At 39.9% G+C, this 58,893-nt stretch overlaps 1 protein-coding gene across 1 annotated transcript; it reads left to right on the top strand.

The window, feature by feature from the left end:
* Positions 1-16,373: 16,373 nt before the first annotated feature.
* Positions 16,374-34,511, top strand: dus3l (dihydrouridine synthase 3-like (S. cerevisiae)). The gene is made up of 14 exons (XM_069914342.1): positions 16,374-16,501; positions 16,905-17,031; positions 17,713-18,013; positions 20,707-21,369; positions 21,711-21,752; positions 24,320-24,472; positions 24,820-24,936; positions 25,310-25,375; positions 25,460-25,570; positions 27,531-27,627; positions 32,298-32,376; positions 33,521-33,709; positions 33,794-33,922; positions 34,229-34,511. Exons 2-14 carry the CDS (start codon positions 16,955-16,957, stop codon positions 34,299-34,301), a joined length of 2,097 nt encoding a protein of 698 aa, XP_069770443.1. The 5' UTR covers positions 16,374-16,501; positions 16,905-16,954; the 3' UTR covers positions 34,302-34,511.
* Positions 34,512-58,893: the final 24,382 nt, after the last annotated feature.

The following is a 58,893-nucleotide window of genomic DNA, read 5'->3' as shown; positions in this document are numbered from 1 at the left end:
CCTCTGATTTTGTGTGCCCTCTCAGACAACAAAGGCAATGATCCCAGTAGATCACAATGATGAGGGGGGAGGGGGACAGGGACTCCATTGATCCTCTTTGCCACTCTTATAGTCATGTGTATTGACCTCCAATCCATTTCTCTGCAGCACTCTGTGATGCAGCCGGCCAGGATGCTCTCAATAGAGCTCCTATAGAAGGTTGACATAATAGTGCCTGGTAGCCTTGTCCGCTTCAGTCTTCTCAGGAAGTGCAGTTGCTGTTGCGCCTTCTTGACAAGTGAGGAGATGTTGAGTGTCAACAATAGGTCACTAGTTAAATGAACTCCAAGGAACTTGGTACTCTCTCTACTACAGAGTTGTTGATGTGTAGTGGAAGGTGGTCATTCCTGGTCTTACTGAACCCCACGATCGGCTCCTTCATCGCGTCCACATTGAGGCTCAGGTTGTTACTCTTATACCACTTAATAAGATTTTCCATCTCTTCTCTGTAGTGCGACTTAGCGTTGTTGCCAGTGAGGCCAACCAAAAAATTTTAAGACAAAACAAATGTAACAGGTAATGTTCCACTTGTCAATGTTGTTTCACTTGTATAAAGTGTTCATTCCGTGTTGGTCTTTGGATATGAGAAGTTAACATGCAGGTATAGCAATCTATGAAGAGAGCAAATGTTCACCTCACTGCAAATAGATTGGAGTAAAAATAATTTCACCAAGACTCCTTGGCTTTGGTGAGATAGCACATGAAACAATGTGTTTGTTGTGGTGACCACAGTGCAGCATAAACTTGCCACATTGTTTCCTGCAGTTCTGGATTAACGCACCTGGATGTCCTGTGCTAGGAGACCTTGGGAGGTCATCTGATCATGAGAAACAAAACCTCGTTCTCTTCTAGACACTCAATGAAAGTAGAACATTGTTGAAATGTTAGCATTGAAAGAAGATTGATTACAAATTTATGATCTTTAATAAGTTTACAAAAGTATGGAATTAATGAAGATGTTCACACAGAACATTCATAGCTATATTTCAACATTACACCATATACAAAGTCAGGACAGTTCCTTTTGAGTTTTTTTTCTCAGTTATGTCATTAAAATCAGTTTATCATTTTCAATGTAGAGAATGCTCAGATCAGACAACTGACCATAAATAATTCTAAATCCTTTTTAGACTAGAAAATGATCTTTCACCACAACAGGTAGTAACCACTAAACACAGGAACAATTAATACTTCCTTGGAAAAGCTATCTAAATTTTCTCCTGGAATATTAATTGATACATATCTTGGTGGCTGAAATTTTCTTTTTCAGGGTGAGCTTGTTTGACATACAGAGTTAATTGACAAGACTAAGGTCAACATCCTTTGGATACTCTTGCATCAAAATCTCAATGCCATGGTGAATCTGTTCCTTGGTTGCTTTCAGGTTCACCAAAAATGAAAGATTGTCGGCTACACTCCTATGCACTGTTGCTCTTCTGTCTAGGTTAGCTTTGAGAGCATACATGACAGGGATAAATTTATCTACCCTAAACCTGTCTCTTGGAGAAAGTTCGTCTAAGGCTTTGGGTACTGTCCTATCATTATTTCATTTTTTTTTGTACTCCCTTCCTTCTTTTGATAGTTTTGTACTCTTCATCAGGTAGAGTAATTTTTGCTTGCTGTCCAATTTCATCAAAATTAGCCAAAGTGTTTGACATGAACTGCAATAGAGAGCTGTAAATGTTTGCACGTGTTCAATGAAATTTGTGAACTTTGGAGGGCCTTGCTAACTTTATGAAATTGTTCTAGCAAACATATCCAAAGGTGAAGCAGGAAAATGAATTCAATTTCTTTCATTTTCTGCAGATTTTAAGCCTGTCATCTAATATCTTTTTCAGTTGCATCACAGGGCTGAGGGCTTCAACTGCATTAGCATAACTTTTGCTAATAGCTGCAGTAGTTTTGGCGCGAGTTTCCCATCTTGTGTCTTATAAATGTATAGGAACTTTTGACTCTGGAGGCAAGAATTTATTTATACATTTTTTTACACACACACACACACACACACACACACACACACACACACACACACACACACACACACACACACACACTGCTCATATTTTTGTCGAAGCTAAGAAAAAAATAATAGAACTAATTTATTGTGCCAAAAAGAAAAATTCACTGAATCCAGGCACAAGTCAACTGCGGTTCGTCCAACTAGATTTAGGAAATAAATTTTGCAACCTTGTTCCTCTCCACATTTATTTGTTGAATGCATTATACTTTCTAGCCATATTGGATGCATTGTCATATGATTGTCCTCTACATTCACTGACATCATTTTCAAGTTCACTGAAGTAGTTCAGTATCATGTTATGAGCCCAGAGGACCCCAAAACCCAGCAGCAATAGATATTCATCAAGACAAATGGTTACTTGAACAAAAGTTGCTTTTAATCATCTTTAAACATGAAAACAGGATAAAACTTTAACCTATTACTATTAACTGACTTAACCACCTTCTAATTCTAAGCATATGTGTTTGTCATGTGTGTGTAAGTTTAGAAAAGTTCTTAAATTTACACAGGATGAGACACTTGCTCCCATAGTCCAATCTCACTTCTCACTCCTCCAAGTTCAATGGTTGCAGGCAATTCTTATATATTTATGAATTTCACTGGGCTTTGGTGCTTGAAAGGTAAATGGTTACCACTCAGGAAGGTTCTTGTCAGTTTTCAGAGAGAGATTTGTTGTTCGCTGGACACAAACTGATTCCTTGTAATCAGCCACATCAGTGTCTTTCCAAAATAACTTGCCCCATCAAGGTTCTCCAGATGATAACCTCTTTCTTTCAGGTCACTACAGAGTTCCTTTTTGTTTCCCTTATTTCAAGTGAAACATTAGGCAGCTGTCATGATAATGAATATGTATGAGATATACCGGAAGTCACATGGTATGAGAGAGAGAGATAAGAACAAAAGCAGGAGAACAAAGGGAAACTGGAAAATAAAGCCACTGAGAAGTTTACCTGATAAAACTTGTGTTTAATGTTTTATTAACTTCACATTTCGGGCCACAAATGTGACATTGGCGATGAGGATGGGATAAGCTTGAAGAAAATTAAAGACTAAACAAGATTACAGAGGATTACAGACAACTTCAAGGTGATAAGAATTTTCTCTGTGACTCAGTACTTTTGCGACTGGAATATTTCCTCATGGCTGGTGCAGACGGTGACTTTCTTACACATAGTGGAATTGCTCATTTTGACCCAACGGGTGATGCAAGCACTGTAAGTGTGAAGTGGAAGGCATGGCTGGAAGAATTTGAATCCTACGCCGACAGTCGTGGCCTATTTCTAGATACCAGTACAGTTGAACAAAAAGCGCAGAGGAGGGCGTTACTTCTTTTCACTGCAGGACCTGCAGTTCGGGAAACATTTAAGACACTTTTAAATACTGGAAGAAAGGATGAGTACCGGAAAGGGGTAGATGCATTAAATGCACACTATGTAGTGACACCGAATGCTACATTTCAACGCCATTTGTTTCGGAGAACGAGACAAGAAGATGGCCAGACAATTGCTCAGTACGTGACGAGACTACGCCAGCTAGCTGTTGGATGCATTTACATGCCAGCTGATTTGAACAACCAATTACTGGATCAAGTCGTACAGCACTGCAGATCAGATAAACTCAGAAGACGTCTACTGGAAAGAGGGAGTGAGTTGGAACTCACCGATGCTTTAACCATTGCTGCTGCATTAGAGGCTGTTGAAGGGCAATTTCATACCATGACCCTGAAAGACAACTCAAGCCAGCAAATTAAGAGGCTCTCACATCGCCATAACCAGCCAAGATATACATCGACACAGGACGTGGAGTGTTATCGATGTGGAAACCGAGGTCACTTTGGAAAAGACCCATATTGCCCTGCCAAAGGCAAAGTTTGCAGAAAGTGTGGAGGTAAGGACCACTTTGCAAAGAAGTGCAAAAGCAAGTCCAATGCAGACCAGAAGAGGAAGAGTACAACTTCCAAAGGCAAAGCCTGGGGGAAAGGAAAGTATCCTGGAAAGAAAGATACCATTCGCCAGATAGACGGTGACGATGATGATACCCAGGAGGGACAGAGTTGTTACCAATTTACGTTGAATGAAGTACATCATGAGAAGGTCCCAGTGATCATTGGTGGAGTGACAGTTCAGGTCATTGTAGACTCAGGCAGTGACAGTAATGTGATTAATCGACATTTATGGGAGAAGTTGAAAAGGAAAAAGATAATCTGTACCTCAAAGAAGTGTTCCAAGAAACTGTATCCATACACAGCCACCAAGCCATTGCAGACCATTGGATGTTTTACTGCAACTGTTGAAGCTGGAGATAAGTACACCGAAGCAGAGTTTATGGTCATAGAAGAGAGGGGAGAACCATTGCTGAGTAGAAGCACAGCGCAAGACCTGGCAATACTTCATATTGGAGCTTGTGTCAATTCAATTCAGTCATACGAGGATATGAAGCAAGAATTCCCCGCAGTCTTCCAAGGAGTAGGAAAGCTGAAAGGTCGACAATTGAAGCTAGCGGTAGATGAAACGGTCAAACCCAAGGCATAATCAATGCGCCGAACTCCGTTTGGACTTCGTGGGAAAGTCGAAGCCAAAATTAAAGAATTGATCGAACAAGACATTATTGAACCTGTGGAACATTCGACGCAATGGGTCAGTCCCGTAGTGATTGTGCCCAAACCAAAGGGTGACATAAGACTATGTGTTGACATGAGAATGGCCAATGAACCTATAATTAGAGAACAACACCCTCTACCAACAGTGGAGGAAATACTTCAAGAACTAACTACCAACAAGGTATTCTCAAAAATTGATCTGAAATGGGGCTATCATCAATTAGAGCTGGATCCAGGTTCCCGAGATGTAACTACATTTGTGACTCACTGTGGATTGTATCGTTACAAGAGACTATCATTTGGAATTAATGCAGCTTCTGAGATCTACCAGTATGAAATCCATCGAGTGATTCAAGGCATTCCTGGAGTTGCCAACATTTCTGACGACATCATAGTCCATGCACCAACGAAGGAAGAGCATGACAAACGGTTGAGGCGTGTACTATCTAGACTACAGGAGGCAGGCCTTACCGTGAATGGAAACAAGTGCCAGTTCGGTGTGTCAGAAATGGACTTCATGGGACACAGACTTACACAGGAAGGACTAAACCCTGCAGAGGCCAAGGTGAAAGCTATTGCAGAGGCACGTGCACCTCAGAACGCAACAGAGGTGAGGAGTTTCCTGGGATTGGTCAATTTTTGTGCAAAGTTCATTCCTAATTTCGCTACAGTGGCAGAACCACTAAGGAAACTAACCAGGAAAGGTGTACCATTTCATTTTGGATCTGAGCAGAAGAAAGCATTCACAGCGCTGAAGCAAAGCCTGACAGATGCAAAAACTCTTGGATATTACGATCCGGCGGCATCAACCAAAGTCATAGCGGATGCCAGCCCGGTTGGTTTAGGAGCCGTGTTGGTCCAGATGCATGATGGAGGACAAGAATCATTGCCTATGCCAGCAGATCGTTATCAGATGTGGAAAGAAGATACTCTCAGACAGAGAAAGAAGCACTCGGACTTATATGAGCCTGTGAGAGGTTCCATGCATATTTATACGGCATTGAATTTGAACTCATCACGGATCATAAGCCATTAGAGGTGATCTATGCACCTAGATCCAAACCATGTGCCAGAATAGAGAGATGGGTACTCAGACTACAACCCTACAAATATAAAGTAATCCACATTGCAGGGAAAACAAACATTGCAGATCCGCTGTCCAGATTGGTGAAGGATGGTGGTCCACAATCCAAGTCAGAATTGGGAACAGAAACAGAGAGCTTTGTACGCTTCGTAGCTATTCAGTCGACACCAAAAGCTGTGACTACGAAGGAAGTTGAGAGAGAATCCGAACGTGATCCAGAACTCAGGGAAGTAAGAGAATGCATACAGAGTGGACAATGGGACAAGTGTACTCACAAGGCTTACATTCCCATTAGAGACGAACTTTGTTGCATCGGACAGTGTGTATTAAGAGGTTTCAGATTGGTGATACCGCAAAGATTGAGACCGAAGATCGTATCCTTAGCGCATGAAGGACACCTAGGTATTGTTGGTACCAAGCAAAACCTCAGGACCAAGGTATGGTGGCCAGGTTGTGATAAAGACGCAGATAAATTTGTTAAAACTTGTCACGGATGTCAAATCACAAGTAGGAGTAATCCGCCAGAACCGATCTGGAGTACGCAACTCCCGACAGGACCATGGATCGACGTAGCTGTTGATTTTCTTGGACCTTTACCGATGGGTGAATCAATCATGGTAGTGATAGATTACTACAGCAGATACTATGAGTATGTGGTGTTGAAGTCCACAACCACTGAAAAAACAATACAAGCGTTAGCAGAGATATTCGCAAGATATGGATTACCTGTTACATTATACTCTGACAATGGTCCACAATTCATTTCAGAGACATTTGCGGAATACATGAGGACCACAGGTATCCACCATCATAAAGTAACTCCGAAATGGCCGCAAGCCAACGGGGAAGTAGAGAGACAAAATCAGTCCATTGAAAAACGATTGAGGATTGCACACGCTGAAGGACAAAATTGGCGAGAAGCATTGCTATCTTATGTGACTGTCTATCGAGCAACGCCTCATGCAACCACTGGAAAAAGTCCTGCAGAAGCATTTTTTGGGAGAAAAATCCACACAAAAATGCCAGAAATAAAGGAAATCCGAGACGACCAGGAGATGAGGGACCATGATGCTGAAAAGAAAGGTGCAGCAAAGCTGTACACAGATTCGAAACGTGGAGCCAAGTACTCAGACATCATGCCAGGAGATAATGTTCTAGTGAGGCATGAAACTGGTGGTAAGCTAGACACACCTTATTACCATCAACCCTATACTGTCGTATCCAGAAGTGGCAGTATGGTGACAGTCAAGTCTCCGACTGGAGTCCTGTATAAGAGAAATGTTTCAGGTGTAAAAAGGTACCAGTCCAGAGATATATCGAGTGAAGAGGTTGAAAGGCCAATACGAGATGCTGAAACTGAGAGACCTGATAATGTTCCAGAGGCAGATACCAGCACTCCTGATGAAGTGACTAGAGCGCCAGAAACACCTGAAGCCGTGGCGAGCAGTATTTCCGACGCCGTGAGTGAACAACCGAGAAGCGACGACAATATCGCAGGCAGGCCGAAACGAAACCGGAAAGTGCCCAAACGATACAAAGACTTTGTGCCATAGTTTTAATAAGAACTTTGGGACAATATTTTTATCTTATATCATAAAGTGCATGTATGAATGCTGTAGGAAGTAAATTTTATGTAGTTGAGTTATAGTATTACCATTAGTTACGATGTTTGTATGTTTCCGAGGGATATTGGTAAGTGAAGTTAAAGTTTATTTCTGATTAAAGGAGGGATGTCATGATAATGAATATGTATGAGATATACCGGAAGTCACGTGGTATGAGAGAGAGAGATAAGAACACAAGCAGGAGAACAAAGGGAAATTGGAAAATAAAGCCACTGAGAAGTTTACCTGATAAAACTTGTGTTTAATGTTTTATTAACTTCACATTTCGGGCCACAAATGTGACAGCAGCCATTCCTCTTCTCTTGCATGGACCACAAGGGCTTTGACCAGACTGAACTAAGCACTCACAACTAGTCTTCAAAATGGGGTTTTTCCACAAGCTTGCCAGCTTGTCCTGTTCCAGTCCCAGCTGCTGCTGCTGAACTGAATTCCCTCTCTCTCAGGAAAAAAAACTATTTTACTCTCTCTGCTGACAAAAAACACATGACCATCTTAGAACAGCAACCTGCACTCAGCTTGTGGCTCCGAACCTAATCCTCTGAGTTCTTTCATCTGTTGCTTTTCAAAACAACAATCCTTTAGTGAAATCTCTATAGGCACTCCCCAAAGCTTTTGTAAAGGCAGTTGGAGCTGGACTGTCTAACTTGAGCAGAGCTCCAGAATTTTAAATGAGATCTGTTTTGAAATGTTTGTATTTGACCAACACTAAAAAACCTGCCACAATTTATCTCCCCTAAATAATATAAAACACAACATAATCAGCTCAGCCATACTTTCACTGGTGTGACTTTCAATTCCAAAAACGTCAGAAAGCATTCAACTGGTAATCCATCACTAGGAGAAACATGCCTAACCTTGACGTTAAAGTTGATCAACATGGCAAAATCAGGGGTTGAACCGACTGATAAACTAAAATAACCTGCCTGTTTGAACTCACTCAGTATTGTTTCTCAAACTTTATTAGCCATCAACATGATAACCTCTTCGCATACAATTTTGGATAAGTAATAAGTATGATGGCTGACCAAAGCCTTTACTTCCATACTGATTTATTTGAGCACGCAGGAAGGAATCAATTTTGGCAATTAATTCAATCAATCCAAGAAAGTTATCATTACTTGATGAACCAAATGTTTCATCATCTTTGCTAAATGCCAAGCCACATTCTTCGAAAAGGGAAATCACTGTACAAAGCCATATAACATGTTTGGCTTTAAACACCAGTATTTTCTTGTTATTTTTGTCGCTTTCGTTTACTAGCACCACTTTCACATTGCTATTCATTATTATTTTCACAAAAAAGTCAAAATATTTTTGTGATTCTCAATGATATAAAGCAGTGGTTCTCAACCTTTTTCTTTCCACTCACATTCCACTTTAAGTGTTCCCTATGTCATAAGTGCTCTGTGATTAGTAAGTGATTGCTTAAGGTGGTATGTGAATGGAAAGAAAAAGATTGAGAACCACTGTTTTAATTGTACCTAATTGACTCGTTTTGTGCACGGTTTCATAATTCCAAAGGAAATGGTCCAATGACAATTTTTCTCAAGCAAAATTTATTTTGAAAATTTTTATTTAATTTCACATATGCATTAAAAAAACTTAACACATAAGTTTATTATTCTAAAATATTAAAAAATAATACTATGTGGCCGACACAGGAAATGGCTGTCGAACACTGTGAACAAGTAAACAACACATGGGATGAGACACGTGCTCCCATAGGCCACAGAAATAGCAGTCAAATCGACCAATCACCACCAGCAGATCACAGGGGGTCCAATCCGGGCCCGCAGATCCAGGACAGCCAATCGGCAGCCAGCCCTGCTCAAGCCACACCGCAGTGATGACATGGCCAGCTGGATATAAAAGGCAGAGCTGCAGCCCAATAAACTCACTATTGATTCCACTCCCTTTGTTTGAGTCTCCTTCAACTTCAAACTAGAGCCATAGTGTCCCCGCTACAGTAGTGACCCCGATTGGTCCAAACAACACGGCGATTGCTGGCGGAACATGACGGTGGCAGCATGTGCCAAGTTGGCAGCGCCTGGGGCAAGTACAAGGCGGCTGCATTGTTGGATGAATAGGCCTCCGTATTCTGAAGGGCCACCTCCAGTGTGCCTGCCAATTCAACAGCCCTCCATAAGTTAAGCTGACCTTGTTCTAACAGTCTCCAACAAATGTAATTGGACCTAATGCTTGTGACAAAGGCGTCTCAAATCAGGTTCTCAGTGTTCTTTGCAGCCATCACAAGCCTTGCATTCGCAAGGGCCGAAGATACTCGGTGCTCAATTCCCCGGGTTGCTGTTTTTGGGCCACCAGGAGATATCTTGCCTAGACTTCATTTACTGGACTTTCAAGATGTCCATCACTTTCTGATACGATGCAAGTACACTAGGAGCTTGATCCAGTAGTGCAATACCTGTAGTTTTTCTCAGACTAAACGATGGCTAATGCCTTGAAGCAGCGCAGCCAGAGTTCAGAATTGGTAGAGGCCTCAGATGATTGAGGCCCCATTTTCAGCTTCTCTGACTTTAAGATCTGCTCCATTGTCAAAATTTATTGTGATTAAAATTGATGTACCATCAATAACTCCAAAAGACTGGAAGTTATGTAAAACTCACAGGCATTTTTTCCACAAAAGAATAGCTCATCCACTGTCCCAAACTTAAGAACTAGCTGTGGAACAGTCACTTTTATTCAGGGGTCTGTAGGTGGAGCCACAGGAACAGTCAGTCAATGGGTTTACCCTGACAGTTAACCATACACTCAGAGGTTTATCACACTTACTTTACTGAGAAATTTATGTTTTATTGTGGCGATAGTTGATTGTGGGTGCCTGTCCCGCATCGGACTTGTCAGTCACCAATGAGCCTGCAGCAGACGTGGACATATCCCTCCATAAATCTTCGCCCGTGAAGCCAAGCCAAAGAAAGAATTACACCAGGGGTCATCCCGGTAACCTTGTATATAAAGCAGTCCAGAACTACAGTCTAGCCTTCCAGGTTCATTTTGCAGAGAGACAAGACTTCTTAGTGTACATATTAGTTTATTAAAGCTGTCTTATACTCGCACTGTGGTGTGGTTATTGTCAGTACAATTTAATAAACTAATATCAAGGATGGAAGCTTCTTCTGCTGCAACGAGCATTCCCGACCACCTAGAAACTCTTACTGAGGAATGGAATCCGGGGACGACCAACACACACGTGCATCCGAGGACAGAGATGACGAGGGACCGCTGTTCTGGAATCATGGTGGAATGCGGGGAAGACCACAGAAGTATGATAGGGCAGGTAAGAAATGGCCAAGAGCCCTGCCTGCCCGTGGGTTCGCTGGTACAGGCACCGCCGACCCTAAACCCCGGTCCGATCAGAAAGGGGCCACTACAAGTGCGGGTGGAAGGATCTCCACAAATCGTGCTCCCGATCGCCATGAATGTCCAGAATTCTCGACCACTCCAGAGCCAGGGAAAGCAGACACTGCTACCATCACGCATCCAGCAGCAATTTCCCCAGTACCATGGAGTCCTGACGCCACCGCTAGGATCCTCCCTAAGCCCGCTGCAAACCTCCCAAACTCAAGAGACTCAGCCAACAGCCCCAACCACCCAGGTTACGCCTCCAGCAGACACAAGCCCCACAGAGGCTCTACCAGCAGCTCCTAGTACCCCAGGGTCCACCCTTGCTACACCTAGACCCAGAGACCATGTGGAGACCGGGAACCACCCCCAGAACTCCCCCACATTACCTAAGGGACCAGAGACTGCAGCTTAGCCATATGCTGCGACCAGACAAGCTGGAGGACCCCAGAACTCCCGGAACTGGCACACACTTTGGCCGCTGACAGAGATGCTTTCTGAATTACATGGAGGGTGCTGAGGCATCGGATAAAGAGCTATTAATGCTGCTGTTAGCGCAGCTGGGAGACCACCCTTACTCCCTTATACAGGATGCCAGGTCCTACCAAGAGCCAATGAGCACTTTACAGAGGCATTACAGTAAGGGGCATAGTGAACTCCACTCTCAGTACAGGCTCATGACCAGGTCACAACAAGTAGGGGAGTCTGCCAGAGACTTTATACTCTCTGAAAGACCTGGCGAGAGGCTGGAACTTTAAAGCAGTATCAGCTCAGGAGTATGTGGAGGACCTTATTAGGGACAGAATTGTTGCGGGCCTATAGTCCACTGAGACGAGACATCGATTGCTGGAGAAAGGAATGGTGGGGCTAGATGAGGCAGAGACTATTGCAGAAGCTTTAGAAAGCACCAGGAAAGAATTGGAGTAGTACTCACAGGACCCTGGGGCTGGGACAAACGTCACACTGCTGGACTCTCTAGCCCCACGAAAAGAAAAGTATGCTGCCTCACAGGAATTCACAGCAGCAGCAGAACACCTTGAGGGTCCCAAGTGCAAACACTTCACCCTTGTCTTCAACGGTCTGTGGCTTTTATGTTCGATAACAAGAACAGGGGGAGAATTAAGAACAACAAAATCCTGCGCTGGCGGATAGAATTATCTACATTTAACTACGACATTCTATATCGCCCCCGGAAACTCAACGAGCCCTTGGACCTGCTGCCATCCTTAACCACATGTCCCAGTTGCAGAGCTTGCACAATGAGCTGGGCCACCTGCGGGTCACTAGACTGTTTCACTTCATTAAAACCCAAAACCTCCCATTTTCGGTTGAGAAAGTAAGGTCAGTGAACAAGAGCTGCCCCATCTGTGCGGAATGCAAACTGCAATTTTACCGGTCAGACAAAGCCACTGTCGGACTCTGGCTTTACCCTACCCTCAATTTGTTCTATGTGTCGGCTGAGTTCAGCATGCTCGTTGAATGAAGTGATAGGAGAAGGTATTCAGTTTCACAATCAGTTTATTACATAGCACAAGAATAATGCTTAACGGAGCTCTGGCTCAGTCGTTAGTTCATAGGTCACCTTCTCGGTGAACTATTTCCCAAGACTGACTCCTACTGTCCAGTCTCTTCTGTTTATATAGATCAACATTGTTACATTGACCAAGAGTTGGCTTTCTTTGATAGACTCCTTGCATAAAATTTATCTAAAGCAATTTCCTGTGCTGCAGTTATCTATGGTGTAGACCTCCTATCTTAATCCCCAAGGCCAGAACATCCTGTTGATTTGATCAGAAGTCAATCCATACCCCAGATATTTCTAATTATTTCTTTATTCTCGTCTTGGCCATAATCTTCTGTTCTAATCAACACCTCCCGTGTATCCTTATGAATCATCATTCCTACTAAAGTGGTTTATCCATTTTGTTTTACTCTGACATTCTTTGTACTTTTCCATGATTACTTATCTCGGTTCCCACACCACCCTGATAAAAGCTACCAAACCTTTTGAGCGCCTCAGCCTCGATTTTAAAGGCCCACTCCTGTCCAATAATAGAAATGTCTGTTTCCTAAACGTAATAGATGAATATTCCCATTTTCCCTTTGTAATCCCATGTTCTGATGTATCAGCAGCCACTGTTATAAAATGTCTTAAACCCATCTTCAGCATATTTGGGTACCCGAACTACATACACACAGACAGGGGTGCTGCATTCATGAGCGCACAAGTACAGCAGTACCTGCACGAGGGAGGGATTGCTACCAGCCGCACTACAAGTTACAATCCCAGGGGGAATGGACAAGTCGAAAGGGAAAATGCCACTATATGGAAAACGGCCCTCTTGACCTTAAAAGCAAAAGACCTGCCTGTTATTAAATGACAAGAAGTGTTGCCAGAAGCCCTACACTCTACACCAGGGGTGTCAAACTCAAATTCACGGAGGGCCAAAATTAAAAACTTGGACTAAGTCGAGGGCCGAACTAAATATTTATTGAAAATTTCCAACAGCATCTGCATGTTTTCTCTTCTTTCAACATATGTGATGTTAAACTTTTTCTTATTAAAATAAATGTTTAATAATAGTTTTGGATAAACTCTTTCCAGAAGCATTAACAAATGAGAAATAAAATATTCAATAAATAATATTTCTCTATAGAGGATTTATCAAATGTTGCTAGTGTGCTGTCGAATAGTAAAATCTGAGGGCTATTGAGAATGTGGGAGAATAACATGATTCCTGAAACAATCAAATGGGTGACTGATTGTAGGCATGAACTCTAGCAGGGTTATTTGCCATGCCCTTTTTCCATTGGTACAGATATCCTTTGATTTACACACTTTTCAAGTTTTATGCCTAATGAGCTTGTATCCAGGTGCAGGACCATTTTTAACCAGGAATATATTTATCACTGTGACATGAAACTATTGGAAGATCGTTTTATCCTGAGATTAAAGTTCATAATACTTACTCAGGCCTGTGTGCGGGAGGGCGGGGTTTGCGGGCGATCGGGTTGGACCATGACAGTGCGGGGGCATCGGCTCTCGCTGCAGGGCGGCATCTCGGCGGATCAGCGGCCCCGTCACCGTGAGTCGCGGGTCGGTCTGCGGCAGGGAGGGGGAGTGGGCAACGGTCCTGGCGAGGTCAGGCCCCCCCCTGAGTTTCTGCCGGACCCCCCTTGACCTGCTGAGTTTCTCCCGGACCCCCCTTGACTTGCTGAGTTTCTGCCGGACCCCCCTTGACCTGCTGAGTTTCTCACGGACCTCCCTTGACCTGCTGAGTTTCTCCCGGACCCCCCTTGACCTGCTGAGTTTCTCCCAGACACCCTCCCCTTGACCTTCTGGGTTTCTCCTGGACCCCTCCCCCTTGACCTGCTGAGTTTCTCTTGGACCCCCCTTTGACCTGCTGAGTTTCTCCCAGACCCCCTTTGACCGGCTGAGTTTCTCCCTTCTGGTGTTTTTACGAGAACCACAGACTTTCACTCATACATTGATGAGGGGGATCAAGGGCCAAACATTGTCAGGTACCTCTCTGCTGGATAAAGGATACGGTTTAACCCGCTGAGTTTCTCCAGTTTGGGTTTTCACGAGGTAGAGTCAAAGGGCCGAAGGGCCTGTTTCTGATCTGTAATGTTCTACGGACCCTGCTCTTCTTTCCGTGCCGGTGTCCCAGGACCTTTCCAGGGCTGTCTCCGCGCTCAGGACCGTGCTGGGATCCCGGTCAGCGGTGGAGGAGCAGGTGAGCACGGCTAATCCCGATCCAGCCCATGCCACTCCCGAGATTGGCGGGGGGTTCCACCCTCCCTGCCAGACCAGCCTCGCTCTCCGGGCACCTGCCGCTGGTCCGGTGGGAAGGCACAGGGCGGCCGGCGCCCCCATCGCCCGGCGGGGAGCCCCAATCTTCCCTCCGGTGTCCCGACTCCATCTGCAGCTCCAAGAAACGCTGTGCCACTGGGGTTCCGGGCGCTGGGAAGCGGCCTTGGCTTCCCCTGACACCGGCCAGGCTGCGCTGCGGTGGGGGGGTGGGCGGGGGGACACGACAGCGTGTTTATAAAACCACCCACCACTACTTTTCAAGGACCAGGATTTTTCTCTCTCTCTCTCACCCTGGATTACAGCAGTTACTGTGCATGTGCTATACTGGCGCGGTGGCCAGCGGGGCACCTCTAATACATTTTTTATATGATCTTGCGGGCCAAATATAATTATATCGCGGGCCAAATTTGGCCCACGGGCCAGAGTTTGACATGTGTGCTCTAAATGTTCTTTGTTGTGTACTGCCACTAACATGAATGTTTCTTTTCTTTCACAAGGAAAGCCACGACAGGCACAGTGCTGCCTAAATGGATGATGACTCTGGGACCTGTTCCTCCGGAAGCACTGCAGACCCCACAAAGCGGACCTGCTGGTGAATCAAGTGAAGTTGAGGCACGCGAACCCTCAGTACGCCTTTGTCACATTCCCAGATGGAAGAGAAGTCTCAGTGGCCACCAGGAATCTCGCGCCGGCCGGATGTGTGAACAATGCAAAGGAAACACAGATGTCTATGGATTAACAAGGAGCTCAGCAGTAGTCACACGAACAGTCGTCCATCGAGTCACCCCAGAGGACTATATCACCCACCCTGGAAATCAGGACCCTGGATACGCCCGCCCAACAAAATATCACCACCCTAGACTTGATGGCAGGACCTAATCCCACACAAGAGGATCCCCAACCCACATGGCTATCTAGTACTTCCCACTCCCACACCTCCACCAAGAACGGCCGAAGACTGCACTCCCCACCTCTATACCACTACCGAGGAGGTCCAGAAGGCAATGGAAGCCACGAAAAATTTTGGAGTTATGTACATACAAACAAGGGAAAAAGGAGGGGGGGGGGTAGGGGAATAACAATTTTTTTAAGGGGGGGGGTGTGAATGTGGTGATATGTAATTACACCACTAGGTCTCCAGGGGTCATCCTGGTAACCTTGTATATAAAGCAGTCCGGAGCTACAGTCTAGCCTTCCAGGTTCGTCTTGAAGAGAGGCAAGACCTCTTAGTGTACATATTAGTTTATTAAAGCTGCCTTATACTTGCACTGCTGGTGTAGTTATTGTCAGTACATTTATAAGTAAAGGTTTTAACTTAAAAGATTAACACAAATCTGTTACAGTTACTCCTTGAAAAATTCAACTGAATTGGTGAAACAGAAGGTGCGCAAACAGTTAGGGTTGGGTTCAGTGGCCCCGATGGATTTCTGCAGCCTGTCCACTCGAATGACCAAACCACACCGCAATGCAATCAGCATACTTCCCACAGTCCACCTTAATTTTTTTTAAATTTTCAGACCTACAGCACGATACCACAGGCCATTCCTGCCCAGTTCCCCGCCAACCCTTGTGCATTTTGAAGGGGGGGGGGGGGAACTGGAGCTGTTTAACAAATGCAATTTCAGAGATCAATAAGTAAAACGTGTCGTACGACGGGAAAAATGATTTCACGTGCATGTTTCATCTTTTGCCAAAACCAAATAGATATAGAGGCTGCATGCTCTAATGCAGTGAAATGATCAGGCGGTTGGACAGAGCTGCGGAACCGTGCAAGCGGTTCCGAGTTGCCGCGGGAGTTTTCTGCTGTTGCACACGTCAGTCCGCATCTGGACGGTCCCCCCCCCCCACCCCGGCCTGCTCTGGCTTGGCGGTGGCTTTTGGGTTATGTTGACTCTCGCCCGTCTTTGAACGACTGGCTCCGACGAGTTGGGCTGACTTTGGGCGTTCGGTGGGGTGAAAGGTTTGGCGGCTTTGCACGGGCTCTGTTGAAGGTCAAGCGCGCCCCCGCCCCCGCTCTCGGCTGATCTGAAAAGGATATTCTTTATGGGGGTCGGGGGTGGGCGGGATTGAGTTGTTCAGTCCTGAACTTGGTTGACGCTAAGCATTGACTCTTCACGGTTTTCCCCCTCCCATCTGTTGGCTATTTTCACCGTTTCTGATTGCTGCAACGTCTTGCTTTCTTCTGCCCCCTCACTCACTTTTCTCCCTTCACTCCCCCGACCATTTCTCTGCCATCTCCAATGTGTGTGTGTTCTCATGAAGTTTTGACTTTTTTTTCACTCCCCCAGATGCTTCCCGACCAACTGAGTATTGCCAGCGTGGTTTTTTTTTTGTAAAATCTTAATTGACTAATTTCAATGCAGGCTGATAAAATATTTCCTTTCTGAGATTTGACAAGCTTGGTATCTGCAACATGGCTGAAGGAGAAGATGCCACCAATTCGATTAATGGCCATGCGACTCAACCAGGAGTAGCACCAGTCAAGACCCAGTAAGTTGCTTTCAAAACAATTAAAATTATTTCTATGAATGACGTAAAAAAAAAAAACCGGTAGTATTATATTTATTTTTGATTTAGAGATACAGGCCCAGCGCATGATCCTGGATTGACCTTTCCAACTTGGGAGGAATGCAGCATCCAGCGGGAAAATCCACAGGGAGAATGGTCAAACCTCCTTGTGGATAAACAGGAGGCTGATTCAAAGCCAGGTCACTGGTGCTATAATTGTGTGTTAATCGTGCTGCCCTGCCCAACTCCGCCTGTGTCCCTTCACCACCTCCTCTACTGCTCCCCCACCTGTGTTTCAAAATTCCTCACAAATTGCTCAGGTCTGAAACATTCACTCATTTTTACTTCCTGTGGATGCTGCATGACCTGCTGAGTTTCTCCAGCAGTTGTGTGTCTTGCACTAGGCCCCAGCATCTGCAGATTTTCATGTTTACCAAATTCAGTGAAACAGGTTTAGAGAAAAGTTAGCATTGAAATGACAAAGTTGTTGAAACATAAAAATCATCAGATTCTGGGATTGAATGGAATACACAATTACCTTGAGGAAGAGCTCAGGTTTTCTTGAGAGCTTTTGCTCTTGCTTGTGTGGCAATGGTTCCTCATTATCCATTCCATCAAAATTTCATCATTTGAAAGATGTTTTAATTTCCTTTTTCTTTCCAGATATCTGATTACTAAAGATAAATTCCATGAATATCTTGGTAGTGAAAAGAAGAAAGACCTTAAACTTGCTGACAATTTAGATGGAGTTGCTGAAGATGCTATGAAGCATGAGTCAAAAAAAATTAAACTCAATGATGATCAAGATACAAGTGAATCCAAAAAGAGTAACACAGAATTAGATCAAAATAAAGACCATTGCAAGCAAAGTAAAAGGAAAGCCAGGGGCCAGAATAAAAACAGGCCTCATATGAAGCCTAACCAATATGAACGTGATCAAAAGTTGTGTACCTCAGTTTTTCAGGTAAGTAGTGAGAAAAGCTGCTTTTTTTCCATTTTTAATGCTACATTGATTTGGAAGATCAGTGTATATGTTTATTTAAGAAAAGTGTAATGTTCCTGCCCTTGCCCTGTTTTCGCACTCACTTTATAAAGAGCCCCGATCCAAAACATTAACGAGAGTTTCTGCCTATGGATGTTGCTGACCTTCTGAGTACCCCCACCATCACCTAGTTTGCTCAAATTCTGGTATATTCAGGGTCTGTGTTTCTCTAAGTTGCTCAACTTGCCTGTATGATTTGGGGACTGCATTCTGCTTTCCCAGATGACAGGGTTGGCATTGAAAGTCCTAACCCTGACCTTGAATCATCAGTGATATATCTTTATCCACTATGGACACTGCGAGACTGGCTGAGTTCCTCCAGCACCTCTGTGTTTTGGCAATGAGGGTATTTGAAATAATCATCCTTACAAACTTTCTAATGATCAACTAAACACAGAATTACTAGAAAGTGTAGGGTATCTGCAGTTTACTATGTTACCTGGTTCTACAAAATCTGGAAAGGAAGGAAGGTAAAATTTTATTTATTAAGCTGAGGATTGCAGTGGTTGTTTCACAAAATCTCATTTGTTGTGCTACGTTCAAAGCTTTTTCAGACAAAGAATAGAATTGTGTGGTAGGAATTATGAACTCACTGACATTATTTTATACAGGTGATATTGAAATTTTAGCGAGAATGCTTGAACAGTAGAAATTCTCATAAAATCTGAAAGTACAAATTTCTGAAGTGAAAATGAACACTAAATGTCCAAAAGAAAATTAGTATCTACATAGTTTCTGTATAATCTAGCTGCACATTAAATTTCAAATGCCTCACTCCAAGTCAAGGTATGGGGAAGAACTACAGAATTAAAGCTTACCTAAATTTTGTTGCAATAAACTGCAAATTAAACCACGAGGCTACTTGCTGAGTGCACTGGGACAAGGTTCACGAGAACATTTCCAGGACTGTCAGGTTGAATTACAAAGAGAGGTTTAGACTTCTCCCTGGACCATGGGAGGCTAATGGGGAACCTTGGGTGGGATTTATAAATTTGTGAGAGGTAAATGGTCATAGCCTGGTGGAAGACTGAAGGAAATTTTGGGTAATATTACATTTTTTATTTCACTACATGACAATAAAAGGATCTTGAATCTTTTCCCTAGGGTAGGGGTATATAAGGCACATATTTAAAGTAAGTGGGGTAAGAGTTGCAAGGGGTACCTTCCTCAATGGTGGGTACATGGAACGAGCTGCCAGAGAAAGTGATTGAAGCTGGGAAAATTGTAACATTTAAAAGAAATTTGTATAGGGATAGGAAAAGTTTAGAGGCTTATAGGCCAAATACAAGCTAATGGATCTAGCTTGGTCAGCATGGGCAAATTGGGCCGAAAGGTTTGCTTACTGTTGTAAAATTCTGACTCTCCCCATTAAATGTAAAGCCAATGGCACCAATGTAATCAGGTAGTTTCAGACTTTTGCACCAAATTGGCAAGATAAAAATATAAGCATAAACCAAAGCCAATGTGACTTCATTGTTGTCATGATAATGAATATGTATGAGATGTACCGGAAGTCACGTGGTATGAGGGAGAGATAAGAACACAAGCAGGAGAACAAAGGAAACGGGAGAATAAAAGACACTCAGAAGTTTACCTGATAAAACTTGTGTTTAATGTTTTATTAACTTCACATTTTGGGTCACAAATGTGACATCTACACAAATACAATGTTCAGATGCACTGAAATACTTGCTTGCTGCAGTCAAACAGGTACATAACATACACCAACTACAAAAGTAAAAATTAAATTACCACAATGTGTAAAGGTTGAAACAACAATAATTATCAAAGGAAAGATAAATATTCACAGTTTTTTTAAAAAAGTGATGTTTCAGTAGTGCAGAGTTTTTTTTGGTGGCCCCAGAGTAGGTTAGAGTAATACAGTAAGCTTCAAGTATCTGATAACTGTTGCTGGACTTCTGGCCTCTATAACTTCAGCCTGAAGGTAGCAGTGAGAAAAGATTGTAACCAGGATGATAGAATTCTTTGACATTGACTGCCATCTTGAGATATATTTTCAATGCGTGGTCTTGGCTAGAATTGCAACTTTTTAAACCCTGGCCAGGCTGTGATGCAACCAGTCACTATAGTTTCCACTATACACTTGTAGAAGTTCAATAGAGCATTCAACAACATGCCCAATCTTCTCGGACTTCATAGAAAGTCTTGGTATTTGTGTGCCTTTTTTACATTTGACTCAATCTATGCACCAAAATCCTCCGATTTAAGCATGCATTCAGATGCAAAAATTGACATATTTGTTATTAGAAAGTCATTTGATAGTTGAAAAGGAAGCACAAGGATTATGAGATTATTCAGTAAAATCTCAAAAAGAATCAAAATGGGTAAATTATTTGTTGTGTTAAAATCATAACATATTCTGTAATTAGATTGTAATGTTCTCAAGGAATAAATTTTGTCATTGCATTGTAGTTGTCTATTGATAAGCCATTTTAGCTTTCCGACTCATCCTATGGCTTGTTTATGAGACTTTGAGATTAGCTTATCAAATTTTTAAACTCTGTGTTATAATTGTTCTCAATAAAGATGCTTAATATTCTAAAACATGCGTGAACATTTTTCCTCTTCTCCCACCCCCACCCCCACTGCTGCAGGAGCCTCCAAGAGAATGTTACTATGGAGAAAAGTGCAGATTTTTGCATGACATTTCAAAGTACCTGGCAACCAAGCCTGCTGATCTTGGAGACAATTGTTACTTGTATGACACGTATGGAAGATGCCAATATGGCATTTCCTGTCGATATGCACGATCTCACATTGGGCCAGATAACAAGAACCTTCTTAATGAGGAGCTTATGAAAATATGGGAGACAAAGGTGAGGGTGAAAAACACCCTCAGCAAAGAGCTGCAGCATATTCTTCGTAAAAAAAAGTTTATTTTTCCCAAATCTGAGCAATATTTGAAAACGTTGAGCATAAATAATACATCAGGAAAACCAGATAATCCAGAAAAGGACATTGTTTCCACGCACGTTATTCCAGATGCGGCAGAGACGAAGTCAGCTCTTAGTGTCTCAAGTGGAACCATGAAAGAAGACCATATTTGTGCAGTGTCAAAGGATAATGGAATTGCAGAATTGCAGAGTGCACTTGGCTGTCCAAAAAAAGATTTGGAAAAAAAGATGATTCCTAGCTTGGAGATAGATGCAGCTGTTATCAGTTCCTTTGAGAGTGACAAAGGAAAAACCTTTGGAAAAACATCAGGGGTTGTAACTGATGAAGATATCATAAAGCTTCGATCCTGTGAGAAAAAACAAGTAAGTCACCTTTATCAGTTTAATTTGGGTAAAAGAAAATAACTAAAATTTGCCTTACCTCATGCTTCTTGATATAACAGTTATGATTTTACTATTTTGAAATATTTACACATCGTTTCAAATACAATTTTCCTTTTGTGCATTATTGTCAACCATTGCTAATATCCGCACCCCATACATTTTTGCAAAACAAGTAATGCTGGACTATTAATGAAAATAATTTCCACTGCAGTGTGATAATTTTGCAGATTCTGATTTAAGTTTGCACATAACCCTAATCACTTATGATATTTTGCTCTGTGAATTGTATATTGTTGAAATATTTACATTTTATTTTTCAGTTGAACTTCAGAGATAAACTATATCTGGCACCACTGACAACAGTGAGTAATGTTCATTGAAGTTAGGATCCCAAACATGTGGCTATAAGTATCTAAAGTTTGTTCTTGGATGTGGATAGGTTTGTCAAATATTGCTCATCATTACATCATTAATATGGAGATCTGCACGAAATGGACAGAGATTATAATTGAATGACATGGAGTTATTTGTGGAATCATGTAATGAAATGAATCAAGGTTGTTTTTGCATCATCCCTCCGAGTATGAGTTCAGATCTATATTTCAGATGTTTTCATGCTCCCTTAATGATAGAAATGGAAAATCTGTAACACTGAAGAAATTTTATTGTATGTGATTTGTCAGTAGCAAACAACTCATCCTATAAAATTTCCGCATGCCATCAGTTTATTTCCAATTGCTGCCAAGATATCAGCAGTCTCAACTTCACCACTCCCCGTTCTTCTTCCAATCTTTTCACCTCCGACCACTGTCCTCCACTCTGCAACAATTCTAACCTCACTATCAAACCCACAGACACTCGTTTTGCTGTTGTGGTCTGGTGCCCTGACCTCTACTTTGCTGAGCTCAGACAACTCCTACGTCCCCCTTCCCCAGAACCTGACTACAGCACATCAAACATTATCTCCAACCTCATCATCTTTGGTCACCTCCCTCCCATGGTCTCTAATCTCATTGATTCCCACCTCTCACTGCCCAGTTCTACCTCTTACCTTAGATACATAAACCCAATTATCCGGGTAGGCCCATTGTTTCCACTTGCACTTGCCCCACCAAACTAGTACAGTGGAACCCTGTTATAACACGACATTTGTGGTCCAAAAAATTGCATCACGATAAAAGCGGGGTTGCACTAAATCAGGGTTTCACTGTGTACAATATATACACTGATCATGGTAGAACAGAACCGCCCCCCACCCCCCCAATTCGTGGCAGCTCTCACCACCATTCCCCCCCCCCCCCAAACAATCATGGCAGCACTCACCCTCCCCTTCATGGCAGCCCACATCACACACCACCCTCCTCCCACTCCCCCTTTATCCATGCGATGAATTCCCCACCAAGATAAGCATTACTGTACTTGCCATAATCATTTAGATGTGCCCTTTTAAACATCTGCTGCACCACAGGGTGGCCATCCATCTTTTTAAATGGGCTCGATTAATGTCCTATCTCAAAGAACGGAACGCAAACGTTAAGCAGCGCATACCTTGTATATTTAGGGATCCAATGACTCATCTCATTATATCTGAATTCGCATTAAATCGGAGCACATATCATCTTTCTTTGACTCCATTTTTTTTCCCGTGGTCCATTCCCTCTCCACATAACCTCACATAACCTCCATCTTTTCAATGACTTTCTATTCCCTGAACCTGACTGCCTCATTTTCACAATGAACAGCCAATCCCTTTACTCCTCCATCTCCATACAGAAGGTCTCAAAGCCCTTTGTTTCTTTATTGACAAATGACCCACACCACCATCCTTCACCTCACAGAACTTGTTCTCACTCCTAATAACTTCTCCTTTGATTCATTCCACTTTCTTCAAATCAAAGGAGTAGCCATAAGTTCTCGCATGGGTCCCAGCTTTGCTTGCCTAATTGTGGGCTTTGTGGAGCAATCCATGCTGCAAGCATAAACAGGCAAGGCCCCTCAACTCTTCCTCTGCAATATTGATGACTACATTGGGGCTGCCTCATGGACCCGTGATTACCTCGTCAACTTCATTCACTTTGCTGCTAACTTCAACCCCGATCTCAAATTCGCCTGGTCCATCTCCAACAACACTCTCTCCTTACTTGATCTCTCTGTATTCATTTTGGGAGAAAAGCTTTCCACAGACATTTTACAAATCCACTAACTCTCACAATTACTCTTCTCATGGGGATCTCCCAGTGGCCATCAGCTTTAATTCTGTGTCCCACTCCCATGCTTACATGGCCTTGTACACTATCCCACCAAGACCACCCATAAATTGGAGGAATAACGATTGATTTTCCATTGGGCACTCCAACCGGATGGCATTCACGTCGACTTGCCCGTTCTCCCTCTCCCCTTTCCCTTTGTCTTTTTTTCTTCAACACTCCACCCCCTTCCCTCTCCATTCACAGAGCCATCCCTCCTCCTCCTTCTTGCTGGTGTTCTCTCCCTCCCTCATCAACCTATTACCTCCTGCGCTTGGGACCATGCTCCTCCCCTGCCCCTCAGCCCCCACCATTTTGTTCATGAACCTGCTGACTTTTTTTCTACCTTAATGAAGGGATCAATCCCGAAACGTTGATTATTGTTTCTTTATCTTTGTTACATGAAGTACACTGTTTGACCAGCTGATTCTCTCCAGCACTGTGGTTTTACAAGGAATATAGTTTCAAGGAAGTATGCAGAAAGGAATACTTTCGAACTCCTGGTCCATAGATCTAGAAATGTGTAAGCCATAAGAATATACCTGTCCAGCTCCTCAAACATCATTCTCTATTACACGCCACGTTCTGCTACACTCATTTCAAATTAAATATTGTAAATACATGAGGGCATTCTGACAGCTTGAAAGATGCTTTTCAAGTGCAACTCATTCTCTTAATTACAGTGTGGAAATCTTCCCTTCCGTCGAATCTGTAAAAGATTTGGAGCTGACATCACTTGTGGAGAGATGGCAATGTGCACAAACCTTTTGCAAGGTCAGTCTTCAGAATGGGCACTGTTGAAACGACACCACACAGAAGACTTTTTTGGAGTACAGGTCTGTGATGTTAATTATTACATATTTTTGATTAATCATAAAAAATCTTTTTAAATAAGGTTTTGCCATCTGAATTCATGATTCACATATGTCATATCTGTGGTAAAGACTTTTGCTGTTTGATTAGGGTATTTTCTGGCCTGTCCAAATCATTGACTTGTCTCTTTTGAAACATTCAGCAACATACCAATTGGTTCCAGAATCCAGAGTAAATGTGTGAGTGGGAACACTGGGCTATATACAGGAAAATATGGGCCATGTGCTTTATTTGGATAATCTTCAGCACAATTAGCTGTAATCGAGGTATATCCTTGCAGTTAAAAATTAATGATTTTATTTTGCTACAGCTTGAGGGAGCTTTTCCAGATACCTTGACGAAATGTGCTGAGCTTTTGAACCAAACCATTGATGTTGACTTTGTTGACATTAATCTTGGCTGTCCAATAGATTTGGTGTATCAGAAGGTAGGTAATTTTACTGCCCAGTTTGTAAAGTTTAGCAATGTCTTGTGTGAGGAATAAATGCATGTACATTGTTCCATTAGAGCTATTTATTTTAAAAAATGTAAATCTGGTGAAGCTGATTCCATCTAATTTTAATTCTGGACAATGAAGATGCAACTTTTTTTAAGGAAAACAATTTTATTTTAAAAATATAGTGCTGTTTAAATTGTATGTTACACTTTGTAAGTATTGTGCAATTTTAAATTAGTTTTTCCAGTTAGTTGTGCAATCTCACATTGTTTTTTGCAATACAGGACTGTGTTTTAGAAAATATGGATTCTAAAAGTGCATTCCCCTTGGTAAAATACTTACCAGTTCCTACCTTTCTTTGCAGGGTGCAGGTTGTGGTTTAATGAACCGTCTGACGAAGCTGGAACAGATTGCACGAGGAATGAATTCTGTAAGTTACTTTTGTGGACCTTCAATTCACAAAATCTGGTCATTACTTTGTAACTGATGCTCTTTCCTCTCTGATTTACTGTAGGTGTTAGATGTTCCATTGACTGCAAAATTGAGGACTGGTATACATGAAAAGGTCAATATTGCACATAAAATAATACCCACTCTTAGGGATTGTGGGCTATCCATGGTTACAGTAAGCATTCCATTCCTTTGGTTATTTTATTTTATCTGATGTATTTGCTAATTTAAAAATCTTGGTGCTTACAAAAGGAAATTTGAAGATTAAGTGCACTAGCTATAACATCTCAATTTTCCACTTGGTTGTTAAAGTATGACTGGAGTCCATAAATTCATTGATCTGTTTAAAGTGCAGTTAAACAATTTCAGACCTGAAACAAATAGTGTTCCTTATCCACCTATTACCTCCTGCCTGTGGGACTGTGCCCCTGCCCCTCCCCACTATCTTGTTAGGGCATCTTGTCATACTTTGATGAGGGGCTCAAGCCCGAAACATTGGTTATATGTCTTTATCTTTGCTATATAAAGTAAACTATTTGACCTGCTGAGTTTCCCCAGCTTTGTGCTTTGACTATTGCCCCTGATTGTCTACTGAAGGCCACAGTTTCAACCAAATATTTTGTTTATAGGCCAGGCTTAATCATGCTACATTATGGGCTGAAGCATGCAATGGAATTGTTTCATTTTTTAAAATCTGAGCAATTTCCCACAGCAAAAGAGATAAAATAGTTGTTTTGGACCATTTAATTGGATCCTGGAAGTGACAATAATCTCATAGATTATAGATCAATAAAACATCTATGTCAATGCCACTATGTGAAATGGTTCAATTCATGTAATTGGTCTGATTGTTTTCCAACACTCTTCCATTTTCATCTAGCTGGACAGGGTTATCTTATTATAGTTGGATAATCAATGTCTTTTGTCTGCTCCACTCTCTTTTGGGCTCTTTCCATTCTACATCTGCTCCTCAACATATTGCTGGGAAACACACAATATCCCTAATTGTAGGCCATGGCGTAGCTCTAATTCACATTCACTTCATGCATATGCTAACCTCAAATTGACAGAATGTGTATCTGGCATTCAATTTCAAAGAATTGATCATTAACTTAATATTGATTCATTGTCTTTAGTGTCCACCAGAAATACTACTTCCTAGTCACCAACTTCATTCTTCCCCAAAAAATCTGTTTGGAACTAAAACAGGGTTTTCACAACTTTAACATGATTGACCCTAAGAGAATATTGGAATCACTTGTCATTTGAGGTCGCAAAAATGCCTTTTTTCATCTTTTATAAAATTGCTTGCTCTGTCCCTGTTCATTAACTGCTTAAATCCTCAAATGCACCTTTAATCATCAATAGAATTGACTATTATTTGGCTTTCCTCCTTAAATCTGAGATTCCACTCAACTCCTTTAGCCATTTCTTAGCTTCTACTAAATTCTCGTGGTTTCATCTGGTTCAGCCTATTAACTTCTAATCTCTATTTCCATCCCCTGCCCCTCTCTACTGCTTTAAACTGGCATTCTTTCTCTTCTTTTATGGACTATGCAAGTTTCGACCTGCATTTGTCTCCACAGATGCTGAGTGACCTGTTGAGTTCTTCCAGTGTTTCTTTTTAATCTGATCTATTTTGCTTTTTCATTATCACTGCTCACTGACTTGCATTGATCCCTAGTTAACCAGCACCTAAGTTTTAACATTCTTATTTTTTTTCCAATTCTCTCCTCCCTACCTCTCTCTCTTATTTTCAGCTTTCACCCCTTTCTTTAATTAGTAATTTTCTCTAGTTTGGAAATCTTGTCAGAAATCTTCATTACTCTACTGTTGACCACTTGATTATCTCTGAGTGTAAAGACTCTAAGCTCTGAATTTTCACTCCCAAAACTTCCATGTTAAGGCATTATGGAGACCAAATTTCCTTCAAAATACTTTGAAATTATTTAGGATAACTTATTGAAAATTGATTAGTGAAAAGGAAAGTAATGATTGCCTTCACTATATTACTAATTTTAAATCATTTTACAATTACTCTTTTCAATATTTAAGCATCAATAACCAACCATTTTGCTAATACTGGAATTTGATTGTGAAATTCTATTTTAATGATTCTGTATTGATTTTCGTAGCTCCATGGTCGCTCCAGAGAACAGCGATATAGTAAAATGGCAGATTGGGATTACATTGATTACTGTGCTCAGTTAGCTGAACCATTGCCACTCTTTGGTATGTATAGTTCAATTTTGATTTGCTACAGTGTGCTGTTTATGGAAATTATTACCGGAATATATAGTTAAGAATAGTTCAGAGACTAAGAACTGGAAACAAGAGTAGGTTCTACAGTTTGAGCTTGCACTGCCTTCAATAAAATTGTCTGATTCTCTTTAATCAAGTGAACCAACTCCCTATTTGGAAAGGGAAGATAAGTAGTTGAAGTAAATGAGAGGATGGAACTCCCATATTTGCAATTACAGTTAAGTTAGGTATCAGGTACAGAATAGGAGAAAATGGTTTGATGTAAAAATATTAATACAGTCCTGAAGGTTTTTTAAAAAAGCAGCTACCTTTTAAATGTTGGTACAATAAACATATTGCGGCTTCAAGTGTTCTCTTACCATTATAGTTCATCCAATTTTTAACTGACTCAGTGGAACAAAGAGCCACCTCCTCTGTTGTCCTATGACTTTTTATCTTTTTATTGCATGGCTCTATTCAATTAATTGACTCTGACACTACTGACATGTCACAGTAAAATGTTTAACCCCTATCTCATTTATTTAAGCATGTTTACTGTGATGTTGATTCCAATCTTCAGTGACAGGATGGTACAAGTTAGAGTCTTCCTTCCCGAAACAACATTTTTTTTGGATCTGACTAGGATTTAGTGCCAATCTGAGTTACTTTTTTGGACATTTGAGAAGCAACCACTTTCGTAGGCTAGGGTCGTGTAGGACAGATCAGATAAAGATGGCAGGGTTCCTTCTCCAAAGGACATTAGTGAACTATTAGTTTTATAGTTATTGTTTCCAATGGCCATCTTATTTGTGTTAATTCCTGATTATTAATTGAATTTAAATTTCGTAGCTGTCTTAGTGGGATATGAACTGGGGTCAAAAAGCAAAAATTTAGTGATGCTAGAAATCTGAAACAAAATCATAAAATGCTGGAGATAATCCACAGCACGTATGGAGAGAGGGACATTATTTGTTTCAGATGACTTTTCATCAGAATGCTAATGTATGTTGAAAGCTTCAGAGTGTTAATTTGAAGGATAGTGGAGAGAAACTTTAGAGGATGGTGGAGAGAACAATGGGAAAAGTCACACTTATGATGTTCACTAAAAGAATCCAGATGATATAATGATGTCCCAAGAACACTAAGAGACCTTGTGATTGTCAGGAATGGCAGACTCCGTCGAACCATGGTATTTTCAAATAGTCGATGCATAGGCCATTTAAACACTGCGGGAGAATAAAACAGCCAGCGCACTGGCTATTTAAACACCATATAAGTTATGAGCAGCCAACCTACAGGCCATTTAAAGAAGACCTGACCATGAAGATGCAAAGGTGGGAGCTGGCTACATTAAGCTAAGATGCCCAGCCCTGAGGCCTCCACTGTGCATCGTGCTCCTAGCCAACGTACAATCCTTGGAAAACAAATTTGATGAATTTGGAGCCAGATTACAACATCAGAGGGACACCAGGGAGTGCTCTGTGAAGTGTGTCGCAGAAACATGGCAAAATGAGGGCATTCCAGACATGGTACTACAGGCCTTGGGCTGAACCTTCCAATGCGCTGACCGGACACCGGAGTTGGTAAAACCAGGGGAGGTGGCGATTGTGTCATCATTAATTCATCGTGGTACATAAACGTGACGGTTATGTCCCAGTCTTGCTCCCCAAACCTGGAACACCTGGCGATCCAGTGTTACCCATTCTACCTGCTGAGGGAGTTCACTGCCATCATCCTGATCATTGTACATTCCACCTTGTGTTAGCATCAGACTAGCACTGGAGGACTGAGCACTGTGATTAGAAGTCACAAGACAGCACACCCTGATGCCTTCCCAATCATAATAGGGGCTTCAAACATGACAACCTGAAGAGATATCCAACGAACTACCACCAGCATGTCATCTGCGAGACCAGAGGAGAAGACACACTTGACCATCTTAAAAGAATACCTACAGAGCTACCTCACAAACACACTTTGGCAAGTCTGATCCCTGCTTGTACTTCTACTCCCTCTGCACACTTGTCTGCAACTGGATCCTTGATTTTTCTCATCAGAAGACCACAGTCAATACAAATTGGAAACAACATCGTCTCCTCATTGACAATCAACACAGGTGCATCTCAAGCCCACTGCACCCATGACTGCATGGCTCAGTACAATTCAAATGCTGTCTACGAATTTGCCAATGACACCACGGTTGTTAGCAGAATTACAGAATGCAATGAGAAGGTGTTCAGGAGGGAGATGAGATCAGCTCATTGAGTGGGATCGCAATAAAAACCTTGCACTCTAAGTTAGCAAAACCAAGCAGATGATTGTAGACTTCAGGAGGAAATCAGGAGCACATGAACCAGTCCTCATCGAGGGGGCAGCAGTTGAAAGGGTCAAGAACTTCAAATTCCTGGGTGTCAACATCTCTGAGGATCTCTACTTGAGCTTCCATGTCGATGCCATCATGAGAAGGCTAGTCAGCGGCTATACTTTGTGAGGAATTTGAGGAGATTCAGTATGTCTCTGAAAACTCTCCAAAACCTCTACAGGTGTACCATGTAGAGCATTCTGGCTGGGTGCATTACTGTCAGGTACGGGAGTGCCTACACTCAGGACAAGAAAAGACCCCAGAGGGTTGTTAACTTGGCCTGCGACATCACAGTCACCAGATTTCACTCTATTGAGGACATCTACAAGAGGTGGTGCATTAAAAAAGCAGCCTCTATCCTAAAGGACTCCCACCACCCAGGCCATGCCCTCTTCTCTCTGCTAGCAAATTTCTGAATGAACACTGTGCAGAGCACTGCCTTTCTTTTTCTTGTACTTTTTATTTATTTTGTGATGTGGTTTATATAAATGTGGCACTGCAATTCTACCGCAAAACAATGAATTTCAAGACAATTCTGATACCAGCCTCGTTGCTTGTTAATCTTTGCTGATCTCTGAGAAGGATGTGCAAATAGGGGAGGTAAATGAGGGTAGATGAGAAAAAGACCCATAAATTGAATACACATAAGTAATGATAGCCACCAGCCACTGGATTATCATAACCTATCTGAGAAGCAGAATCTGTTAGTGCTGGAAATGGGGAAATAGAAGAGATTTTGGAAATAGTCGGCAGGTCCAGAGATCAGGATAGATGGAAGAAGGTCACAGGAGGCTAAAAATGGTTACAGGACTTCCTCGAGTCAGCAAATTGGGTAGTGTTTAAGGATTCAGCTGAGGATCCAAATGATTACACCAGAGCTCCCACAGACTTTATGGAAACAGCTGTGGATGAGTGATTCCCCACCAAATCGTTCAGAGTTTTCCCCAACCAAAAGCCCTGGATGAACAATGAAATCCTGAACCTTCTGAGAGCCATATCACAGAAATTTAAGTCCGGAGATGCAGATCAATGCAGAAGAAGCAGGTATGACTTGTGAAAAGCTATCTCCTGGGCAAAGTGGAGATTCTGGATGAAAATGAAAGCAACAAAGGACACTTGACAGCTGTGGCAGGGCCTAAACGCCATAAACTGCTACAAAACTAAATCCAGTGAAGTAGCAGATGGCAAAGCTTCATTCCCAGAGGAACTCAATGCCTTCTCTGTCTGACTACAGTAACAGTAAAGAACCACCTCTTTGCACCCCACCTTCCCTGATGGATGAATCCGAGAAAAGCATCTGGCCCGGATGGAATACCTAGCTGAGTATTAAAAATCTGTGCTGACCAACTTACCAATGTATTCAGATATCTTCAGTATCTTACTCCAACGGTGTGTAGTACCCACCTGTTTCAAACATGCGTCAATCATACTGGTGCCCAAGAAGAGTGTAGTAACCTACCTTAAGGACTATTGACCAGTAGCATTTACATCAACAGTGATGAAGTGATTTGAAAGGCTGGTGTTGAAGCATGTCATTACCTTCCAGTTTACCTATCATAGCAACAGGACTATACTGGATGCCATCACACTAGTGCTGCAAAAGCCCAGGAACACATGAACAGTAAAGGTTCATGGATCAGGATGCTCTTTATCTACTACAGTGCAGCATTTAACACAATCATCCCTGCAAAACTGATCCAAGACCTGGGACTCAACACCGCACTGTGTAATTGGATCATGGATTTCCTCACCTCCAGACCACAATCGGTGAGGATTAGTAAGGACCTCGCCCCCATAATCTCCATCAGTACTGGAGCACCACAGGCTGCGCTCTACTTACTTTACACCAACAACAGTGTGGCTCAGTACGACAACTCAATGTCTGCCTCACCACACGCTATAATTATTTAGAACTAGAAAGACATGTATATCCAAAGGCCTTGTCCTGTGATGTAACAATTGCATGATTCTAAGATTTGGATTGTCCAAAACATTGTTGGAAAGTGCTAGTTCCTCTATATGGGTCATGTTACGCTATTGGCATCTTTGAATACATCTCTCTAAAGGCAATAAAATGTAAATTCCTAAACACGTTTCAAGAAAGAGAAGAATAATTCCATTCCGTTCTTTCGAAACTGGTAATGAAATTGAATTCTTCACTGATCTTGGTAATGGACTTGCAGCCTGACATGGCAATGACTTCTCTACTGTGTCTGTAAAAAGAAAACAATCGGGGAGTTAGCAGTGCTATACTTCACCTGTACCCTGTATATAACCAAAGTTTTTGAATCTTTCACAGGTAATGGTGATATTTTGTCATTTGAAGATGCCAACAAAGCAAAGGCAGCAAGTACTGTCTCTGGAGTTGTGGTGGCAAGGTGTGTAATTGTTGCAGACGTTCACTCAATTTCATCTAAAGTTCAAAGTCATCTTTTTCTTAACTCTGCATTTATTATTCGTCCTAATTTCTTTTGAGGAGGCAATAGCTATCATTTTGTGGTAGGTGTCATTTTTATGATTAAAAATTGAAATGGGAATTTCAATATTTAGATCAAATAATGACAAGGAGTAGTAATTTGCTTCCTAGTAAATGACTTGGAGGAAAACCTTTCGATGTTAGTATTCCTATGTGCCTGTGGCTCTTGTACATCTATTTGGTGGTAATCATTGGTGTGGGATATTCTATCAAAAAAGTTTTTCTGAACTTTTCAGAGAATTTACTGTATTATGTGCATCATTGCATTGGTATGACACTGGCAAGGAAGTGGATTAAACACAAATCAAGTGGGCTTGTTTGTTTTGGTGCTTGGTATTGCTAGAATTCATTGCAGTGATATTCACTCCGGAGTCTGTTTGCAATTCATTTTCTATTCTCTCAACAAAACAACGAGCATATTATTTATTTTTACATGCAGATGTTCATGATTTCAAAATGAGAATAGAGGCATAAAGTAATGATGAATAATGAAAAAAGAACAATCTGATAATGAAATTAATGACGATTTTTAATTTGTTTATTTCTGTTCCAAGCACAGCAAAATGTGTTCAGTCCTCAGCAAAACCTCACATAATATTTATAGTCACAGATACTGTAAAACTTGATTCATGTTCAGTTCAATAAACTAAAAAAAACATTAAACCCTCTAATTGTAGTACAAATGGGTGGGAAAAAAAAACATTCTGTTTCAGTTTTCTCTTTTGAAACCAAATATTTCCAGCTTTTTTAAAAGTTCAACCCCAAATTCATATTTTGGGCTGAAATTTTTCAAAGCAGAAAGAATCTGAATACTATGAAAACGTGCCACTTTTTGTACACACTTTTTGATATTTAAAAGCATTATTCTTGGGTTTATCATTGCTGAATTAATTTGTTTTATTTTGATATAGATGATCATTTGTATTGTTGTTGAGAGAGAAATATCTTCGTAGCTTAGTTACCATTGCATAGGTGACTTTTTCCAAAATACAAAAGAACAGAGTTCCATTAAATTCATACTGTGTGTTGAATTTGTTTAATTCCAGAGGGGCACTCATTAAACCGTGGATATTTACTGAGATCAAAGAGCAAAGACACTGGGATATTTCCTCACGAGAAAGATTTGAAATTCTCCATGATTATAGTAATTTTGCGCTTGAGCACTGGGGATCAGATACACAGGGAGTGGAGAAGAGTAGAAGGTTTCTCTTGGAGTGGCTGTCATTCTTATGCAGGTGAAAGCAAGATTTTAAATCGACATTGCATTATTTTTCTTAAAGTAGTATGTTCAACATCATTCACATTTTTCTTTGTTTCAGATATATTCCGGTAGGTCTTCTGGAACAAACACCTCAGAAAATCAATGATAGACCTCCTTATTATTTGGGCAGAGACTATTTGGAAACACTAATGGCTAGCCAAAATGTATGTGACTGGATCAAAATAAGGTAAAATTATGTCTTCTTTGAAGATACTTTAAAAAGAGTTATGTGGTTTTTTTTTAAGTGTAATTAAAATTTTTTACTGGATTATTTAATGTTGCAATCCAATTTTTAAATAATGTTAGTATTCATCAATTACCTAACTCATAGCAAGGGAATTTTATTCCGTTTGCTCCATTATGTTTAATATCACCTGCAAGTCTTTAATTGCATTTGCTCTTCGTAAATTTTATAGCAAAGATTGGATTTTTGTGGTTAAAAGCATTATATATCCATATTTATTCAAAAACTTTTATTTTATTTTGATATTAGTGAAATGCTTTTGGGACCCGTTCCTCCTAACTTTACCTTCGTGCCTAAACATAAAGCAAATTCCTACAAGTAAAAACAAAGAAGATGAGAAGCTGCAAGAAACTGATGCCTTCGATCTTGAATTCATATTGACATTTATGAATGATCTCATGCCAATTAAATGTACTGAAAGTGGACTGGAAGGTTTAACAGTTTCTGAGTTGTAGGGCCTATAAATGTTGTAAATTTTATGTAATTAACGTTTTTGGAAGCTTTAAATAAATATTGATTTGCTTTGTTTTTATATTTCTACATTTTCCTGACCTGCTCAGAATTTAGTGAATGTATTCATGGTTATTTTATGGTCTTTTTGTACTGCTCAATATATTCAATTTTATATTTTGATTCTTTGAGCGGTCGAGGAATGAAGATCTCCTGTTTCCAGTATGGCGTAAGAAGTGGTTCAAAATGTACACACTTGTAGTCATTGATGAGGAATGGAGATGACATTGTTTTTGTTTTTCTTTGATGAGAAAATTTTGCGCAGCCATATGGGGTGGAAATGGCTCCATTTGAAGGAATTGAAGAACAGGTGTAATTCTCTCCTCTGGTATTTGTTCCATTCCCTGGATCACTTTGTTCTGAAGACCTAAAAATGTCTTTCTTTGTAAGAACATCCCAGAAAGAAGGATAGAGTGGGACTGGTAATTCATAATGGAACCACTCTAAATAACCGTATGTCCTTATTCCAGGAGGTTTCTGTGTTGCATGGATTTCAGCTTGAGCTGAGCTTAACAGTGATGAATTTGCAGACACTATTTCTTCTTGATGATTGTTAGTTTCAACGTTGTTCTCTGGAAACTCTGGAGAATGAAGTTCCTGTTCAGATAGAAAGTATTCTCTGTGTATCTCCAGTGTTGATAAAACAAATGCACCATGTGTTTCTTTCAGTAAAATTAGAAAGAGACCCACCTTGATTTGTTTGTGAAGAATTTTCCTGGTTTGTGAATACGAGTGACTCAAGAGAATTTTTCTTTTGTCCATTTTTCTTCTTCACAAATGCCTTGGCGTCTTAAAAATATAACAGTTATTTACAATGTATAGTTTGCTTGCTTTCCAAGGATTTATTTCTTGGATATTCTCTGAATATTTATTTCTACTGTTGCAAATGTAATTGTAAAATCAGTTCTGGAACATAGAATGCTTACCGTAGAAATTTGTTTGTTGATGATATTCATCACTATTACATCACAGAAGCTTATGATGTAATGGCCACACGTTAAGCCCATAACAGACTTAGTAAGGTGACCAGATAGGTTCTTCCTCTATCTCGTTAATGCAGTAGACATGTAATTTTTTGGATTCTACTTTGGAAACTATATACATTATTTTGTTTGGACCAAGTGTATCCTTGGACCTTGTGGGAAGTTAGGGAAGAAATTGTAGAGACTTTTGCAGAGTTATTACTTCTACTTTGGCCACAGGTTAATTACTAGAAAACTGAGAAGTGACAAATGTTATGCCATTATTTAAGATGGGCAGCAAGGATAAGCCTGGGAAGTTAAAGGCAGAGTGCCTGAAGTCACTACTGGGAAAATTGCTGAAAGGGGTTCTGAGGAAAAGGATCACCCAGAATTTAGATAGGTAGGGACTGATTAGAGAGAATTATCATGTGTGTGGGAAATGTCTCACAAATCTGATGGGGCTTTTTGAAGAAGCGAGCAAGTGTATTGATGAAGATGGCAGTGGCTGTTGTCAGTATAGACAAGCTCTTGCAAGGCAGGTTAGTCTGGAAGGTTAGATCACGGGATCAGTGTGAGCTGGCCAATTGGATTCTGAACTGGCTAGGAGGCAGGAGTCACTGCGGTCCTAGAAGGTTGCTTTTCTAAGCAGTGGTGTGTTGCAGGGGTCAATGTGAGTTAACTGTTGTTTGGCATCTACTGGTAAATCAATTATAAGGATCACCATGTAGTTAATATCTAAAGTGATTGTATAGTGGAGAGTGAAGAAGGATATAACAGGATCTAGATCAGTTGTGAAGGTGAAATGACAAATTTAACTCTGCCAAGTGTGAGGTGTTGCACTTCAGTTTCTCAAACCAGGGTAGGACTTGCACAGAACGTGACAAATCTGTGAGAGCATTGCAGAACAAACAGAGGTATGTACAGGATCAGTGTCAAACCTAGATTCAGGTTCTGGGGTGAAGTCCTATCAGCAGTTTACTCGCCTAAGTCAGACTTTTTAGTCAATTATCTTTATTTGATACACAGTCCTGTGGGAGTTCTGTCACATCCATAGAGGAGCACGGAGTTCTCCAAACATACAAATATATGGGTTTAAATTCTCCAACGCTATCTGCCATTCACCAATATCAAAACAGTCACCTTCTAGGTGGCATTATCCCATCAGCATTTGCTATGCCAAGTCCACCTTCATGATACACCATATTGTGGACAAATCACACAAACATGTTCCCTCCGGTAATTTTACAGTTTTTGGCTCCTCTTGTAAGTATCATGATTCTAGAAAGAAATGGGACTGAAATTTATTAGTCAGGCTGTTGTTATCAGGCAGTTTGCATCCTGGAGCCTCTCGCTGACCTTGGGGCCAGTGAAATTTCAGCTTGGCTGTCGATGCCAGGCAACATACATCTTGGGCCCCCCTTACTGTCCTTGGATATTGGCAATCGTTCCAACATAAGCATTAACAAAGCTGTATTAATATTTTGGTTAATTAATTAATGTGTAAATGTATTTGATGTATTAATCAACATCAATCTGAATTAGAAAGACCCTTGCTTCTACAAGTACAGATTTCCCTGAAAGTGACAATTCGAGTGGATAGTTTGATAAAGGTGGCGTTTGACACACATCTTGGGCAAAGTATGGAGTACAAAACTTGGACAGCTGTACAGGTCGTTGGAGAGGTAGTTCTGGTCGCCCAGCTAGAATAAAGATATCATTACGTTGGAAAGGGTGCTGAAGAGCGGCACAGCATAGCGGCTAGCGTGACACTGTTATAGCGCCAGTGACCAGGATTTGAATAATTCGCTGTCTGGGAGGATTTTGTGCATTCTCTCTGGCTGTGTGGGTTTCCTCTGGATGCTCCAGTTTCTCTTGGTTAATTGGGCGGAATGGGCTTGTGTACTAAAAGTGCGTATTACCATGCTATAAGTCTAAACCTAAGGAGCTTCAGCAGGAAGTTATTGGCATGAGTTATAGAGAGAGGCTGGGTAGGTTGTGCCTTTCATACCTGGAGCATAGGAGGTTGGGGATGTGACCTTATAGAACATTACAAAACTATGAGGGGTGTGGATAATGAAAGCACACATTCATTTTTTCAGGGAGATGATTCTAAAATTAGAGGGTCGAGGTGATGATTTAAGAGGAACCTGAGGTTCTAGAAGTGGGAATAATATTGGCATTCAAAAGACATTTCGACAGATGTATGGATAAAGCATAAGGGCCAAATAGAATAGCCAGAATGCCAACTTGGTTGGTATGGACATGTTGGGCTGCATGGCTTAAGGACTATTTGTGAAGACTGGTAATATGTTAAATCCACACAACTGCTCTGCAGAATGTAAGATTTAATAGCGTAGAATCTGAAATCTAATGTAACTGGTTAATTAATGGATTCACAATATCATTTAGCATGTTGAGTTTTAGAATGTCAGGGAAAATGCACCAGGTTAAGATTTAAGGTTTGAAGTACCTCAGCCATAGAAATTTATCCAACTAGACCGATGAGTTTCAAGGGTTGGCGTGGCTGCGAATTCAAGGTATTTCTTAACAAGTTTAAAATTTCAGTTTTGTTTTTATCATTAACTTTATTGTGAAACAATGGGGTCCATTAAATTTGTAGTGTTTCTCTCAATCAGTTCCTTGCTTGTTTCTAACCCCTCACTGACCCACACTTGTATCCCTAATTTAAGCAATTTATGCACATAAATTTGACTCTACAGGCCAGTTTAGTTTAACCTAAGCAGTTGTGAACTTCCTTACCCTGCCTTGCCTTCTATCTCGAGGCCTTTTATCTTAAATAGATAGGTGCACCAAACTCCATGCTTTTTATATACAGCAAAAATTTAGAATATCCGAAAACAAAATATCACTGCTGCTCAAACTCTTGAGCTGTTGTCTTTCTGCACTCTTCCAACAAAGCACATTGTAAGCTTGAATGGCATTATCATCTTTCAACTAAGCTCTTCACTAAACCAAGGCTCAATAATATATTTCAATGATTTTGGTAATCGGCTATTCCAGCCTTTTATCTATTTTTCCAATAAAAGATAATTGGGATGAAATATTAACAAAGTCCTATACCATTGGTGTCTGACCTGCTGAGTATTTCATAGTTTGAGATTGAATAAACTTCATTAGAACTGAGTGAAAAGAAATTACTGAGAGTGAGGGGAATCTTTTAATCCCAACAGCCTACTTTCAGGTGCTAAATATATTCAAGTAAACAATAGATTCTTGGATATTGTGGCATTCAAATTTGATACAAGAAAGAACTTTTTCTCTCCACAAAGGCTGCCAATCTGCTGGGTGCCTTTAGTATTTTCTGTTTGTATTGGAGCTTTCATGGTAATATTCCTTTTCAAAGCATTGAGTAACAATGTCTGGCTATATAAATATATTTTTTTAAATACCTCATTTGCATAGAAAACAGTAGTAGCAATAGGTTAATGAGTTTGCTGTTATACAAAATAATGGGAGGTAAGTTTAGGGGAGACATCGGGGTAAGTTTTTTTTATACAGAAAGTTGTGGGTGTCTGAAATGCCTTGCCAGAGTGGTGGTGGAGGCTGAAACATTTAAGAGACTCTTAGGCACATGGATGGAAGAAAAATAGAGGGTGATAAGGTAGGAAGGGTTTAGTTTTTTTTTGGTATGAATACAGTATATAGGATGGCACAATATTGAGGGCTGAAGGGACTGCACTGTAGTGTTCTACTGTAAGTAGAATGTATATGTGCACAAAAATTATTTGTTGCTGCAGCCACACAAATATGCAAGATGCTCCAATTATAACAGTAAACAAATAACCCATTACAGAAAGATAATAAATATCAACAGATGAATATTCAGTTAGTGCAAGAAAATGGTTTTAATGGTAGTGAACAGAGATTGGTTGGTTGAATTAATTTATGGTTAAAGTAGCAAGGGGAGGTTCAAGAGCCTGAAGGTTATTGGAGCAAAACGGTTCTTGAACTGAGGCTTCTGTACCTTCTTGAGGGTAGCAGTGAGAAGCGATTACGACCAGTATGTGTGGAGGGGGGGGGGGGGTGTTCCTCTCTGATATTGGATGCCTCACAAATACGTCCTCAAGAATAAGAGGCTGTGGTGGATGTGTTCGCTACTTTCTGCAGCCTTCTTCATTCCTGGGCAGGCAAATTACCAAACCAGTCCATAATGAAACCAATCAGTATACTTTCCACAGTTGAATAAGAGTATTTGATCAATCATCCCTGATCTTGGAAAGTAGAGGCAATGGTAGGCAATGGTTGGCCATCTTCACCGTTGCATCAATGTGCCAGGATGGCCTGCTGATATGTGGACACTCAGATGCTTGAAGGTACCAATCCTCCCCATTGCCATCCCATCAATGAAGGCAGGTATATGGTTCCTTGGAGTCCCCTTCCTAAAATTCTGAATGACCTTGTCATCACCTCAACAGGATACAAGAAGGAAATCAGAAGTGGAGGTACAAGAACTGGGAGTTGTCAATGGAAGAAAGATGGGGAATTGGTTAGAATGTGCACAAGATAAAAGTTGAAGAATTTCCTTGGCTTTCCTCATTCAGACATCACTTTTGCTTGCAAGAACAAATTAGTGCAAAAAAAAAGTTGCTGGAGGAACTCAGCAGGCCAGGCAGCATCTATGGAGGGAAATGGAGAATTCATGTTTCTTGTCAAAACCCTTCATCAACCTTGAATTTTGCTTCAGATTCTAGAATCTCCAATCTCTTGTGTCTTCAGTAAAATAAATGGGGATCTTTTATTCAGTGGAACATTCAATTACACTAATCACTTTTTGTTTCGAGAATTATCCCAAACAATTAAACCAGATTAATTTAAGTCATAGTGTGTTGAAAGGTTGATTAGAACAGATTACATACACAAGATCTCAGAAACATGTTGATTGAGGGAATATCTCACATTTTGGACAAAGAATAATCTCAATCTTCCAATCTTACTCTATGGTATTTTTTCCACATTCACTGAAACTGGCATCTGGGCTGCATTGATTTTAACAACGTAGAACAGTACACCACAGGAGCAGACCCTTCTGTGCTGATTGTGATACCAATTTAAACAGTATAAGGTCTACATCCCTCCATTGCCCTGCCTGTTGTATCTGCTTCCATCACTCCACTGGCACTGCATTCTGAGTGCCAACCACTGTTTAAAGATAATTTTTAAGGCAAGTTTTTTTTAAACTTTTCCCCTCTTGTCTTAAAGCCATGCTCTTCGGTATTTGGCATTTGCAGGTATAGTCATCTGAAGAGTATATAGTGTATCGATGAATATATAACAAGATTTGAGATGCATCAGATATTCAGAGGTCAAGACTGGGAAATTAGTAACAGGAATCAAAGTTAAATCAATGCTTTGTAGTAGTGCTGACCGCAGTGATCAAAGTAACACATTGAATCGTGCAGGGTTCAGCTGAACTGTTAGCTATTTGAATCAGCGCGCACTTAAGAACCTGCTTCCAGCAACTCCCAGACTTTGCGAAGGTGGAAGTGATGTCAGCTTCCGGGCCGAGGTCTGCCCTGCACTCAGCTCCCAGTCAACACTGGCTGCAGACTCGCCCACGACTTCTGGAAGCAGACGCTTGCTGTGTGGGAGAGCCACCACATGACTCCCCCCCCCCCCCCCCCAAAACCGGCGATAGGAGGTGCAGAGTGCACAGCCTGAACACTGTCAGTAATTTTGGGTGTCTGCCCTCATTGTCGGGGCGGCACAGCACCGGGTGTTCAACGTCTAGATGCGTCAGTTTAAGACGGCCAGTGGTAAAAGTCTCTTAATGACTGCTGATGTCAAGAATGCAGGTCATCCTGTTACGGAGCACCTCCTTGTAGAATCCTTTGTATGGTGTCTGCAGGAGTGGTCTGTGCATTGCCTCAGCAAACAAAAACATACTTGCCCTGGTGTAGGTCCTTGGGCATGAAAGAGGGTGTTGTTCCATAGTGGGAGATTGGGACTGTGGCAAGTGTTCCAACCACTCTCGAAGTTTAGTTGGACTACTGTAGGTGTGTCCTGGCCACGGGGTGCTGGCACAAATTCACTGGGAACTGTGAATGGATCACCGTAACCCAGTTCAGGCAATGATGCGGCAAGTCCTTGGGTGGCATGAGGATGCTAATGAGCACCCAGGGGAGTTTGTCCACCTAGTCTGGCCCTCAGAGATGTGCCATCAAAGCTGACTTCAAGTGCCTGTGGAAGTGTTCCACCAGGCCATTGAACTGCGGGTGGTAAGCAGTCATTTGGTGGAGCTGGGTTCCGAGGAGTCATGCCAGAGCAGACCACAAAGCCGATGTGAACTCCTGTCCAAAGTAACATGGGCTTGGAGTCTGAACCGTGCCACCCAGGTTGTATTCATGGCTCTGGCACGTCTCCATGGCCATGTCAGATTGGGACAGCTTCCGGCCACTCACGAACCTGTCCACTATGGTGAACTATTTGCTCCTCTCAAAACTGGCAATGAGCCAACGATGTCCATGTGGACATGTTCAAATTATGTGTCAGCTGGAAGGGTTGCAGTGCAGCCTTCATATGCCTCTGGATTTTGGAGGTTTGACAGTGCTTGTATGTCCTGGTAAAGTGCCCAACCTGCTTGCATAGGCCGTGCCACATGAACCTATGTGCAATCAGCCGAATGGTCGTCTGGATGGAAGGGTAGGCTAGACCATGCAAGGCATCAAAGATTCAGCACCTCCAAGTGGTTGGGACAATGAGCTGAGATCGCCCAGTGAATACATCACAAAGGAGCTTGTTACCTTTGGGCTCAATGGATATGTCTTTGAGGCAGAGTCCTGAGACTCTGGTTCAGTACGCTGGCATCTCGCTGTCAAGTCTTTGCACCTCAGCTAATGCAACATAATCAAACCCCAGAGACAGATTGTGCACTTATTGGACGGAGGTGCATGAAACATTGTTCTTCCTGGAGAAGTGCTTAATCATAGTGCAAACTCCAAGATGTATGACAGGTGGCATTGTTAGTGGGCTGAGTATGGGTCCCATACTTTGGCAAACATGAAAGTGAGGGGCTTGTGGTCTATGAAGACCATGAACTTCTTCCCTTCCAGGAAATACCTGAAGTGCTGGGTGGCAAGGTACAGGGCCAGCAGCTCCCTGTCGAAAGCGCTGTACTTAAGTTCCGGGCCTTGTAAGTGCTGGCTGAAGAAAGCGAATAGCTTCCACCAGCCTTCGATGAGCTGCTCGAGCATGCGGCCAACTGCTGCATTGGATGCATCCATGGTGAGGGTCGTGGGAACGTTGACCCGGGTGTGGACCAGGAGCATGGTGTTTACTAGTGCGTTCTTGGCTTGTTCAAAAGCCACCATCACCTCTTTTGTCCAGGTGACCTCTTTGACCTTGCCAGACATCAAGCCGCAAAGGGGCTGCATGATCCGGGCCACTGAGGGGCAGGAAATGGTGGTAAAGGTTAACCATCCCAACAAATTCCTGCAGGCCTTTAATAGTGCTGGGCCTGGCGAATTGTCGGTTGGCTTCGACTTTTGCCGGTAGAGGAACAGCTCCATGGTGGTTGATCCAGTGTCCCAAGAAGTCGATGGTGGGTAGGCTGAACTGGCACTTGGCGGGGTTGATAGCCAGGTTGCATTCTCTTAGGCGATGGCAGAGCAGGTATAGATGTTCTGGATGTTCCTGATGGGAGCGGCTGTTGTTAAGTATGTCATCCAGGTAGATGAACAGAAAGTCCAGATCTTGGCCTACTCCATCCATCAGGTGCTGGAACCTCTGCGCCATATTTCTGAGGCTGAACGGCATCCTGAGAAACTTGAACAGGCCAAAGGGGGTAATGAGGGCAGTCTTGGGTACATCATTCAGATGGACGGATCTGATGATACCCTCGGACCAGATAAATCTTCAAAAGGATGCACACCCCGTGCAGGTTGGCTGTTAAATCCTGGATGTGTAGTACTGGATAGCAATTGGACATGGTGGCATTGTTCAGACTCCTATAGATGTTGCTCAGACTCCATCCTCCCATGGACTTGGGCACCATATGGAGTGGGGAGACCATGGGCTATCAGAAGGCCACAATCCTCATCTCCTCCACTTTCTTGAATTCCTTTTTTGCGAGACATGAAGGGAAGGTCCCTATTTGGGGATGTGGTGCATCAAGTCGTGCTTGGAGTCTGTTGAGGAAAACTGTGGCTTGATAATAGATGGGAACTCCAATAACACTCTGGCGAACTCATTGTCAGAATAAGTGACAGAGTCCAGGTGTAGGGCTGGTAATCTGGCCTCACCAAGGGAGAAAATCGGGAATGTTTCAATGTCAGCCAATTGTTGTCCCTTCAAATCCATTAGCAGGCAGTGCGAATGGAGCAAGTCTGCACCCAACAATGGCTGTGATACTCCGGCCAGCATAAATGTTCACATAAAGCGGCAAGAACTGAACTACAATTGCGGATGGTGCTGCTGTTCGCTGTCCTGTTCTTGTACGGGTATCATGGTTTGAGGGGGGTAGGACACTGATTTTCACCCCCATGTCCACCAGGAATCTATGCCCGGAGTGTTTGTCCCAAACCTAGAGGAGACTATTACGGTGACGAGCTGCCGTAGCCATCAGTGACAGCTGGTTTTGGCATCTTCCTGGAATGAGCATGGTGGTCAGCAGCATTGGGCCTCAGGACCCCACCTTTGATGATAAAAACAGCAAGACTCAGAAGTGGTATCGTTCCTTGGTGTGGGTGTTACAGGCTTCACTGTGGGGTGTGGGAGGCTGAGCTTTCAGCTGTGAAACAGCATTAATTGCAATGGTGATTATGTCATTTTGTTTGGCGCACCACAGTATGTCCACATGGGCAGCCATCCTGGGCGGGTCTCTGAAGTCTTCACATGCTAGCAGGAGGCAGATATCTTCTGGCATTAGCTCCAAGAAGATCTGTTCAAAAACCAGACAAGGCTTATGGCTGTCTGTCAGTGCTAGCATGTCGCTCATCAGGGCTGATGGTGCATGGTCGCCCAGGACGTCCATATGCACTAACTGCATGGCCCGTTCGCGATGGGAGAAGCCAAATGTGCTGATTAACAGGGCACTGAGGTTCTTGTACTGGGAGCTGATGCAGAAAGTCGTTAACATGGCCTGCTATCTCCTGTTCGAGGGCACCCACCATGATGGGGTAGGAGACAATTTGCCTGATGTGGAACTAGGCCTCTGCTTACTCAAAACAGACCAGGGAAACTGCATTCTGTAGAGCTGAGTCATTCATGCTGGGTCCATATGCCGTTGGACCTTCGGGATCACCAATATAGTCACACTGACGCAGAGAGTGAAAGCAACACACTGAGTCGAGCAGGATCAAGTTGAACTGTTTACTGTTTGAATCAGCATGTGCTTAGGAACCCGCTCCTAGCAACCCCTACACTTTGTGGGCGCTGAAGTGATGTTGGCTTCCAGGCCAAGGTCTGCCCTGCACTTGGAGCTCTCCCTGTCGCCGTTGGCTGCGGACTCACCCGTGACTGCTGGAGCTCGTTCACTTGCCACGTGGTTGAGCCGCCACAACTTGAAGTTAGTTGTGGAGCAGGGCCTCTAAGAGGAATTTTATCAGAGGGTACAAGGTTTCTTTCTGGCCCCCTTCCCTTCTCCATTAGTCATCCTGTTTTTATCCAATATAGTTTTATGCCATAACCTGTAACCTGTAAGGCCAAAAAGGGTATGGAAGATGAATGAAGGGTGGAATGGACTCTCTGTTGATTTTCTGCATTTGAGGCCTTGTGCTTCTATATCCTCCATGATAAATATAAATAAAATAGAAGGATCAAAGAGAAGAAAGGACTTGTTTTGAACACTGTTTTAATTAAATTTATTTATTTTTCACCGTGAACCATTTCAATAACAATATATTCAAACATTCATGATTAAAATATACACAGTGACATTTTTCCCCTTTCCTCCACCCTACCCACCCCTATAACATAAAGCAAGAATAAAAAAAAGAGAAATAAACAATAAAAGAACACAAAAGAAAAAAAAAATCAAGTCATCCAAAATTCCATATTTAAGTATTTTTGTAATTGTAGCTTATCATTTTAAGAGCTGGAGGTCTGAAATCAGTGGTTTCTAATATACTCTATGTATGGTTCCAAAATTTGTTCAAATAAATTATATTTGTCTTTTAGATTATAGGTATTTTTCTCAAAGGAAAACACGTTCATTTCTATGTACCATTTTTAAAAAAAACTTTATTTATTCGTTCAAAAAACAAATAATATATGACATATGCAGCAATTAAACATGAACATGAACATTTATATATATATGTGTTTATATATATATATATATATATATATATATATCAAAAAGAAAAGATACCGCCCCCCCCCCCTTCAGCCAATTCTTCTCAGGAGAGCCATAAAAAAAGAAAAAAGAATATTTTTAAAAAAGTTAAATATACATATTAAAATGTAAATATTCCAAATATAACAGCCACTTAATAATAAAAAAATAATTATCATGTGAAACATACATATTTTTTCCATTATTAAACAATATTTGATCTCATTATGCCATCTATTAATATCAGTCATATTTGTATCTTTCCATGTACTAGCAATACATTTTTTTGCTACAGATAAAGCTAAATATACAAAAGCAAGCAGAAACTTCTCTAATCCCAAGCCTTTCAGAGGTTGCAAACTACCCAATAAAAATACTGTTGGATGTAAAACTATTTTAATCTTATACAGGTATTCTAAAAATGATTGTATTTTCTTCCAAAAAGATTGTATATGTATACATAACCAAACAGCATGAAAAATAGTTCCAACCGTATCACCACATCTAAAACACAAATCTGATTCATTAAAAACATATTTTAAAAAAAATTTCAGGTGTCAAATATAATTGATGTAAAAAATTGTAATTAATCATTGCATAACATGGATTTATCAATCTAGTTACACTATCATAACAGATATCTAACCAATCCTCTTTAAAAAAAATAAAACCAGTATCCGCTTCCCATTTAATTTTAAATCTACCCCAACCCTTTTTATCCATACCATCCTGTAATATTTGATACATAAATGACATATAACCCTTCTCTGGTACCTTCGTAAGAAAAGTCTCAAATTTAGTCATTTTAGGTAAAATCATATCTCTACCAAACATACATTTTACTAAAGATCGAATTTGATAATAAAGAAATAAAGAATTCTTATCAATACCAAAATCTTCCCTCATCTGATTAAAAGATAAAAACTTACCCTCTTTAAAACAATCTCCCAATTTTTTCACACCTTTAAATCTCCAATGCAATACACTTTGATTATGTATTGAAAAAAAGGTAAGTTGATTATTATACAATGGAGTCAAAGCCAATAATTTACCCCTAGAACCTATCATTTTATATTTCTTTATCCATAACTTCATTAAATGTTTTAGTATAGGCACATTATATTGTTGTAACAAATTCATATTCGACCTAAACAAAAATTGATGTATTTCAAATTCAGAAATACTTGCCATCTCAATTTTAGCCCAGCTAGGAGGCCATACCAAATCCATCAATGAACTAATAAATTTAAGTTGGGGTGCTTCATAATAATTTTGAAAATGTGGTAAACGTAATCCCCCAACTCATACTTCCAAGTTAATTTATTCAAAGCTACTCTTGAAAATTTACCCCTCCATAAAAACTCCCTAACCATTTCATTTAAATCTCAAAAAATTTTTATCAAGTAAATACAGAATAGATTGAAACAAATATTGCATACCTGGAAAGATATTCATCTTAATTGTATTTATCCTTCCCATTAAATTAATAGATAAATATTTCCATTTAATCAAATCAGTTTTATTTATTTTTTCATTAACGGAGCATAATTTAATTTATATAAAGATTGATAATTAACATTCAAGATTATACCCAGATATTTAATTCGATCAGTCCACATCAAATTAATAATATTCTTATAAACTGAATAATCTCCTTCACTTACCGGTAATATTTCACTTTTTTTCCCAGTTAACTTTATATCCAGAAAGACATCCATATTGTATTAAACATTCCTTCAAATGCAAAAGTGACTGAGCTGGATTTGTTAAATACACCAATACGTCATCAGCAAATAAATTAATTTTATACTCCTCATCTAAAACTTTTATACCTTGAATCTGTGTATTTTGCCTTATCAACTGTGCTAAAGGTTTAATCACTAACACAAGCACAGCTGGTGATAAGGGACAACCTTGACGAGTTGATCGAGTTAACTTAAAAAATTCTGAAATCAAACCATTCGTCAATAGTCTAGCTACCGGTTTACTATATACAGCCCTAATCCAACCAATAAAAGAAGGATCAAACTTAAATTTCTCCAAAACTTTAAACAAAAAATTCCATTCAACTCTATCAAATGCTTTTTCTGCATCTAAGGATATCACCATCGGATGATCTAAAGATTGTTGAAATCTATTAATCAAACTAATCACTCACAAAATATTATCTGAAGCATATCTATTCCTTATAAAACCTGTTTGATCAATATGAATCAACTTTGGTAAAAATTTAGCCAATCTATTCACTAATACTTTAGCTATTATTTTATAATCTACATTTAACAATGAAATTGGTCTATGTGAAGATACTTTCAAAAGATCTCTATCTTCTTTAGGAATTACTGTAATTAAAGCACTAGGACAAGACTCAGGTAAATCATAGTATTCTCCAACTTGACTTAATACATCCCCAAACACTGTAGATAAATCATCATTAAAAATTTTATAAAATTCAACCGAAAATCCATCATCACCAGGCAATTTACCATTTGGTATTTCCAACATAGCCATTTTAATTTCCGAATCAGTAAATGGTTCTTCTAACTCCTGTATATCTCCATCCTCTAATATCGGTAGATTCAACTGTGATTAAAAAAAAATCAATCGATCCAGTTTCCTGTTTTCCTTCAGATGTATATAACTTTGGGGGGCGTGGCAAGATGGCGTAGGGAACAGACGTGCCTTCCAGACCTCTCCTGACTCTGATTTATTGTTTTGTCTTTAAGTGCCTGTTAAAGTTCATTTAAAAGTTTATAAATAATAAGAGGTGTTGGATTAGTGCCTAATGGTTTATATGCAAAAAAAGAAGTAAAAGAAAATATCAACAGACTGTTAAAAAACTACATTTTCCGAAATTGTCTGAGCCTACTTGTTTACAGGAAGCCAGGTCTCAACGTAGAATGGATCCAGAGGAGGACATGCAGAGTTCGGCATTGAAGCTTCGTTTTAAGCCGGTGAGGCTCTCTGAAGGTCGCACTCAACAGCTTTCAGAACAAGGGGCTGGACGGGTGCCAGTATTTCACACAGTGGCCACTGCAGATGTTGTTGCTGAGGCTTTGACAGTTGAATCAGCTGGGGCGCCACCAGCTGGAGAGTTAAAGAGTTGTCATTCGACTGCTATAGTGGTGGCGCTGCAAAATGCATCTTCAATTACAACTGTTTTTCCAGACATCAATTCAGTGAAGATGATTAAAGAGATTTGGCTTAAAGATAACTCTGATCTTCACTCTCCTGGCATTGCTGGGGGGACTTTGAGAGGGATTTTTATACAAAGTCAAACTGCTAGAAAAAATACTAAATTAAGGGAAGGGACAGAAGATCCCGTGGTCTCTAAGGAACAGCAAGACCCCATTATGTCTGAATCTACTTCTGTTGAAATGTCTGTTAAGGATCTTGAAGATAAGATATATTCTGTATCGAGTCACTTAGCTAATTTTGTGAACCTGTTTATTTCCAAGATTAATGCGATGGCGGAAGTCATTAATGGAGCTTTTAAGCTTGAAACCATTGAAAGATTTGAAATGTGTGATCAAGGTTTAGTCGATGCACAGGATCAACTGCAAGATGAAAATAGAATAATTGAAACATTGCAGATCCAAAATAAAAATTTAGCAAAAAAGGTTGATTATTTGGAGAATCAATCTAGACCGAACAACGTGAAAATTGTTGGTTTGCCAGAAGGCATAGAAGGACCAGATCCAAGAAAATTTTTTACTGAATGGATTCCACGAGTGTTAGGACAGGATAAATTCCCTGAAGGTTTAATACTGGAACGTGCTTATAGAGTTTTAAGAAGAAATTCTTTTTCAGGACAGAATCCAAGATCTGTTTTGATCCGTTGTTTAAACTATTGTGACAGAGAGACAATTTTACGTACGGCTATTAGAAATGCCCAGCAAAATAGATCTCCTTTGATGGTTCAGAATAATCCTGTTTTCTTCTATCAAGATTTGAGTCAAGAAATTATGTTTCAACGACGTGAATTTAATTCTGTGAAAGAACGGTTGTGGAAAAAAAGACATAAGGGAACATTCAGGTATTCTGTGGTACTGAAGATTTTTTAGGATGGAAATTAGCCAAAGTTCTTTGACAATCCTAAAGAGGTTATGGACTTTGCTCAGTCTCTACCAATCATGCAGTTTCAGGAACGATGTAGTCCTTCAAGGTCTCCAAAGAGAGTAGAGATGTAAGGTGGGATCCAGTTTTTTAAAAGAAATGGAAGCAATGGTGACCGAAGTGGTAACGTTGATTTAAAAAAATAAATTTTTTATCTTTTTTTGAGAAGAGTTTAAATAATGATGATAGTTTAATGAAATGGGAGTTGGGAGAGGGAACTGGGTGGGCACTTGTTTCCAGAAGTCATCAGCTACCTATGAGTTATCTCACACCCAATATTTTGGGGGAGTTATCGCTTTGGGCGGTTTAAACAGGAGGAGGTAGTTGTGACTTCCGTCCTGTTTTTTTTTCTTTTTAATTTTTGGGTTAAGAAGTGAAGGTTTTTTTTATTAATTTTTTTAAATAAATATTTTTTTAAAAAACTCTTTTTGTTTTCTGATTGTAATTGAGAGGGAATTAGGAGGTTTTTTCTCTCCTTCTTTTTCTCTTTTTTTGGGTTTTTTTTCTCTTTTTTTCTTTCTTTTTTAAGAGGATGATGTCACAGAAGATAATAAGTCAAAAATTGAGGATGTTGAATTAGATGAAGAGGAAGATGAGGGGAAAGGTGATAAGAAGAAAAAAGAAAATTAAGTACAAATACATTGAGGGAGAAGTGTTTAATAAAATTAAGTTAATTTCGATAGAGAATTTTGAAGATGTTATAAATGAAGAATATGGAGAATTTTATAAGAGTTTGAACTTTTTTCTTTTTTTATATAAGGGGAGGGGAAGGGAATAAAAAGTTTATCTGATTGTTTTTCTAAGGGATGTTTTTGTTCTCTTGATGAATTATAAAGGAAACTTGGTATTAATGGAAATTCTGTATTTATGTATTATTAATTATGATTTTTTGTATAACAGATATGTGGTTGATATGTGACTTTAATATTTGAACTTAGTTTTAAAGTGGATTTCATTTGTTAAATACATGTATTATGTTTGATTTAAATATATGTTTAAGGGTATTATTTTAGTATTGATAATTTTTTTTTGTTGTTAGTAATTTTTTTTGTTGTTAAGTTTTATCCTTTTTTTGTAAGTGGGGGTTCTTTCTATTTTATTTACAAAATTGTTAATTAATTCTTCATTCTTTATTTTGGGGGAGGGTTGGACTAATTTTAAATTAGATGATTAATGTTGTGTTATAATTATTGGGGGGGTTAATTTGTGTATTTTAATGATGTAGTATTCTAATTTTTATTATCTTATATTTTATTATTTCTTTAAATGTAATTTTTATTTTATTCATGTCATAAAATTTTAAATAAAGTTTAAAAAAAAGATGTATATAACTTTTTATAAAATAAATAAAATCCATAATTAATCTCATGAGGTTTATAAGTAATAAGAGAATTCCGTCTAACAACATTAATAGTCCTCGATATCTGTTCTTTCTTTAATTGCCACGCCAATACCTTATGTGCTTTCCCTCCCCATTCGTAATACAGTTGTTTAGTCCTATTAATCACACATTCAAATTGATAAGATTGCAAGGTATTATATTTCAATTTCAGCCTAGATAATTCTATTTTCTGATCTTCTGTAGCATCTTTCTGAAATTCATTTTCTAACTCATTGATCTCTTTCTCTAATTCAAGACTCTGATTTAATCAATTCTTTTTTATTTTAGAAGGATAACTAATTATTTGTCCTCTCAAATAGGCTTTCATAGCATCTCATAATACAAACTTACTTTGAACAGATTTAGAATTTTCTTTCAAAAAACATTAATTTGTTTTTTCAAAAAATCAATAAATTTTTAATACAATTTTTAACAACTTTGTATTAAATCTCCAATGATAAGCTATTTGAATTTTCTCAGAGGTTTCATATGTAAAATATAACAGAGAATGATCTGAAATCACCCTACTTTTATATTTCGCTTGTTGTATTTTCCCTTGTAAATGTGTCGATACTAAAAAGAAATCAATCCTTGAAAACGATTCATGTCTAAATGAATAAAAGGAAAAATCTTTCTCTATCAGATTAAGACGTCTCCAAATATCTACTAAATTAAGATCTTTCATCAACACTTGGACCTGGATTTCCATCTTGGTTTTTTTTAACTTTCTTTGGAGATTTATCTAATAAAGGTTCCAAAACACAATTAAAATCACCACCAACTAAAATATTATCATTAGCTTGACCCAAACATAAAAATGCATCTGAAATAAATACTTCATCATCTGCATTTGGGGCATAAATATTAAGTGAAGTCCAAAATTCACTAAAAATCTTACAATTCAATTTAAGAATACATCCTGCCTTTTCCTCCATTGATTGTAATTCAAAAGATAATTTTTTATGTATCAAAATTGCTACACCTTTAGCTCTAGAATTAAATGAAGAAAAATATACATGCCCAAACCAATCCCTTTTTAACTTCACACTTTCCTTCACATTCAGATGTGTTTCTTGTAAAAAGGCAATATCAATTTTCATTTTCTTAATGTACGCCAAGACTTGCATACGTTTAATCGTACTATTTAATCTTCGAACATTAAAAGTAGCAAATCTCAACTTCGACATATCTACTATTATTACTAAATACGAATAATATATTTATATAAAACTCAAATCAATGTATATAAGCCCTCCAATTAAAAAAAATCACAAATTAAAAACTAACAAAAAAGTTAAAAAAAAATAATAAAACAAACCCCCCCCCCAAAAAAAAACTACCAAAATTTAATAATCCCCTAAACAAAAATTGGGTGTGGCTGATGACTAGTAAAGAACTTAGTGCAAATCTCCCCCTCCCCAGCCAAACAATCAGTGACATCCAAGTATCATAATAACAAGACAAAAAATAAAATAAGAAAATTCTTCTTTTCATCCAGAAGACTCCAATCTCAAAGATCCCATTTCGGAAGGAGGTGGACTCTTTCCATTCCCATTTTTCCCATTTCTGCCATTTCTTCCGTTTCCAGAGCTACCAAATTTTCCTTTAGGAGATAATGATGGACTACGTCTTTGTCCTCTTATATCTGACAATGAGTCAGCAAAAATCATTGCTTCACAATCAATTTTAAAAAACCGAAATTGATAGTCTCCGTAAAAGACCTTCAACACTGCAGAGTAACGAAAAGTAGACTTATAACCTTTACGCCACAAAACTTTTTAACTGGATTAAATTGACATCGACGTTGAATGACATCTTGACTCAGATCAGGATAAAAAAAGACTCTACTATTCTGAATCAATAATGGGATTTTTCATTGTCTCGCATTTTGTACTGCAAGTCGAAGTATTGCTTCTCTATTCAAATAACTCAGACATCGAATTATTACCGGTCTCGGGGTTTGACCAGCTGAGGGTATTCTTCTTAAAGCTCTATGGGCTCTTTCCAGTGCCAATCCCCCAGAGAAAAATTCTTGCCCTAATATTTGCGGAATCCAGTCTTTAAAGAAACGAAGAGGGTTTTATCCTTCTATTTTCATATTATTCCTTCTGCTTTGATTTTCCAAATAATCAATTGTTCTTTCTTGCTCCTTCTCATGATCTTTTAATCCTATGACTGATTTTTCCACCTTCATCACTGTGTTAGAAGTCACTTGTTGTTAACAGTCCAAAAAAGGCAGTCTGAAATTTTTTAAATTCTTCATAAGATGCATCCACACGTGTCTTAACCATATTTAATTCTGAACTTATACCAGCATTCATTGGGACCATTTCATTCATTAGAGATGTCAACATAGGTTGAATAACTGCACTCAGTTGCATACATTGTGAATCAGTAAATCTCAGCTCTGCTCTCTCTGACATAGTGGCAGAACAAGGTAACTGCAGCTCCTGCTGCAATTCAACAGAAGGCATTTTAAAAGTTTTACTGCGGGTCTGGACTCCCAGCAACGGCACCCTGACTTCTTCAGGGGGTCGCCACTGGTCTCCCCCCACATCCAAATAGGGGTCCACTTCTTGGGAACATGCACCTTCTTCCAGAGAACAGATAATTCCAGCACCATCCTTCATTTGGTGAGTAATCGTTTTTTTTTCAGCCTCCACAGGCGATCTTTCAGATTTAAGCAATGAAGAAATTGAGCCTGGGGCTGTTTCAAGTCATCTAGGCCCCAGATCTTCAGCACTTCAAAAATGTATCTTCTTTTGAACTTGAGATTTAGTCTTTTTGCCGTTAGTGGCCATGATATTTCCTTAATACTTTAAACTAAAATTTAAAAAGTGTAAACTTGGAAACAAAAGGTTAAAAAATGGGTATTTAAAAGTCTGGCCAGAGAGGTTGAGATTGCACGTCTAGACTCTACGCCATCTTGCCACGCCCCCCCCCCTATTTCATTGTTGTATTTTTAAAGTTGCCCCCGTTTTCCAAGTTATGCACTTTTTTTAGCTGCTGCGACTGCAATCGTAGTAAATCTTTTCTGAGCGCTTTCTAATTTTAGGCCTAATTCTTTGTCTTTTATGTTGTTTAACAGGAATATTTCTGGATCTTTTGGTACCTTATGTTTAAGTTTAAATCCTCCCAAAAAGTTTTCACTTTTGTAGATGTCCAAATTGCATGTAATATTGTTCCGATATTGTTGGATTCCATTCTTTTAACTTTTGTGATGTCACCTATAATCTATGTAGCCAATTGTATCATACAAAACCGAGTATTTATTGTATTAATCATGGTTTCTGTGCATAGTTCCTCCCATGGTTCGTTCTTTATTCGTATTTTAAAATCTTTTTTGCAACCTTGTTTAGGTTTGCACATCGCTTCATCATTTTCCTTGTATTGTAATTTTCTGTACATATTTGTGAAAATTGTCTTTACTATTGCGGTGTCTTTAATTAAGTATTAATAGCAGCTACTCTCAGGTCATCTTAAGCTAGTTCCCAATTTTTCTTTTGAATAAGTTTTCAACTGATAGTTTGAAAATATTGTACCATGTGACTATACCGTATTTGTCTTTTAACTGTTCAAATGTTAATAAATTATTTCCCGAAAAACAATCTTTTGTTCTTTTAATTCCTTAAAAAATAAATTGTCTATTGTAAAAGGAATTAATGGGTTTTGCGTTAGTAACATTTTTGGTATTTGATAATTTATCATCTTTCGCTCTTCCATGTTTTTAATTTATGATGTAGTATTGGTAAATTATTGTGTGCACCAGTTTCTCATCCCATTTATAAAGTAAATGTTCTGGGATTTTTTCTCCTAGTTTGTATAATTCCATCTTGAGACAATCTGATTTTTTCTCCTGTCTGATTAAATAGATATCTTAACTGTGCTGCCCTATAATAGTTTTTGAAATTTGATAACTGCAATCCTCCTTGTTTATACAGACATGTTAATTTTTCCAAAGTCACTCTTGATTTTTTACCCTTCCATAAAAACTTGCTTATTAATTTATTCAGTTTCATAAAAAATTCCCCTGTAGCATTTGGAACAAATATTGTATCCATGGAAATATATTCATCTTGATGCAGTTTACTCTCCCCTATTAAAGTTAATGGTAAATCTTTCCAATTCTCTAAATCTTGTATTTTTTTTTATTAACGGTTGATAGTTTAATTTATACAAATGTTATCTATCCTGATACCAAGGTAATGTATAGCCTGCGATTGCCATTTAAAAGGGGATTCCTTTTACATTTTATGGCTTTGTTCATTGACATCACTTCACTTTTATTGATATGTATCCTGTATTTCTGCAATTGTCAGGGGTTTTAGTAATTTGATCTTCCAATTGTAATTTGGATAATTCAATGTTTAATAAAAATTCATCTATTTTGTCATTATTCCCTGAATTTTCAGTTTGATGCAATTGCTTATAGAATTTTTAAAAGATTTCCATTAATCTCCATTGGGTTATATGAAATCTGTTGATTCTCCTTCCTTGTTGCTATGATAGTTCTTTTTGCTTGTTCTGTTTTTAGCTTACAAGCCAATATTTTATGGGTTTTCTCTCCTAATTCATAATATCTTTGCTTTGTTTTCATAATGTTTTTCTCCACTTTGTACGTTTGTAATGTATCATATCTTAATTTTTTCTCTGCCAATTCTCTCTTTTTCTCTATATCTTCCCTTCTCATTAAATCATTTTCTATAGTTACTATCTCTTTTTCCAACTGTTCTATTTCCCGATTATATTCGTTTTAAATCTTGGTTGTGTAACTAATTATTTGACCCCTGTAAGCCTTTATCTTCATCTTGATCTTCTTTCTCCAGCTCCCTTTCTTGGATTGGTGTAGCTCCTTCCTCTAACAACATCACCTCCACGACCTCTCCAACTGCCGATTCCATTGTCGGCGTCCGTCTCCACCGGTGTCCCCAGTATTATGCGTACCAGTCATGCGCAAGATGGCATTTCTTTTTCAGGCTTTGCCATCCACCAATCGAGAACACCCGGAGGGCGGGGGGGGGACATCGCTGCCCATCTACCGACTTCACTAATCAGGCCATCCTCTTGGGGAGAGCCTCTTTTTTTTTTTACAGTGATTGCTTTAACTCTTTTTTACTTGATACTGTTGACTTTTCCTTCTTTGGAACCATCTTCAAGTTCTTCTTGTACTTTTTATCTTGTGATTTTTTTTAGTACTTTTCTGCCTTGTTTTTTGACCTTCGTTTTCCAATTTTCCCTGAGGAGGGCTGGTTTTCCCCGACCAGCTCGAGTTTGCTTAAATGACCTCTCTGCAGAAGCTACTGTTGCTGGAATTGTTAATAGTATTCTTAAGCTAACACAAAGATTTGGAAACGGGTCACCCAGTCTGTCCTCTGTTAACAAGTTCAACCGATCTAATGGCTTTAACTGTGCATTTACAAAATGTGCTTTATGTACTGCGGGTAAATGCTCCAATTCTTTTCCAAAATTGTAAGTGCTAGTCTTGACTGTCCTGCGCCAAAATAACTGACATGGAAAGCAATATAATGCTTCTTTCTGTGACACCAAACAAGCCAGTCTCTTACATGTAGTTCTCCGAAATTTCAGTATGCTTTCTGGGAAAACATGATTGCAGGTGTCTTTTGAGAATGCTTTAGGCAGAGGGATGTGACCATTTGTAACATAATTTTCTATTTCCTTTTGAGATGGAAACTCAGTTATGACACATCCAATGTCAAGGCCTACTTCTGCATCTGCGCCTTCATCCAAATCCTGTGCACGATTACCCAAATCAACGGCTCCTTGCTTGGGGATGAGGTTTCCAACAGTTTCTTCTTGCCCCAATCCTATAGGTGAGTTCAATCCAAAATTACTTGAAGCTGCACTTAATCCACATTGAAAGAGCATTTGATGACCCCTTTTTACTATTTTCCTCGCATTCTTTTCTTTCTGGGCTTCTGATTTGTGCGAATACATTTTGGAGAGAGGATTTATAACATACTTTTATATCTGAAAAAAGACAAAATCTTTGCACAGTTGACATATTAGTTATTGCTTATCCAATAAAAAGGGCCTGTAAATTGTATTCAATTATTTTGTATTACTTTTTATAAATAATGGGATTTTTTTTTGCTCATTCATGATCCCCATACCATCAATGTGGATTCCACCCTCAGCTATAAACTAACTGCCTGCATTAAACACATTAACAAATTCTGCCTTCATGTCAGTACTAAAACTCCAAATCCCTCTGGGCTACCCTCTGGGCAAATATTAGCCTACTTCTTTGGGTTAAATATTTACACGAGGTCCATGTCTACATACATGCTGTGATAGCATGACGGCTAAGAAAAGTGGCCATGCATCGGCTGATAGCGACTATTTTTTGACCTGAGACTCCATATAACAATTACAATACAGAAACAGGCCACCTCGGCCCTCTAGTCCATACTGATCTAAGTGATCTTCTTTAGCCCCACCTACCTGCACTTTGCCTATAACCCTCCAATCTTCTCTCATCCATATACCTATCCAACTTTTCCTTAAATAACTAAGTTGACTTTGCTGTGACCACCTCTTCTGGAAGGTCATTCCACTCAGCCACCTCTTTCTGAGTGAAAAAGTTCCCTCTCATGTCACTTCTAAATTTTTTCCCCCTAACTCTTAACTCATGACCTCTTGCTTGAATCTCACCTACCCTCAAGGAGTCTATTCTCATCTACTCTATCTATCCCCCTCATAATTTTAAATGCCTCTATCAAATCCCCCCTCAACCTTCTGCGCTCCAATGAATAAAGACCTAACCTACTCAACCTTTCTTTGTAATCTAAATTCTGAAATCCAGACAACATTTTAATAAATCTTCTCTGCACCTTATTAACATCCTTCCTATAATTTGCTGACCAGAACTATACACAATATTTCAAATTTGGCCTCACCAATGCCTTGAATAGTCTCAACATCACTTCCCAACTCCTATATTCTATGTTTTGATTTATAAAGGCCAGCATACCAAAAGCTTTCTTCACCACTCTGTCCACAAGATTCCACCTTCAAAGAATGATGAACCATTATTCCAAGATCTTTCTGTTCTTCTGCATTTTTCAGTACCCTCCCCTTCACTGCATATGTTCTGTTTTGATTATTTTTTTCCAAAATGAAGCATTTCACTCTTTTCAATATTAAACACCAATTGCCATCTTTCAGCTCACTCTTCTAAGCCGTCCAAATCCCTCTGCCATCTCTGAAACCCTTTTTCACTCTCCACTACTCCACCTATCTTTATATCATCCACATATTTACCAATCCAGTTTACCACTCCATCATCCAAATCATTAATGTAAATAACAAATAGCAAGGGACCCAATACTGCTCCCTGAGGCACACCGCTTGTTACCGGCCTCCATCCTGACAGACAGTTATCCACCATGACTCTCTGGCATCTACCATCTAGCCACTGTTGAACCCATTTGACTAAAAATTAATACCTAGTGTCTGAACCTTCCTTACCAACCTTCCTTGAGGAACCTTATCAAAGGCCTTACTGAAATCCATATAGACAACATCTACTGCTCTACCCTCATTGCCCTTCCTAGTCATCTCCTCAAAAAAATTCAACAAGATTTGTCAAACATGACCTTCCACGCACAAACCCATGTTAAGTGTTCCTGATCAG

The sequence above is a fragment of the Narcine bancroftii genome, chromosome 1 (genome assembly GCF_036971445.1).
Source record: "Narcine bancroftii isolate sNarBan1 chromosome 1, sNarBan1.hap1, whole genome shotgun sequence".
In the NCBI taxonomy this organism is placed as follows: Eukaryota; Metazoa; Chordata; class Chondrichthyes; order Torpediniformes; family Narcinidae; genus Narcine; species Narcine bancroftii.
The sequence above is the reverse complement of the archived record's forward strand: the minus strand, read 5'-3'. Positions and strand labels throughout refer to the sequence as shown.

What these genes read in the sequence shown, in the direction of transcription:
- dus3l (XM_069914342.1), top strand. Translation starts at nt 16,955, where the DNA reads ATGGCTGAAGGAGAAGATGCCACCAATTCGATTAATGGCCATGCGACT. An exon ending in TAGATTTGGTGTATCAGAAG is followed by an intron (nt 24,937 to 25,309) that starts GTAGGTAATTTT and finishes CTTTCTTTGCAG; the next exon opens with GGTGCAGGTTGTGGTTTAAT. An exon ending in TGAACCATTGCCACTCTTTG is followed by an intron (nt 27,628 to 32,297) that starts GTATGTATAGTT and finishes AATCTTTCACAG; the next exon opens with GTAATGGTGATATTTTGTCA.